Below are 67,057 nucleotides of genomic sequence, written 5' to 3'. Positions count from 1 at the left end.
GAGGCCTCGAACAGCTGAGTCTAGTTGAGAGGTGTCCCTGCCCATGACCTCTGAGGTCCCTTCCCACCTGAGCCATTCTGTGATCCTCTGATACCAGGCTCTTTTCTCCATCCCAAAGTGCCAGTTTTCCTGCCCATATACCACAGGTCACTTCCTCTAGGTTAGAATTCCACTTGCTGTGGAGTTGAGGAGCCTTTCCCTAAGCTGTCCTTGGCTAGTGACTCTGCATGCTCTTGTATGGTGCTAGGTCAAGAGTGAGGTCATACACACAGTTCCAAAGGAACTGAGACAAAAGGACCTTGCACCTCTTGATCCTTGTGGTGTGCCACATTCAAGACTCTTCTTTTAAGAGGTCAGCATTAATTCCACATCCTGTACTGGTGGGAAGCACTGGGTTTGTCTGGCAAATGTCACATTTCATCCACCTTTCTCCTACCTACTCAGGTCCTTCTGTTTTTTCCCTGACAGACTGTCATGAATCATTGCTTAGGACTGGATGTTGCTAGGTTCTGGCTGTGAGAAGTGCTTTGTTCTCTTTCCTCCCAAAGCACCATGTCTTTATTTATATAGAGGTACTGGGGTTAAGTCTTCAAGAAGCCCGCAATGTAAGACTGAGGGGCTGTTATCAAAAGGAACTGCAGCTGTTTGAACTATCAGCTATCTTCTTGTTAAACTATTTGGTTAACTCATGGACTCATAGAATCATTAAGGTTGGAAGAGACCTTTAATACCATCAATTCCAACCATAAACCACCTACTATGGCCACTAAACCATATCCTGAAGCACCACATCTACATCATCTTGAACACCTCCAGGGATGGTGACTCCACCACCTCCTTGGGCAGCCTGTTCCAACCCCTCACCATGCTCTCAGTAATGTCCAACCTAAACCTCCCCTGGCACAACCCAAACCCATTTCCTCTCATCCTATCACTGGTTACTTGGGAGAAGAGACCAACAGCAGCCTCACTCCAACCTCCTTTCAGGGAGTTGTAGAGAGCAGTAAGATCTCTCCTCAGCCTTCTCTTCTCCAGACCAAACAACCTCAGCTTCCTCAGCCCCTTGTTGTATGATGCCCTCCAAACCCCACACCTGGCTGCTCTTCTCTGGACACCCTCCAACTCAATGTCTTTCCTATCCTGTGGCACCCAGAACAGAACCCAGCACTCAAGCTGAGGCCTCACCACGACCCAATACAGGAGCACCATCAGTGCTCTACTCCTGCACACACTGGTTTTGATCCAGGCCAGGACACCTTTGGCTTTCTTAGCCATGTGGGCACACTGCTGGCTCATGTTCAGCTGTCCACAGTACCCCCAGATCCTTTTCCTCCAGGCTGCTTTCCAGCCACTCTGCCCCAGGCCTGTAGTGTTGCTTGGGGTGGTTGTGACCAAAGTGCAGGACCCAGCACCTGGTCTTGTTAATCCACGATGGTGCTCTCAATCCCCTCATCCAAATCATGGATAGGTCTTTTGTGTTCAGAAGATGGTAGCTCTTCCAGTCCTACCACAGTAACTTATTGATGATATTTTGGTAATTAAACCACTTTTCTTACCCTTTCCTGTTCCTGTGTGAAGCAGCTGCCTGCAGTCAGCTGAACATTGCTGTTACACCTCACTTGGCTTTTGAAGCACTTCAAACTCCCTGTGTTAACTCCTAATTAAGGGGAAGGATGTGGTTGCTCCATTAAAACTGGATCTGCTCCCTATACCCTTGCCATAGAACTACACCAGAACTCCCCCCAAAAATCATCCTTGAGGTTCCCCTTGAGCATAAAGAGAAACCTTTTCCCTGCGAGGGTGCCAGAGCCCTGGAGCAGGCTGCCCAGAGAGGTTGTGGAGTCTCCTTCTCTGGAGGCATTGCAAACCCACCTGGATGTGTTCCTGTGTGACCTGCCCTAGGTGATGCTGCTGTGGCAGGGGGATTGGACTGGATGACCTCTACAAGTTCCTTCCAACCCCTAACATTCTGTGAAACTGATGTTAAGGAACATTCATAGACATTGGCCCTTTGGTTATGAGACCACCTGGGAATCCCAATGCTATCCTCCAAGCACAGGCTAGGGAGATGTCCCGATACTAGAGCACTGAAAGGGAAACACAAGCTCCCTCTGGATTTGCTGCCACTGCTGAGACAAAAGACAGTGCGAAGAGGAAGTGTGTAAATGTGTCATTAACTTCATTAACTGCCTCAGTGATGATGGAAAACACAGACAGGAGGTAGTTTTGTGTACCTGTGTGGGCTCATGGCAGTAGAAACTCTTTCAACCCAGCAAAAACTAGTTCCTGAGCTCTGGATCTCTCCTTTAGCTTCCTTTGGAAAGCCAAGGGGCACTGTTTTGTGGAGAGGGGCACTGCTCAGGGCTCCAGCACCCACCACTGGAGTGTTCCCACAGTGCCTATTTCATGAGTGGTGTAATAGTTTTTAAACTCTTCTGCAAGGCCAAGTCCTAGCAGAGGCACAGATGGTTTTACAGGGAGCTATCCACCTGGATATGCTCTAGAGGGAGCTGGCCTCATGCACTGACACTTGGGTAACTCCTGTGCTATTGAAACCACAGGAACTAACTTGTTACTACACATTACCCTCCACCCTGGAGTTTGCTCCTTCAGTCACATCCTGCTGTTAAACTGAGTCCTGGTTAGCTGAAGGGCCTGGGTGGGCTGCCCAGAAGGCCTCCTCACCTCACAAAGGGCAGCTACCTGAAGTGCTCTGGGGTAGTGGTTCTCAACCTTTATTGACCTGCCGATGTCTGTGTAGATTCTCCCTCAGAAATGGAAGCCTCTGCATAACCAATGCAAGCCTCCAGCTTTTCAGTTAGGCTACAGACCTCTGGAAATGTTGTCTAAGGAGCACAAGGCGAAGGCCTCCCTTGAGAGGGATCGTTCTGCATACCCCAGCAGGAAGCCTACAGCTGCTGAGTCTGGTTTGGCTCCCTTTTGGCCACAGAGGTGCACATCCAGCCTGCTCTTTAACATCCGCGGCTGGCAGGTCCCTGTTCTGCATTCCCTCCAGGAAAGCCCAGAAATACCCATGCTGCATCCTCACACAGGTGAAAGGATGGATCTGCAGGACTGCCCCCAAGCTGCTTTGTCAGCTTTACCAACTAAAGAGGATGGCAGAAGCCCCAAGTCAGAGCTGTGTCCACGTTCTAAGACCAGATCCTTATCGTCAGCAAACCCAGGCATAGACTCTGGTTCTTTGGCGTCACCATTTCTTTTCTTGCAGGTTTTCTTTTTCCATTCATTACACAGACACTACATGAAACAGAAATGTTTGTTGGACCAAATTACTACATCTCTCTAGAACTTTGGTGTTCTACTATACAGAAATAAGAAACCATGCAGACAAACTTCATCTGTTGTACCTGCAGTGATGATCGAACAGGTACCTGACCTTGTAGTTATGGAAGTGCACAAAGCAGTTTCATTCTGGGTTCTGTAACTGCACTAGGAAACATGGGCACCTTTTGGGTGTTTTACCTGCAAAATATTAGAGAAGCCCTAAACATGATATATATCTTTTAGCTGATATCATGATAAAATAATCAATAAAAATATAGAAGACAGGCAGGATCTCATATTCTAGATTAGGAAGGCAGTTGGCTAATGTAGACAAATCAGAGAAACAATGAAAAAATCACCTATGGCCAAGGAGGTTCAGGAAGAGGTTTGGTTCTACTCATTAAATAAAACACCCTGGAAGTTGCATAGCTAGAAACAGACAATCAATCATCTTAAAAGAATCATTTAGCAAGCAGATGGGAGCAGTGAGCTTTCTTTCCCAACCAACTTTGGAGCTCTGAATGTTCCAGAAGACCAGCAAATACCTTAACTTCAAAAGGATCTGAACAGTAAAATGGGATCCTCCAAGCTGCTGTGAGCCAGTTAACCTAGCACAGGGCAATGGATACAGGTTACACACAGCTAGGGAAAGGCCAATTGTAAGATATGTAAGCACTGGGTCCTGCACTTGTGCCACAACCACCCCATGAACGCTCCAGGCTTGGGGCAGAGTGGCTGGAAACTCCCCATCAGAGAAAGACCTGGGGCTGCTGGTCAACAGCTGGTTGAAGATGAGCCAGGGTGTGCCCAGGTAGCCAAGAAGGCCACCAGCATCCTGGCCTGGATCAGCAGTGGTGTGACCAGCAGGACAAGGGCAGGGATTGTCCCCCTCAGCACTGTACTCAGGGCTGTATCAGTACTCAGCACTGGTGAGGCCACATCTTGAGGACTGTGTTCAGTTTTGGGGCCCTCAGTTCAAAGAAGACATTGAGAGGCTGGTGTGAGTCCAGAGAAGGGCAAGGAAGCTGGTGACAGGTCTGGGGAACAGGTCTGGGGAGGAGCAGCTGAGGGAACTGGGGTTGTTTAATCTAGAGAAACGGAGGCTCTCTACAACTCCCCGAAAGGAGGCTGGAGCCAGGGGTTGTTGGTCTCTTCTCCCTACCAAGAAGTGATAGGATGACACAAAACAGCCTCAGGTTGCACCATGGTTGGATATTGTAAGAAATTTCTTCACTGAAAGGGTTCTCAAAGCCTGGCACAGGCTGCCCAGGGAGGTGGTTGGATCCCCTTGCCTGGAGGTGTTTCAAAGAGGCAGAGCTGTGGTGCTGAGGGACATGGTTTAGCACTGCACTTGGTTGAGTTAGAGAATGGGTGGACTGGATGGTCTTAAAGGTCTTTTCCAACCCAAACAATTCTGTAATTCTATGAAAAGAAACATGATGCTCTTTGTTCCTGATTTACAGCAGCAGGAGTTTGGTGTCTCAAGAGAACTGCCCAGGCCAAATGAAGCCAGACTTGTACCTGAACACTACACAGCCTGGAGAAAGAAAGGCAAAAGACAAGCACCTGTAGTAGAGTCAGGCCTTACTGTGAGACTCCTAGAGCAGCTCGACTCAGTTGAGCTGGCTGGAAAGCTGATCAGTGACTTGACTGTGGTCTGTAATTCATTACAATAGGAAAAAGACTTCTACCAGAAGCCATTAATGTAGTGGACAAAGAGAAGAAAGAGAAGACTCTGGGGAGACCTCAGTACCTGAAGGGGGCTACAGGAAGGCTGCAGAGGGACTGTTTGCAAAGGCCTGCAGTGATAGGATGAGAGGCAATGGTTTGAAATGAGAGGAGCAGATTTAGATTGGATGTTAGGAACAGGTTCTGCACCATGAGGCTGCTGGAACACTGCAACAGGTTGTCCAGGGAGGTAGCTGAGACCCTATCCCTAGAGACATTGAAGGTCAGGCTGGACAAGGCTCTGAGCAAGCTGATCTAGTGGAGGATGTCCCTGCTGTCTGCAGAGGAGTTGGACTGGATGACCTTTGGAGGACCCTTCCAACCCAAACCATAACAAGACTTTATGGATTGAAAACAAACAAACACTCAAACAACAAAAAGAGGGCAGTAAAGAAATCTGGCAGCTTTAGTGGCAGTGACAAGCCACAAACACCTCAGAGGGACATGGCTTATTAACCACAAGGCTTTAAAATATTGAAGTCTGAGATCTTTCTTGGAAGATTTCACTGAATTAGAGACCAGCAATAAAACTTCTTCAGTGAGAGCTGAAGCATTGGAAAAGGCTGCCCAGGGAGGTGGTGGAGTCACCATCCTTGGAGGTGTTCAAGAAGCTGTAGATGTGGTGCTTCAGGAAAGGGTTTGGTGGTCATGGTAGCTGAGTTATGGTTGGACTCGACCATCTTGAAGGTCTTTTCCAACCTTAACAATTCCATGATGGGTGATGGCTGAGATTCACTGTTTGGAGGTGGCTTCTATAAACGATTTCCAGCCTACAGGAGGTTTTAAACCAATGAGAATTTGCAAAACCCAGGTAAGAACAGACAACCAAGTCAGTAAAGGACAAAGAGAGCTACCACTGTCCAGCAAAAACCCAGGAGGCAACCTCAACCTCCAGGGTCACTGCCAAGTCTGTTTGGGTACAGGGATGCAGAAACAAATGGAGTAGAAGGTTGCAGGGAGCTCAAGAGGAAGGACCATGGGATCTTGTTAGAGAATCTTCTGCTCTTGTGAGTGGGAGTTAAAGAACCAAACCCTTGTTGGCTTGTGTGCACAAAGCTGAAAAGCTGCAGACTGTGCAGCCTGAGGCTTCATCTCATCAGGGAAGAATTTTGTACACTTGAGACAGTTTGCATCCTGCAGGTAGCAGATGAGACCCCACTTGGAGCACTGCATCCAGTTCTGGTGCCACCAGCATAAGAAGGACATGGAACTACTGAAGGAGGTCCACAAAGATGATCAGAGGGCTGGAGAACCTCCCCTGTGGGGAGAGGCTGAGAGTTGGGGCTGTTCAGCCAGGAGAAGGCTCCAGGGAGACCTTAGAGCAGCACTCCTGTACCTGAGGGAAGCCTACAAGAAATCTGGGAAGGGACTTTTGACCAGGGCTTGCAGTGATGAGAGGGAATGGATTGAAGTTTGAGGAGGGCAGATTGAGACTGGAGATTAGGAAAAAATTCTTGGCAAGAAGAGACAACATAAGAAAACCAAACCCACCCCAAAACGGAGAGCTAACACATGGACTAGGGAAAGGCTAGACAGCAACTGACATCAATCAGGCATTATGAAACAGAGAAAGCTGTGCAGGGAAGCATTGCAGTTGGCAAAGTAGGTAACAGGAAAGGGATTTGGGATCTTCATTCTCTCTTTAAATCAAAAAGAAACAAAGAAAACTTGCTAATAGTACTGATAAAAATGGTGCAAATGCCTGTGACACAACAGGGGCAACTGGTCCAGAAATGCTGCTAGTTTCAGGGAGAAAGAAACAGGATGTGGCTGTCCTATGACAATAGCAGCTTCTGCCCAGTACCTTAGAGACAAAGGAGCAGTTCAGAGAGCATCTATTAAGTTTGTATCATTTGAAGTTAGCAGAGTAGCAGCAGTCCTATGAGAGTTCGGAGACAAGCTCTCCAAGAGTCCAGTAAGAAGCTCTAAGAGTTCAGTGTCAAGCTCTACAGGGCTCAGCAACAAGGTCTGCAGCCTGTTGATTCAGGTTTGAGTTAAACTTGAGACACTAGAGGAATGCCCCCATTTAGGCCACTCACAGCAGTGTTCCCAAAAGGCTGCTGAAATGACTCCATGTCAAAATGATGGGAAAGCTGGGAAGATGAAGTGAATGCAAAAGAAAACCTGGAACCTGAAGGGTTCATGCAATAGAGATTAGGAAGAAATTCTTTAGTGAGAGTGGTGAGCCACTGGAACAGGCTGCCCAGGGAAATTGTGTTCAAGGCCAGGCTGGATGAGGCCTTGAGCAATCTGGCCTAGTGGAAAATGTCCCTGCCCATGGCAGGGGTGTTGGAACTGGATGATCATTAAGGTCCCTTCCAACCCAACCCATTCTATAGCTCTCTGAATCATTACACATTTGGCTTGACAAAGGGGGCTGCATAGGTGCAACACACTGAGATGTTTGTAAGGCGTTGACTTAGCACCGTAAGCCAGGAAGATTTACTGCACATGGTCACTAGAGGGTTGAGAAATGCCCAGCCTATGAGACTCCAGAAGAAGGTAAGAAGAAGCTGCACTGAATGATGCTTTTCAAGTTGGTGTTGGGTCTGAAAGAGAATCACTGATCCAGTTGGTGGGTGACAAAACTGGGCAAGTGGTGAGGAACCTGCTCTGGCAGCAAGCCAGGTCCACTCTCACCAAGGGGACTTCAGCACAGCCTCATGTTCCAGATCTAGCAAATAGCCCATGTGAGTGACAGGGGGAAGCACTACCACAGCCAGCTGGGACCTCAGCTGATCACAGCAGACAAGCAGCTAATGTGAGCTCCCCTGGAGTGCCACAAGGAAAGGGCCAACACAATCCTCTACAGACTTAAGGCAAAGGGCACAGGGACTCTGTCTACAACACTGGGGCTTGAACACTCAGACTTTTCACAAGATGTAGAAAAGGAAAGACAAGAATAATTCATTGGCTGGGGGAAATGGCTTGCAGTGGAAGAGTGGAGGTGTTCCATCTACTCAGCCTGTCTAAAAGTGGAATGGGAAGTGACATGACAGCATTTAAACACCAGTCCAGAGGAAACAGCACCACTGTGCTCTAAGGCTCTCTGAACCAGTGAGATGGACATAGCCAGAACTAGCAATAAGAATCCAAAGAGATCCAAAGGAGAAACTTGGCTTAAATATTGAAGTGGTCAGAACATGAAGCCCCTCCAGCAGGCTACCAATGGAAGGGATTCTCTGTGTCCCAGAGCCTCAAAATGAAGCCAATACACACTTCAAATATACATTCCTTCCCAGAGCTCAATGGAGGATGAATGGGTGGAAATGTCAGCTGTGAATGAAGGAGCCAAAGCAGACAGCTGCTTCTAGCCTAACCTACAGGCCCATAACCTCTCCAGCGGTTTGTAGCCAACTCTAGTGACAGAAACACAGAGAAAAGGGTTTTCTGCCAGAGGTGAAGAGCTCCTGCTGCTCCTCATGCAAACTCCAAGGCTGCCCAGAGGCAGGGATGTGCTGCCCTCAGCAGCTGCCTAAGACTCACAGCAGCAAGGGGCTGGTGCAGGAGGGAAGGAACACACGTCAGAGGGGCAGGGTGCCTGCAGCAGCACCTCCAGGGAGCCTTTTACACCAATTTATTTCTACACAAGGTGGCCAAAAAAAAAAAGGAAAAAAAAAAAAAAAAAGCAGCCCCTGTTGGTTGTTCACACAGCAGTCTGTGATTCTACAGGCTCTGGGTGGGTGATCTGATTTTAAATCCCAACAACACATGCTTTTTCCCTTGCCTTCTCATTCTCTTCCGAGCCAGCCTCCGTGATCCAAAGAAACTAACGAGTGACACACAAGACCAGCAGTCATGTGGACCAATAATAATAATAATAATAATAATAATAAAAATAATAATAATAAAAAAGGAAAAAAAAAAAAAAAAGAGGGTGGGGTGGTGGGGAAAAGAGAATTGAAGACCAAGAGAAAGGGAAAAACAAACAAAGGTTGAAAATAAAACTTCTCCAGGATAATGCGTTTTATAAACACCAAGATAGAAACAGTTACAGCAAGGACAGAGTGGGCTGGGGGGGAATAGATATTTATATATATATATATATATAAATTCAAGGGGCCTTCAGTTTATTCTTGTTGGCTCCCCCTTCTCCTTAGATTGGTCTCTCTGTGGGGATCTTCATCCCCTTCTCTCCACTGTCCACCTTTTGGGGATTCTGTCCCATGACCAGGGTCCACAAGAGGCCACCACTGCCACGTGAGTCCAGCCCGTCTTGGCAAGAGGGAGCCTGGGAGAGCACTCCTGTAGGAGGTGAGCAGAAGAAGCTAGCCCTTCCCTGCCTCCTGCCAGCTCTTTGAAGAGACTGGTCTGTTCCTCCTCCTCCTCCTCCTTCCCTTTGGGAAACAGGGGGGCAGGACAGGTGTGAGAGTCAGAACTGCTGTTGTTCCGCCTTTCAGGAAAGGGAGGAAAGAGAAGGGGGATGATTATTTTGGCAGTCTCTTACCCTCCCTCCAGTTGCTTTTTGGTTTGTTGTTGATGCCTGCACGCTTTTCTGTGGAAGTGGGTGGGGAAGCAGGAGGGAGAGGAGGAGGAGTACAAGCTGCTAGGACATCATCCACAACGGGCAGGAAGAGCAATGAGCAGGAGAACCCACATTCCTATGGGCCTTGGCCATCACGCTGCACAGACAGCTGGGAGAGAGAGGCAGTTCAGACAGAGCCCTCTCTATTGCTCTCCTCTGAGGGAGGAGAAAGAGTGCAGCACTCCACAGCCCTTGGGCAGCATAGGCACCTGCCCGGCCCAGGGAGCACGCCTCACCTCCCCCTCCTACACTGGTCTCACCTTCCACTGGGGAGAAGGTTTCTCCCATTCAGTCCTTGGGGCAGGACGAGCAGCCCTTCCTCCCTTTCAAAAGCAGGAGAGACAGGAATGGGTCTTTCTCTCTTAGACACTCAATGAAATCCTCAAAGAACCCCATCCAGCTGTGAACCCTGCCACATTCTTCCGTGGCCTGCTGAAGACGTGTCCAAGCCCCTGTATGTACAAGGACTGTCTCTCCATCCCATCCACTCTGCAGGTCTCAGCACGCCCTCCCCCTCCCCCCCCTTCACAGGCATTCTAGAGTGAGAAAGAAGGCAGAACAGAGGCCTTTCTTTGGGTTTGAAAGGAGGGGATCTTGCATGAGGAAATGATCTCAGCACTGGAAAGGGGCTCTTGCACAAGGAAGCATCCTCCTACCAGGCAGGCTGTTGCACAGAAGGAGCACCCACTTGAGATAGGCTGTTGTTCAAGGGGCTGCCATGAACAGGGTTACATGGCCAGAGGAGACCGGTGCAGGAGGAGAGGCCAGAGACTGTTGCACGAAGGGGGCTGCTGCACAGGCAGTGCCCCTGGGCGCAGGCTGTGCACGAGAGGCTTTCTGCTCCCTGGGCTGAGGTCTCTCTAGGAGCTGGAGAGGTGCTCCACTTGGATGGCGCTGGTGCTGACAGTGAGGCAGATGTCCTTGTGATGCTCTGAAGTCTTGTAAGGTGTCAGGTCAAAGGAGCACTGGGGGGGAGGGTTGGGTTGGTTAGTGTCTCCAGAAGGGCCTCCTGCCGCCCCCCCGCCCTGCGGCTGGAAGTGCTGCTGCTGCTGCTGCTGCTGCTGCGAGGCCTGGGCTTGCGCCTGAACCACCTGCTGCTGCGGGTCAGGGATGTTGTGTTTCCTCATGTGCTTCATCAAGTAGGTCTCCTGCAGCAGGAAGAACGCGTGAGAGGAGGGCAGGAGGCGTTACAAAGGCCAAAGCCAGACGGGAAGGGACACAGCGGCTCCGGGGGCTGCTCTGATTGGAGGCGGAGGAGCCGCCCCGGGAGGTGAGGGCGGCAAAGACTCACCGAGGTGTAGGCCCGGCTGCAGATGGAGCAGGTGTAGACCTTGGCGTGCTTCACTGTGTGCGTGGCCAGGTGCACCTCCAGGGAGGCAGCATCTGTGTATGCACGGTGGCAGTTGTGGCACTTGAAGGGTTTGTCTTTGTTGTGCTGCCGCCTGTGGGACTGGGGGCAGCCGAGCAGGGCGGGAGCAGAGAGCAAGGGCAGGGAAGGGAGGGAGCATTAGTACTGCAGAAGGCTACACCTCTGGTACCCCCTTCCAGCCAAGCCTTCCAGCTCACCCTAGCACGAGGCTCAGAGCTTCTCCCTCCAGAGCACCGCACTGAAGCCCTTCTTTTCACAGGCATATCAGGCTCTGAAGAGCAATCTCCCAGCTGTCTGCAGCTCCCACCCTCTCAGGCTCCACGTGACTCTTTCTCAGCCTCTTCCTTTTCTCTCCTCCACTGCCTTGCCTCACATTTGCTGCCCACATCTGTCACTGCCCTTCAGGGCAGGAGCTGCTTGAACTGCTGGCAGGCATTTACAGCTCTTTGCCATTTTGCTCAGCCTCCAGGGCACTGCGGCAGGACAGACCACCCCTGCTTCCCCGAGTCCCTGCTCTGAGCCCCTTTACTTCACTGTCAAACAACCAAAGCATCAGATACCCAGATTTTATTCTGTGCCACATTTAGCAAAAGGCCTAAGTCAGAGAACTCTCCAGAACTTTACCAAATCTCTGAAGTCAAGTTTACAGTTTTACAGGATGTGGCTGTTTATGTGACCTCCTTGGGTCACCAGTGCCACAGAAGCTAGGAATCTCTCCCCTGCCCAAGGGCTTCAACACCTTTTCTGTATTCTTTCCCTCTCCTTCCAGCTGCCCAGATTTCTCCATTTCCTCCATCACAAGGAAGGGAGCAGCCTCTCCTCCTGCTTGACGGCTGCCCTTGCCACCCCCACTGATGAGCACAAACAGCCCAGCCCCTTACCTGCAGGTTGGAAAGCTGGGTGAAAGCCTTTTCACACCCAGGGTGAGCACATTTGTAGGGTCGGTCCCCAGTGTGGATACTGTGGAGGAGGAAGAGCACAAACGGGAGGCAGTGAGCAGGCAGGCGGGGCAGGCTGCCAGGGCCTGATGCCGTGACCGAGTCTCACAGCCACTCAGGAGAGGAGGGAAGGGGATGATGTTGCGTCCAGATGCTGTTCTATCTGGACAAAGAGAGCTCTGCCCAGCTCCTGTGTCCAGCTAGAAGTTAGAGAAGATAAAACAGTCAAGCAGATTTCAGAGAGTGACTGAGAAGCAAGAGCTTAGGAACTCCTGGCCAGCTTGGAGAAATGGCCTCCTGAAAATGGGCTGGGAAGAGGTCTGGAGGACCAGGGCCCCTGCTCCAAGCTCAGGAGTCCCACACAACCAAGAATCTTTCTTCTTGCTTCTACAGTACCAAGAAAGCAGCTCTGTTCCTCTCCAGCACTTTTCCTTTGACATTACTGGGCTGACATCACCTACAGCCTTCATCCGTCCCTGTCCCCCTGCAACGCCAGCAGCTTCCACACACTCAGTCCAACCCCCAGCGGTGCCAGGCTGAGCTCCCCTGCGGCCAATGCCTCTCTCTATGGCTCTCTCTCTCTGTGCCCCCCACGGTGCAAGACCAGGGATCCCCAGGGACAGCACGTGCCCACCTCAGCCCTGGCGGCGGTCAGTGTCTCCTGCGCAGCCTCCACTCCGTCCACTCTGGTGGTCACCTCCTTCCGAGGGTGCCGCCGGCCGCACCCCCGCCCGCCCCCCGCATGCTTGGCGCGCGTGCTCCACAGTGCATGCCGGCAGCGCGGGGGGCCAGGGCCAGGCCCCCAGCTCCTCTGGCCCTTACCGTGTGTGCTGCTGCAGGTGGGAGAGCTGGCGGAAGGCCTTCTGGCAGTAGCGGCAGGTGTAGGGCTTGGCCCCCGAGTGGATGCGGAGGTGCTGGGCCAGGTAGGATGTGTTGGCGAAGCTCTTGGAGCAGTGAGGACACTTGTGCGGCTTGACAATCGCCGTGTGGAGCTTGGAGTGGATCCTGCCGAAGAGGAGGAGGAGCAGCAGCAGTTGGACATGACTGCCAGCTGGCTAGTGCTGATGGGACGAGGGCACAAAGGGGGTGGGACAGCACCACGCTATCTGCTACGGGGAGGAACTCCACACACGGCAGGAGCTTGCTCGTTCCCAAACCGTGCTCCCCTTGGATTCAAGAGGCCATGGTCTGTCCGCACCGGGGGAGGATCCAGAGAGAGGAACTATAGATTTTGGACTGAGGGGCATTGGCAGAGCTGTGTGTGGGAAGCCTATGGCTGAAACAGCAGGGGGCTGCAAGCCTGGACTGAGATGTTTGGCAGAACTGGGGTTACAGGGAACAGCTCTCCTATGCCCAGCTCTCCTTCTGACACAACTAGCCCTACCTACTGCCAGAAAGCTGCACTCCGCTGCCCACACCCCGAAGGGCAGAGCAGTGCTAACCTCTGCGCACACCCAGCCCCTCACAGCAAGCGACAAGTCTCACACCTCGGACACCACGACCGCGGGTGCCTCGCATACAAGACCCGAGCAGCCTGCGGAGAACGGCACCATCTGCCCGCCAAGGGTGCCACAGCATGCTGGGACGGCAGCGACATGCAGCGCGCAGGGCCCCAGCCTGCTCCGGCCCTTACCGTGTGTGCTGCTGCAGGTGCGAGAGCTGGCGGAAGGCCTTCTGGCAGTAGCTGCAGGTGTAGGGCTTGGCCCCCGAGTGGATGCGAATGTGCTGGGCCAGGTAGGAGCTGTTGGCGAAGCTCTTGGAGCAGTGAGGACACTTGTGTGGCTTTGTCTCCGTGTGGGACTTGGAGTGGATCTGCATCTCCGACTTGGAGTAGAAGGTCAGCGAACACATCCGGCACCTAGGACCGGGGTGAGGGGAGGAGACAGCGTCACACAGGGCTGAGCCCCAGCAGGTATCAACTCTAACTGGACAGGATCTCCTGCACTGAGTGAAGGAGGGACATTTTCCTGCTATGTGGTTCTGGGGAGGTTTCACCTGAGACACTGGGCTTGGCTATGAGTACTCCGGTCCCAGGAGGACAAGCTTAAGGTAGGAACTGTCAGAAGAGACCAGACAATACCTTGCAGCCAGGCAAGTCAAGGTCTTGGAAGAATTGAAGGGGTTAATTTACTAGGCCTATAAGGAGACAGGGCAGCACTTTGGAATGTTTCCAACAGCAGTCTGAAGGAAACAGGAATAATTCCCAGACAAAACCCACTTTGTCCATCTATGATTTATTTCACTGGGAAAAAAAAAAGGCTTGGAAAACCTGGGAATCCCAGGCTTATCTTCACAATGGAAGTTAGCCTGCAAAAGCAGCTCTGACCAAACCCACTTAACTCTGCTCCTAGCTTTGGAAAAGTCACTTGACGATTTAGAACAGCAAATGTTGGGAATGACACCAATGAGCCTCACCAAGACCCTCTGGATAGCCAAGGTGCCATTTCCCTGGCCTCACAGGCTTCCAGCAGTTCAAGCCTACTGATATAAGTGTTTAGTCTAGGAGTTTAGATCCCTCTGTTCCCATGCTGGTCAGATATGGATTTGGTAACACACAGACTCTCTGAAGAGGAAGAAGCATCTATCTGCTCTGCAGGCTGCTGTTAAAAGCTACTCCTCCATCACCACACCACGCTGCTAAGAGAAGCTTGCACTCATAAAAGCTTTTGTGGTTGATAATTTGACAGAGGGAGAGGGAAGCTGCATCCAAGATACAGGAATTTTGGTTTTGACCAAGTGTGTGCCTAGCACGGAGCAGAGTTAAGCTGTCCCTGAACTTCAGATTTTTCCATGTGCTGACTTTTCTCAATTAAGCAAGACAAAGCTGAACCTGCACCTGGAACTTCCAGGGTCACATCTGAGAGAAAACATGCCCCTCAGAGGGAGCCTGGCTGCCTTCTGGTTTTGTCTGGGAACTTCCTCCCCTTTTACAAGTGTTTACAAAACTGCTCAGTGACAAAAGCCTCAGAGATGGTCCTGCTCTTTTCCACGTCCATCTCCTCCCAGGACTCTCTAGCTCATTCTCTATACCAAGGCTACACACTGAAGCCAGGAGCTGTATGAAGTGTGCAGTTCTGACTAGTCTGTGTAATGTAGGCAATGTTTATCCAGCACCTTTACCTTGGCTTCCCAGACCCTCCCAAGCCACACCTTGATTTTAAGCCATTCAACTGGAAGCAATGCCTCCCTAGCAAGCACCCCACCACACACCTGCCCTAACAGCTTTTTCCTCTCTACCATTTTTCTTTTGCATTCATTATAATTTCTAAGAGCTGTTCCCACGTTTCCTATCCTCATCTTTCTCTTAATCCACTGTAGCTGCACACCCTAAAAGAGCATGCAAGCTAAATGCATCCCTACAGAAGCCCTCTCACACTGAGCCATCCCTTCTGGACTCAAGAAACAGAAGCACTTTGGGCTGTTTATCTCCTGCTCTGTTAAAGAGATGTGAGGAGTAAGGAGGAACATTAGAGTAATCTTTAAACACAGAAAAGGTTTATAAGCCCAACTACCTCCAAGCTCTTGTGCCATTTGTTCCAGACTTTCTCAAATGTTTAAAGCTAGAACTGAAAACAGCAGATGCACTTTGCAAGCTCACAGGATGAGGACTGTATCCTGAAAAGCAGTAACACTACAAAGAACTCTGAGGTGAGCTGCTAAATTCCTCTGAGCTGCCAACTTCATTCCTTGTTAATACAAACAATTAGGGCATCATCCCAAGCGTGACTTTTAGCAAGCTCCTCAGCAGATGCTTGCTCCCCTGACTCTCAGCTGAACTCTCTTCCACAATATCAGACCTCTGATAAAGAATCATTCCACTGACAAGCTTCCAGTGCCAGGCTGAGTGGCCCAAGCAGCCTTGAGGAGAAGGACTTGGGGGTGTCAGTTGGTGACAAACTCCCCAGGAGCCAGCAATGGTCACTGGCAGCCCAGAAGGCAGCTGTGTGCTGGGCTGCATCCAAAGCAGGGAGAGCAGCAGCACAGGGAGGGGATTCTGCCCCTCTGCTCTGCTGAGACCCCACCTGCAGCACTGCCTCCAGTTCCTATAGGTCTGGAGGAAGCCACAAAGATCATCAGAGGGCTGGAGAACCTCCCCTGTGGGGCCAGGCTGAGCTGGGGCTGTTCAGCCTGGAGAAGAGAAGGCTCCAGGGAGACCATAGAGTAGCCTTCCAGTACCTGAAGGGGGCTATAAGAAAGCTGGGAAGGGACTTGTGACAAGGGCTTGGAGTGACAGGATGAGAGGGAATGGATTGAAGCTTGAGGAGGGCAGATTGAGACTGATGATTAGGAAGAAATTCTTTTGAGTGAGGGTGGGGAGACCCTGGAACAGGTTGCCCAGGAAGGCCTCCACCCTGGAGGTGTTCCAGGCCAGACTGGATGAGACCTTGAGGAAACTGCTCTAGTGGAAGGTGTCCCTGCCCATGGCAGAGGAATTGGTACTGGTCCCTTCCAACCTAAATCCTTGTGTGACTCTGTGGTGGTAGATTACGGTGGTACGGTGAAGCCACTGGCAGTACAGCTCACCAAAGCAAAGGGGAGCAGCAGGCATTTTGTCAGGGGAATGGGGCAGCTGCTCCTGCCACAGAATGGCTCATTCTGAAGTCCACACAATCCAGAGTGCCTGACAAACTCAGACAAGCTCAGTGAACTTCAATAATGATGGTAGGTGAAGATTCCCTAAGCCCAGACCATCTAGATGTGGAGAAAATCTCAGAAGATAGCCTGGGTGACAGACACAGAACGCTGCAAAGGGAGAAACCCAGCCACTGCTGGGGGGTTGTTTGATGAGCCAAGAAAGGTGTAAAGACAAATGGTAACTGACAGTAGCAGTTAAACCATCCAAGAGGAAATGGGATCTTTCCAGCCATGGGAACAATGCATCTTTGGAACAAAGCTCAGAGGCTATAGCCTGGTTTCAATCACTTGGTCCCTACAATTTTGGGTTGTAAGGCACCCCTAAAGGTCATCCAGTCCAACCCCCCTGCAGTCAGCCTGGACATCCTCCACTAGATCAGCTTGCTCAGAGCCTTGTCCAGCCTGACCCTGAGTATCTCCAGGGATGGGGCCTCAGCCACCTCCCTGGGCAATCTGTTGCAGTGTTCCAGCACTCTCATGGTGCAGAACTTGTTCCTAACATCCAATCTAAATCTGCTCTTCTCTCATTTCAAACCATTGTCCCTTGTCCTATCACTGCAGGCCTTTGCAAACAGTCCCTCTGCAGCCTTCCTGCAGCCCCCTTCAGGTACTGGAAGGCTGCTCCAAGTTCTGCCTGAAGCCTTCTCTTCTCCAGGCTGAACCACCCCAGCTTCCTCAGCCTGTCCTTGTAGCAGAGGACAATCCAACTCTCTTTCTGAGGGGAACACTTCTCTAAATGTATTGTTCAGCTGGGCAATAACCTCTCCTGTGCATACATTAAACAGTCTGTGATGTTCAGAAAGTCCACAATGGCCTCAAATCTCAGCAGTTCCATGCATTAAATCCTGTTGCTCCTGTGCCTCCTCTAACTGATGAAGGCAAATAGATGTCTCCAAGGGCAACTCAATCCTTCCCATGCAGGCAGGTGAAAGCAAGGGGCAGCCTGTTACAAGGAGAGGAGTTGGAGCTGTTCAGCCTGGAGAAGAGAAAGCTTCAGAGAGACCTTAGAGCAGCCTTCCAGTACCTGAAGGGGGCTACAGGAGAGCTGGGGAGGGAGTTTTTACAAGCGCTTGTGGTGACAGGATGAGAAGGCATGGCTTTGTGCTGCAAGAGGGCAGGTTGAGACTGGAGAGTAGGAAGAAATTTTTTCCACTGAGGGTGGGGAGACACTGGAACAGGTTGCCCAAGGAGGTTGTGGATGTCCCCTCCCTGGAGGTGTTCAAGGCCAGGCTGGATGAGGCCTTGAGCAACCTGGGCTAGTGGAAGGTGTGCTTGCCCATGGCAGGGGGGTGGAACTAGATAACCTTTAAGGTCCCTTCAGTCCAAACCATTCCATGATTCTATGAGGAAAGGATGCACAGAAGTTATTTGCTTTGTCAGGCATCTGCCTCCAGGTCAGAAATTCCCTAGAAAACACTTCAGTGAACAGAATCTGAATATCCTTTCCTCTTTTCAGAATCAAACTACCAAGAAGGTCCTTCAAAACTTCTCCAGAACTTGACATAAAAATTCACCAGAAATCCCACCAGCAGCAAACCCCCACCCCCCACACCTCCCTCCCCACCAGAAAACCCAGCCACCCTACTCCAAACCTCTCCTGCCTGCATTCAGCAGCCACAGGCATTCCAGTAGAAAGAAAGTCCTGCAAGGACACATTTTGCAATCATCTCATTAGCATCAGCCCTGACAGGACAAGAAAGCTATGGAGCATGAATGAATTCACAAATCTTCTGAGGTAAAAAAAGGCCCTGGAACAGAGCCATCTTCCACTAGTGTGCCCTAGTGAGGCCACACCTGGAGTGTTGTGTCCAGGTCTGCTGCCCCCAGTTCAAGAGAGACAGGGAACTACTGGAGAGAGTCCAATGGAGGGACAGTAAGTTGATGAGCAAAGTGGAGCATCTCTCTTAGAAGAAGAGGCTGAAGGGCCTGGGGCTCTTTAGTGTGGAGGAGACTAAGAAGCATCACAGAATGTTAGGGGTTGAAAAGGACTTCCAGAAATCATCCAGTGCAACCCCCCTGCCAGAGCAGCATCACCTAGGGCAGGTCACACAGGAACACATCCAGGTGGGTTTGCAATGACTCCAGAGGAGACTCCATCACCTCTCTGGGCAGCCTGCCTGCTTATACCTGTTCCTTGTCCTGTTACTGGGCACCACCAAGAAGGAATCAATGCTTATCAGTATGTAAATGTGGAGGTCAAGAGGATGAGGCTGGGCTCTTTTCAGTGGTGCCCAGTGATAGGCTAAGGAGCAACAGGCACAAACCAGAACACAGTAGTTTTCATTTAAACAGGCTGCCCAGACAGGCTGTGTAATATCCTTCTCTGAAGACTTTCAAAACCAACCAACATGTGATTCTGGGCACCTCTAGCTGACCCTGGTCTGCCAGGGGGGGTGGACTAGAGGATATCTGGAGGTCCCTTCCAACTCCTTCCATTCTGTGATCCTCTCTATCAGGCCTTTCCAAGGGAACAAATGATCCATTTCATTAAAGGCTTCACCTTCTGCCTCAGACAGCATCAAACATTGTAGGGGAAGATGCAACCAGCTCTCTACTGGGCACGTCTGGATCAAACCCCATGTCACATCCCCATGGGCAAGGAGAACATCCCACCTGACCCTCACAGCATTCTGCTGCAGCAAAATCCTCCTGGCTGGGGAGAGGAAAAACTGGAAGAGCTCTTTGCTGAGCAGGAGCAAAATGCTCTATGGAATCACTGATCCTCTTCCCCTCTGTTGAATACTCATTTTTAACCTTTTCTCCCCACTGGGCCTCTGAACACCCCCTGCTTTCACTGCACTCTCCCCAAGGGCAAGCAACAGAAATGACCACAGCATTGCCACTGGCACTGACACCACACCTCTGCAGCTGCTTCTTATGGCTCTGCACAATACACAGCCCAGGACAACATACTCTTAATTAGACAGAGCTGCATAGAGTCAGGGAATGGTTTATGTTGGCAGGGACCTTAAAGATCATCTGGTTCCAACCCCCTGCCATGGACACGGACCGGGTCGCTCCAGGCCTCTCCCAACCTGTACACAACAGACCAGAAGTAACCCTTCCAATGTCAAGAATCCTTTAGAGGGAATCTGCAGGGAAATTAAGTGAGACATTCATGGAAAGCTCAGACAGCAACACCCTCAAAACTCACAATCATGAGCCAGCAATGGGCTCAGCAATGCAGCACAGAAGGCCAGTGGCAGCCTGGGCTGCATCAAAAGCAGCATGGCCAGAGATGGAGAGAGGTGGTCCTGCCCCTCTGCCCTGCTCTGGAGAGACCTCCCCTGCAGTGCTGTGTGCAGCTCTGAAGCCCTCAACACAGGAGATACATGGACCTGATGAAGCAGGTCCAGAAGAGGGCCATGAACCTCTGCTACAAGGGCAGGCTGAGGGAGCTGGGGTTGCTCAGCCTGGAGAAGGCACCAGGCAGACCTAACAACAGCCTTCCAGTACCTGAAGGGGGCTACAAGAAGGCTGCAGAGGGACTGTTTGCAAAGGCCTGCAGTGACAGGATGAGAGGCAATGGTTGGAAATAAGAGAAGAGCAGATTTAGATTGGATGTTAGGAACAGGTTCTGCACCATGAAGGTGCTGGAACACTGCAGCAGGTTGCCCTGGGAGGTGGTTGAGGTCCCATCCATGGAGATCTTCAAGGTCAGGCTTGACAAGGCCCTGGGCAACCTGATCTAGTGAAGGATGTCCCTGCTGCCTGCAGGGGGATTGGAATGGATGACCTTTGGAGATCCCTTCCAACCCAAACCCTTCTATGTATCTATGAAATGTCAGTAAAAGGGGGATGTACAATTCTAACTCTACTCATCCATATGAGAATCATTGTGATGAGTCAGACACCAACTGATGCTTATAGCAACCAGACTGCCACTCTGTGTCACACAGTGCTCTATTTTTTTCCCACTTATTATGGAATGTTCCACCTCATTCATCAGATTCTGTTATGAGATAAAATAGCAGCTCATAGTAAAATTTCCCTAAGATGGCTTAATACCATTTTTCAATCAAGTGCCCTGGTGAGGCCACATCTGGAATACTGTGTCCAGTTCTGGGCCCCTCACTTAAAGAAGGACCTCAGGGAACTGCTTGAAAGAGTCCAGCACAGAGTCACAAAGATGCTGAAGGCAGTGGAACTTCTCCCTGCTGAGGAAAGGCTGAGGGAGCTGGGGCTCTTGAGCTTGGAGCAGAGCAACCTGAGGGGTGACCTCATTCATGTCTATCAAGATGTGCAGGGCAGTGTGGGGAGGATGGAGCCAGGCTCTGCTCAGGGATGTCCAATGACAGGACAAGGGGCAATGTGTGCAAGCTGGAGCAGAGGAGGTTCCATGGGAACAGAAGGAGAAACTCTTTCACTGTGAGGCTGCCAGAGCCCTGGAGCAGGCTGCCCGGAGAGGTTGTGGAGTCTCCTTCCCTGGAGACATTGCAGACCCACCTGGATGTGTTCCTGTGTGACCTGCCCTAGGTGATGCTGCTCTGGCAGGGGGGGTGGCCTGGATGATCTTTGGAGGTTCCTTCCAAGCCCTGACATCCTGTGAGTCACCATCACAGTTGTGAAAATGATGTCAGCCTTGCCAGGGCTTGGAGGATTCACACTCCTGGCACATCCTGAGGGCGGTCTCAGAAGTGAGCTGAACCCTTGCTCCTGCTGGTAGGCTACGAATACGTGTTAGACCACAAATGAAAGACAACACTCCCATCAGCAGGTCTGAAGTTAGAGGAGATGCTAAGAACAAATTTACACTGTCAGAGTCAGCACTTCATGGAACAGGGGAAGAAGTGCAGTGTGGTGCCCTGGCAGCGCTGCACTCGTGAGGTACTGAACAGAAGCACAGCGCTGAGCACACAGCGCTGAGCACACAGCTCCTCAGCACACAGCTCCTCAGCACACAGCTCCTCAGCAGTGCTCTCTTAACCTCTGCATTCCCCTTTTTGGGCTTCTCATGCTGAAGTTAAACATTTTCTGGGTGAGGTCTTGTAACAGGCAGGGGAAAGGAAACAGAACCACGTCCCAGGATACACAGCTAGGAAACTCAAGACCTGAAGATGCCAAATGAAAACAGTTGAGTTCTACCTCTGCTTCCACCCTGCTGCCCCTGGCATCACACCAGTCTGTGATGGCACCGAAGGGGGAGCACTGGCTGACACCCCTCAGGCTGTGCTGCCATACAGCCAGACCTGGAGAGCTGGGCAAATAGGAACCTCATGAAGTCCAAGGACAAGTTTGGAGTCCTGCACCTGGGGAAGATCAACCCCATGGACCAGTACAGGCTGGGGGCTGAACTGCTGGTGAGCAGCTCTGGGCAAGAATAAAACTGGGAGTGCTGGTGGAGGACAGATTGACCAGGAGGCAGGAACACATCCTTGTGGATAAGAAGGCCAATGACATCCAGGGGTGCATTAAAGAAGAGTGTGGCCAGCAGCTCAAAGGAAGTTCTCCTCCCCCTCTATTCTGCCCTGTTCAGGCCTCATCTGGAATGCAATACCCATTCCTGAGCATTTCAAGGACAGGGAACTACCAGAGGGAGGCCAGTGGAGAGCCACAGAGATGCTGAGGGGAGTGGAACACCTTGTGAGGAGAGGCTGAGAGGGCTGGGGAAGAGCAGCCTGAGGGGCATCTCATCCATGATGACCAATATCTAAAGGGTGAGTGCCAGGAGGATGGAGCCAGACTCTTCTCAGTGGTGTCCAGTGCCAGGACAAGAGACAGTGGACACAAACTGGAACCCAGGAGGTTCCACATAAACATAACAAAAACTTCTTCCCTTTGAGGCTGGCAGAGCCCTGGAGCAGCAGGCTGCCCAGAGAGGCTGTGGAGTCTCCTCTGGAGGTGTTCCAAAGGCTCCTGGATGTGTTCTTAAGGTGACTGACTCTAGGTGATGCTGCTCTAGCAGGGGGGTTGGACTGGATGACCTTCAGAGGTCCCATTCTGAGATCCTGTGAAATCTATAAGCTAAGCTCAGGGATCTAAGCCAACTTATTGCCACAGCCCTTCAGTCATTTGGTGGCATCCTCCCCTGGCAGGCCAGCCAGTGTTTCCCCATGCTCTCAGCACACAGCACTGCTCCAGCTCTCACATTTCAGGGCACTCCTGCATTTTGTCCATTTTCCAAATGACCTTCAAAATAGCAGCCCCCAGATGGTGTGGTACTACAGCATGCTTCTCAAGTTCAACAGATTCATGGAATGGTTTGGGTTGGAAAGGACCTCAAAGATCATCTGCCATGGGCAGGGACACCTTCCACTAGCCCAGGGTGCTCAAGGCCTCATCCAACCTGGCCTTGAAGACCTTCAGGGAGGGGGCTTCCATGACCTTCCTGGGCAACTTCCTCCAGTGTCTCCCCACCCTCACTGGAAAGAATTTCATCTGTCTTCTTTTTACTGATTCCAGCACTGATTCCAACAGCTGTGTTCACCCTCTCCTGTCACAGCCTCACAGAGAGCTCACATGCTGTCACTCAATTCCTGAAAGTCCTTTCTCAGTCATTGCTTTCCAGGATACTGTTTCCCCTTTTCCTGATCTGAAGATCAGGATCTTCCTGACCTTGGCCACAACAACCCCATGCAGTGCTACAGGCTGGGGTCAGAGTGACTGGAGAGCAGCCAGGCAGAGAGGCACCTGGGGGTACTGGTTGACAGTAGGCTGAATGTGAGCCTGCAGTGTGCTCAAGTGGCCAATGGCCAATGGCATCCTGGCCTGGATTGGGAACAGTGTGGCCAGCAGGAGCAAGGAAATCATTCTGCCCTGTGCTCAGCACTGGTTAGGCCACACCTTGAGTCCTGTGTCCAGTTCTGGGCCCCTCAGTTTAGGAAAGATGCTGAGTTGCTGGAAGGTGTCCAGAGAAGGGCAACAAAGCTGGGGAGGGGTTTGGAGCACAGCCCTGTGAGGAGAGGCTGAGGGAGCTGGGGTTGCTTAGCCTGGGGAAGAGGAGGCTCAGGGGAGACTTTATAGCTGTCTACAACTACCTGAAGGGAGGTTGCAGCCAGGTGGGGGCTGGTCTCTTCTCCCAGGCAACCAGCACCAGAACAAGAGGACACAGTCTCAGGCTGCACCAGGGGAGGTTTAGGCTGGATGTCAGGAAGAAGTTCTTCACAGAGAGATTGGCCATTGGGATGTGCTGCCCAGGGAGGTGGTGGAGTCACCATCACTGGAGGTGTTTAGGAAGAGACTGGATGAAGCACTTGGTGCCATGGTTTAGTTGATTAGATGGAGTTGGGTGATAGGTTGGACTCCATGATCTCAAAGGTCTTTTCCAACCTGGTTAATTCTGTATTTAGATTCAGTGGTAGCCAATGGGTCACTTGTGTGTCTAAGACAAGTCTTCCACTGGGCTGTGGTAAAATATCTCACTGGGCTAGTCCCAGGGGAACAACCACACACAGCCTTCTGGAGTTTTTTGGTGGTGGTTTTGTTTATTCAGCAGCACTGCTGCTATTGTTGGGTCCACTGCCCTTGTCCTACCATTGGACATCCCTGAGCAGAGCCTGGCTCCAGCCTCCCCACACTGCCCTGCACATCTTGATAGACATGAATGAGGTCACCCCTCAGGCTCCTCTGCTCCAAGCTAAAGAGCCCCAGCTCCCTCAGCCTCTCCTCAGCAGGGAGATGTTCCACTGCCTTCAGCATCTTTGTGGCTCTGTGCTGGACTCTCTTAAGCAGTTCCCTGAGGTCCTTCTTCATCTGAGCAGCCCAGAACCAGACACAACATTCCAGATGTGGTCTCACCAGGGCAGAGTAAAGGGGGAGGAGAACCTCTCTTGACCTACTATTACCCTCATGATGTTGCACAGACATTGCAGCCTCAAGTGTCACCAGCCCCATGCAGCTCCATCTTCCTGAAGCAGAATCACAGAACAGCAGAGGTTGGAAGGGAGCTCTAGAGATCATCTCAGCTGTGGTACCTACCACAGAAGTATCAGTGACCCATAAACCCTCAGAATCACAGCCTGCCAGGATAGAAGGGACCCCAACTTTTCCAGGTGACAGTCTAGTTGACATGAGCTGGCCCAGCACCCTGTACAACTTACATCTTAGAAGTGCCCTGTGTAGGGGACTCCACTCCTTCCCTTGGGAGATGATTCCAGTCTCTAACTGTTCTTATGGCTTCCAATGGGAATCTCCCCAACAGTGACTCCTCCCCATCACCCCTTGTCTTTCCCAGGGGACACCATGTACAGAGGGAGTCTCTGTTGTGCTCACAGCCTCCCTTTACGTGTTGGTCCATGGTAGTGAGGTATCCCTGAGCCTTCTCTTCTGAAGCCTGACCAAACACAGCTCTCTCAGCCTTTTGCTCACACAGCAGAGCTTCCAGTCCTCTGGTCATTTTTGTGGCCCTTCTCTGCACACTTTCCAGCCTGTCTACATATTTTCTGTGCAGTGGGGACCATAAATGCAGCCAGTGCTCCAGGTGTGGCCTGAGCAGCACTGAGTAGAGTAGGATAATCTTAGAGTGGTTTGGGTTGGAAGGGACCTCCAAAGATCATCCAGGCCAACCCCAATGCAGTCAGCAGGGACATCCTCCACTAGATCAGCTTGCTCAGACCCTGGTCCAGCCTGACCTTCAATATCTTCAGGGATGGGGCCTCAGCCACCTCCCTGGGCAACCTGCTGCAGTGTTTTAACCACCTTCATGGTACAGAACCTGTTCCTAACATCCAATCTAAATCTGCTCTTCTCTCATTTCAAGCCATTGCCTCTCATCCTATCACTGCAGGCCTTTGCAAACAGTCCCTCTGCAGCCTTCTTGTAGCCCCCTTCAGGTACTGGAAGGCTGCTATTAGGTCTGCTTGGAGCCTTCTCCAGGCTGAACAACCCCAGCTCCCTCAGCCGGTCCTTGCATCATCTTCATGGCCCTCCTCTGGACCCTTTTCAGCAGGTCCTTGTCCTTCCTGTGTTGAAGGCTCCAGAGCTGCACACAGCACTGCAGGTGAGGTCTCCCCAGAGCAGGGAGGCAGAATCACCTCTCTCCATCTCTGGCCACACTGCTTTTGATGCAGCCCAAGCTGCCATGGGCCTTCTGTGCTGCAAGTGCCCATTGCTGGCTCATGTCAGCTTCTCACCCAGCAGCACCCCCAGATATCAAAATGCATTGTACTCAACAGGAACAGATTAAGGTATGATGAGATAAAACATGCAGCAGAGTGGTTTTGAAGTCCTCTCTCCCCAGCTCAAAACTCCTTTCCACACACTGCTTTCACTGATGTGCAAGCAACACATGCTAAAATTAAACCCCATGAGCACAGAAACTTTACTGTGAATTCCTCAGCCCAGCAGTCTGGAAGGGCACCTGAGCTCCCATGGAGTTACAGCAGCTCAGCAGAAGGGAGAGAACTCAGCACAACACAAGTTTGTACCACCTTATACCCTGAGGCATGTGGTCAGCCCTAATTCTGACCTCTTAGATTGGATGCTGGGAACAAGTTCTGCACCATGAGGGTGGTGGAACACTGCAACAGGTTGCCCAGGGAGGTAGTTGAGGCCCCATCCCTGGAGATATTCAAGGTCAGGCTGGACAAGGCTCTGGGCAACCTGATCTCATGGGGAATGTCCCTGCTGGGGGTGGGGCTGGACTGGATGACCTTTGGAGGTCCCTGCCAACCCTTCAAGCACAGCAATCATAGCAAAAGCCAAGCTCCTGGGTACAAACTGTGCCTATGTATGTGTGCAGGGGCACCTGTCCTCCTTAAGAGCTTTTGAGATCATCAGCAAATCGCAACCACATCTAGGAAAGGGTGGGGTAAGGATCTGACAAGTCTCATAAAAAATAGGCAGCTGGGGAAAGAAGAGAGACCCTCTTTGAGCGTCCTGCTGAGGGAAAGGCTAATAAGCTCACCCTTGATTAGACATCAGAGAATCCACACAGGAGAGAGCCGCTGGGAACCAGGCTTCATTAGTTCCGCTGCTCACGGAACTACTTGTTAAAAAAAGCAAACAGAAAGTCCAACATGTGGCATCATCCCACACCCACACTGCTCATCAGCAATTCACAGCCCTCTGCCACTGCCACCGGGGTGAGGAACCACAGCAAGGGGGCTCTGCCCCCTCCTGACAGCCTGAGAGGGGGGACAGGGCCCTGTGCCCGGGAGGCCACACCTGGTGCCGCCAGCAGGGGCACCGCAGCGTTTGCAAACCTTGGCTGTAAGATTTCTAGGCTTTGGAGGGAATGTGGTCAAACTTCCTGCCTGGCACTCCAAGCTGAGGTCCTCCTCTGCTCTTAGCCTTCTAGCCTCCTACAGTCCCCTCTCTCCTGCGTCAGGACCCCAAGATCTTTTCCCCCTGCTGCAGCAGCTCTGCTCCGTTCAACCCCCTCAGCTACCTACCATTTGCCTCCTCTCCCCCACGCTTCAGGTCTGGCCACATCCCATGCTCCTGTCCCCACCTAATTCCAAGCATCTCCTTACTTCCCAGCCCCTAGCTCTGGTTCTTTCTCCCCTCAGTCTTGCTTCTCTCTGTGCCCTCTTTCCCTTGCAAACAGGCTCCCCTCACCCCCTCTGCTGCAGCTCTCTGACAAGGAGAGGCTGAGAGGCCTGGGGCTCCTTAGCCTGGAGGAGAGCAGAGTGAGAGGAGATCTTTCCAGTGCTGGTCAGTATCTACAGGGTGGATGTTGAGAGGATGGGGCTGGGCTCTTTTCAGTGGTGGCACTGATAGGACAAGGGGCAACAGGCACAGGCTAGAACACAAGAGGTTTCATTTAAGTAGAGGGGAAAACTCTTCTTTCAGGGTGCTGGAGCTGCCCAGAGATTGGGGAAGCTCCTTCTCAAAACCCACCTGGACATGTTCTGTGCAAGGTGATCTAGGGTCTGGTGGTCCTGCTTTAGCACAGGGGCTGGACTAGATGATCTTCAGAGGTCCCTTCCAACCCCTACCATTCTGTGTATCAAACTCTAATCCTCTCTCTTCCCTCCTTTCCAATTCCCATCTCAGCTCTACTAAGTTTTCAGACTTCCTGGACACAGTCAGCTCCAGACCCTGTCCATAGCTCATTGTGATCCATACTACAGCTGAACCAACCAGTGTCTTCTCACACCTTGTGTTTGTGCCCATCAGAAGGGGTGTGTGTGGTGGTGTTACTGTCAACACTGGGCACAACAGGTTGTGACTGAAGGAAAAGCATGCCTGGCCTTCAGTGCTAGCCTAGAAGATGCTTATTGCTTCAGAGACTGTAGGCATGGAGTCCATCCTCATACAGAAACCATGAAGACAGGCAGTCTGGTCAGTGCCTGGAGTCATGCAAACCTCAAGAAAAAACAAAGAGGGCTTCTGCATACTTCACCTACCAAACTACAATGCATCTCAGAGCATGCTTAAGACTTTTTCCAAGCTTGCAACTTGGCCAAATTTGACCATTTTAGACAGATAGATGGGGCTTACAAAAGCCATGGCCACCAGACTGTAGATCTATTCAAAGAGCAATGCTAAATCCACCACAAGGCAGCAAAGAAGGGTGAAAATGAGCCATGTCTGAGAACACACCCACATGCTGGACTCAAACCACTGGCTGCCCTGGTGCACTTCATTTCCTCTGCAAAATGGGGACTCCACCCAGCTTCCTCACCCTCTACAGGATGCCACCCAGGGACAGGCTGGAGAGCTGGGCTGAGGAGAACCTCATGAGGTTCAATAAGGCAAAGTGAAGGATCCTGCACATAGCTCAGGGCAATCCTAGATACCAATCCAGGCTGGGGGATGATGAGATTGAGAGCAGCCCTGCAGAAAAGCACTTGGGGATGCTGCTGGGTGAGAAGCTGACATGAGCCAGCAATGGGCACTTGCAGCACAGAAGGCCAAAGGCAGCCTGGGCTGCATCTAAAGCAGTGTGGCCAGAGATGGAGAGAGCTGATTCTGCCTCTCTGCTCTGCTCTGGGGACACCTCCCAGCAGTGCTGTGTGCAGCTCTGGAGCCCTCAACACAGGATGGACACTGAACAAAGGAGGTGACAAAGAAGATCAGGGAGCTGCAGCACCTCTGCTACAAGGACAGGCTGAGGGAGCTGGGGTTGTTTGGCCTGGGGAAGCCTCTGGGAGCTGGGGTTGTTCTGCCTGCAGAAGAGAAGGCTCCAGGCAGACCTAATAGCAGCCTTCCAGTACCTGAAGGGGGCTACAAGAAGGCTGCAGAGGGACTGTTTGCAAAGGCCTGCAGTGACAGGATGAGAGGCAATGGTTTGAAATGAGAGAAGAGCAGATTTAGAATGGAAGTTAGGAGTAAGTTCTGTACTATCTTAGTGCTGGAAAACTGCAACAGGTTGCCCTGTTGCAGGGAGGTGGTTGAGGTCCCATCCCTGAAGATATTGAAGGTCAGGCTGGACCAGGCTCTGAGCAAGCTGATCTAGTGGAGGATGTCCCTGCTGCCTGCAGGGGGGTTGGCCTGGATGACCTTTGGTGGTCCCTTCCAACCCAAACCATTCTATGAGTCTACAGCTCAGCTCTGCATCTTGCTAAGCCTTTATATAAGGCTTCTGCACTCTTTCACACCCTGGACTCATCTTGGAAGTGTCCTCTGTCCCTGAGCTCCTTGTTGTCCCACAAATCCAAACCCCTGTGCTGTTCCCACAAGCACACTGCCAGCACCTGACTAGAAAGGACTCTTAATGCCAATCTCACTGTCCACAGGAAGTCAATTCTACACAGATGTTGGAGAAGGTTAACAGAGAGGCAACAGTGAATCCAGACAAGACTGAGGTGATGTTACTCATGAAGGAAAAAGCTTTAGGGAACTGGGTTAGATGTTGTTCCCTGAAGGTGCAAACATTCTTTAATAGCACAAAGCAAAGCAGCAGACTAAGGCTAGGTATGAAGATCTGCAAACAGTATGGTCAGCAGCAATGCCTCCCACACCTTTGCTTACAAAGATCTAGTCAGTAAGATCCCTGCACCACTTCCAGGTAAGACTACTTCATGAAGATAACAAGCTGAGTGGTGTCACTGATAGGCATGAAGCACACAATGCCACCCAGAAGGAGCTGGACAGGCTGGAGAGCTGGGCTGAGGAGAACCTCATGAGGTTCAGTAAGGCAAAGTGCAGGATCCTGCACATAGCTCAGGGCAATCCCAGATATCAGTCCAGGCTGGGGGATGATGAGATTGAGAGCAGCCCTGCAGAAAAGCACTTGGGGATGCTGCTGGATGAGAAGCTGACATGAGCCAGCAATGGGCACTTGCAGCACAGAAGGCCAAAGGCAGCCTGGGCTGCATCAAAAGCAGCATGGCCAGAGATGGAGAGAGCTGATTCTGCCTCTGCTCTGCGAGACCTCACCTGCAGTGCTGTGTCCAGCCCTCAACACAGGAGATACATGGACCTGATGAAGCAGGTCCAGAGGAGGCCATGAAGATGATCAGGGAGCTGGAGCACCTCTGCTATGAGGACAGGCTGAGGGAGCTGGGGTTGTTTGGCCTGGAGAAGCCTCTGGGCATCTCATTCATGCTGATCAATATCTAATGGGTGAGTGTCAGGAGGATGAAGCCAGACTTTTCTCAGTGGTGTCCAGTGCCAGGACGAGGGGCAATGGAGACAAACTGGAACTCAGGAGGTTCCACTTGAACACAAAAGAAAAAAGTCTTCCCTTTGACAGTGGCAGAGCACTGGCCCAGGCTGCCCAGAGAGGTGGTGGAGTTTCTGTCTCTGGAGAAATTGCAAACTCACCTGCATGTGTTCCTGTGTGATTCCTTCTAACCCCTACCATTCTGTGAGCAGAAGAATCAGTGAAAGCCCACAAGTGTAGAACTCTGAATGCAAGAGCAACTCCTCCTCCAGCTTGAAAAGGGAGCAGGAGCAGCTGAACCTCACCCAGTCTCAATTTAGCTAGGCTATGTCTGCTGACCCTGGTAGCAGGAACCACCCAACTCATCCTATAGAATAAAGAAGGCACCCAGGAATCCTTGAAGTCTGGACTTGGAAGTGTACCCATATGTGTGTTACAGAGAAACAACCTGACTGTATTTCACACAGGTTTGCACTCCCCCAGCTCCAAGAGAAGACAACACTTTCCTTTTTCCAACAGTCATTTTCAGTTCCAAACTGGCACACTGGAAAAGTCCTGACAGCCAGCTGAGATCTGTGGAGACTGGAAGAAGGGAAACATTGCATCCCTCTCTAAAAAGGGTGAAAAAGAGGACCCTGGAAACTACCAAACTGTCAGCCTCACCTCTGTGTCTGGAAAGAGCATGGAACAGATCCTCCTGGAAGCTCTACTGGAAGAGTATATATGGAGGACAGCAAAGTGACTGGGGACAGCCAGCATGGCTGCATCAAGGGCAAGTCCTGCCTGACCAACCTGGTGGCTTTCTGCAACGGAGTAACTACATCGGTGGACAAGAGAAGCCCAACAGATGTCATCCAGCTGGACTTTGGGAAGGCCTTTGACACAGTCCCCCACAACATCCTCCTCTCTAAGATGGGGAGATATGGATTGGATGGGTGGACTGTGCAGTGGATAAGGAATTGGTTGGATGATGGCATACAAAGGGCAGTGGCCGGCAGCTTGAGGCCCAGATGGAGATGGGTGAAAAGTGGTGTGCCTCAGGGGTCTGTGCTGGGACCAGGGCTGTTCCATATCTTCATTAATGAGGTCCCTTCCAACCCAATCCATTCTATGATTCTCCAGCAAGCACCAGCTAAGAGGAGATCCCAAGAAGGGCAGAAATCCTCCTTGGAGGTCCTCAGTGAATCTCAGCCTTGCACCTCAGCATTGCTCAGAGGAAGGCCGGTGTGGGGCAGGGGCTGGAGAACCAGGCAGAGGTACCACACTCACACGAGGACAGGCAATCTCCCCAGCTGCATGTTCCTAAACTCCTTGGGTTTTTCTCTGCAAAGTCTTTTTCTTGAGCTCTGCATGTTCAGAAAAGTTTCTGCTGAGTCACTCCACCTGGTCTTGGACATTTTTTTCCCCCAAACTTCCAAGTAAACAAGGAGCTATAATTAAAGCCTTGGTTCAGCTTTAATTCTAGTGCTCACTGCCAATTGTGTCCCCTCTAAATACATATTTAACAACCTAATTAGCAACCCAGACTGCAAGCAGCTTGAGTAGTGTGGAATTGTGGCCAGGGCCCAAAATAAATGGTGGGATTACAAATAGCAAGCTCTACCTAACACTCCCCCACCTCTCCTTCACCACACACTGATGATGTTTTCCAAGTGGAAGAACTAGGACATTGGGTAAGAGAAGAAAAGGCTGAGCCAAGCTTTAGCTTTCTACCCAGCTAACTGCTTTTGTTTGAAAGTGTAAACATGTTGAAATTGCTGTGGCTAAACACACAGCAGTGCCTGATGATGTGGAGATGCCTTCCTAACGCTGCCGCTTGAATGACTCCAGAAACCGTCTGGCCAAAAAAGAGGGCCTAGGATGCTGGAGAGGAAAACTGCTCCAGACAGGATCATGGGCACCTGGTAGGGAAGGGAGAAGAGCTAGGGATCATCTGCTATTTCTGTTTTCATCTTGCTTCTACTCTACCCTCTTATTGATCTTCATCATCCCTAAATCACTCCTGCACGCTCCTGCTTCCCGCCTCAGACCATCACACTTCCTTCCCCAGCACTTGCCTGCTCTGTCTGGTTATCACCTTCTCTAGAACACCCACAGCACCTTAGCCTCAAGTACTTCCTTCTAGTTAATCTCACCCTTTCCCACCACTCACTTGTAAACTCAAACCACATCCCTCCAAGCTCAGAAACCCAACCTCAGGGCTCAGAACTCTTCCCCCTCTTCTCCGATACCCTCAGGGCTCAGAACTCTCCCCCATCTTCTCTGATATCCTCAGGGCTCAGAACTCTTCCCCCCTCTTCTGTGACACCCTCAGGGCTCAGAAACCCCCTCATATCCAATTCAGAAATACATTTTTTTCCCTGTCTGGTTGGGAATGCTGAAACAGGAAGAGCTGATAGGGGGCAATGCATACAGGAGCAGACACGAGCATCACAGTTAATTTCCTGCTCCGTGTGCCTCCAGTTTGTAATCGTTACAGTGGACAGACTGGAGTCCTAGCTCAGGTACAAGAGGGCTGTCAGCTACCTGAGCAGTGCTGCAGCTGCACCAGACAGCACTGCACTCTGCACTACACCAGCCAGACTACCCGGCCCTAGCGTCAAGGTTTAGCCTCCAGAACGCCCTGGTCGTTAACTAACCTAGTGACATTAACATCCATCTGCTCAGGGAATCAGAGCTGTCCACTAAGAAGGAGATAGTTCTGGGTCACCACACCGGCCTGAAAACACTCCTGACTAGAGAGAACTCAACTCTTCCTTACAACTGAAAGATCCTCTACTCGGGGATCCTACAGGGAAGAGGCAGGGATCTCTGGTCCCCCGCGCACCCCCATCCCCATGCAGCGCTACAGGCACGGCTCAGCCCCACTCCTCACCTGTATGTCTTGCCATCCTTGTGCTGGTCCTCCTCCTCCACGTTGGACAGCACAAAGGGGTCGCTCATCTCGGGCAGCCCTGACTCCTGCAATCGTTTCTTCTTGCGGCCCCGCGGCGGTTTGGGGGCAACTCCCCCGGCCCCGCCGCCCCCGGCCCCTTCCGACAGGGCGGCTGCCCCCTTCTTTGACAGGTCAGGAACCACCTGGAGGGCTGCCTGGGAGCCAGGGGGGAGCGCAGAGACAATCATGGGAGCTGAGATGGGAAAGGTTTGGGCAGAGGTGGCTGTGGTCACCAGGGAACCTGATGGGGAAGTAATCACCAGACCTGGACCTGCGGACAGAAAAAAGGATGGAGGAAGTCACTCATCGCATCTCTGCCCACGGCCAGCCTCATTACCCCACAGAACCCAGCTCCATCCACCTGCTGTGCATGGAATCAAAGGATCATTTCAGTTGGAAAAGGCCTTTAAGGTCAAGTGCAACCATTCCCTAACTCTAGCAAGGCTGGTGCTAAACCATGTCCCTCGGCACCACATCTCTGCCTCTTTCAAACACCTCCAGGCAACCACCTCCCTGGGCAGCCTGTGCCATGCTTTGAGAGCCCTTTCAGTCAGGAACTTTCTTCTAATATCCAACCTAAACCTCCCCTGGGACAACCTGAGGCTGTTTCCTCTCATCATTTGTTACTGGGGAGAAGAGACCAACCCCACCTCATGCCAACCTCCTTTCAGGGAGTTGTAGAGTGAGAAGGGCTCCCTCTGGCCTTCTTTTCTTCTGACTAAAACTGTACTTTTGACTACAATGAAAACAGAAAATATAGTTTACCCTCCCCAACACCCTCCTCAACATGAGGGAAAAATTCTTTACTCCGAGGATGCCAGAGCCCTGGAGCAGGCTGCCCAGAGAGGTTGTGGAGTCTCCTTCCCTGGAGACATTGCAAACCCACCTGGATACATTCCTGTGTGACCTGTCCTAGGTGATGCTGCTCTGGCAGGGGGGTTGGACTGGATGACCTTTGGAGGTGCCTACCACTCTATGACTCTTTGGAGTCCCCTACCTGCTGTCATGAGTCCAGCAGACTGCACTGGTACCACGGTGATGTTCTGAGTCACAGGGGCTTGGCTGTGTGGTGTCAGCTGCTCCGGCTTGGTGTCTGAGTCCATGGTGATGCCAGTGGACAGGGCCACAGAGGTGGGTACTGTCAGCAAGGCAGGGTAGTGGGGGGGAGCCAGGCTGCAGCCCTTCTCTGTGGGCAAGAGCTGCTCCTTCATCTTGTTAATAAACATGGTGTTCTCAATCTACATGGGTGGGAAGAATTGCTTTTAGAACATTCTAGCAAAGCTTCTCCCAGCATTGGCTGAGCAAGAAATGCAAGAGAACAATTTGTAGCAGAAAGCAAGAGCAGCATCCCAGGTGGGAAGACAAAGATCTTACCTGTCCCGAGACAGTGGGCACTGCTGGCCAGAAGTACGGGGAGGAGTTGAAATGAGATTCTTCCATCCTAGCTGGGCACAGTGGGGAAGAAGGGGAAAGGGAAGGGAAATGGAGAAGAAGAAAGACAAACAGACACACACACAAAAAGAACATTAAACCCAAAGAGACTGCAACAGGGAACTGACTCAGTCTAACACTGTGACAGTTCCTTCACCTCCCCTCTCTGACTTGAGCAACTTCTCCCCACTTTTGAGCTATGTGCCCAAATCACAATTTATGTTCAGGGGAAAAAGATGCCTGCTGTTCCCACAGGCTTAGGTCCACCTCAAACACCTCCTGCCCCAGTACTCCTCCATGCAAGAAAAACCAACCAAGCGACTGACTACAAACCCAGAGCACCTCCAAAATGGCTCATTATCATCCACCCAGAGCACAGGACATAAATAAAGCCTGTGCATCTGCAACCAAGCAAATACAGCTGAAAACAACTCTTCATTGCCAGTCTGACCCCACCAGCAGGGACAATTTTGCCTGTCCCTCCACCCTAGCTCAGCACTAAGGACCCAGATGCAGTGAGGGGACATCAGCATTATGTTACGCAGGAAGAAGACAGGCAGAGAGAGTGAAACAGACTTGCCCAAGAGAACAGCCAGCCACAGCAGACCAAGAAGTCAAACTCAGTGCTCCTAACCTCTTGCTGCCCAACACTCTGACCACCACAGCTCCACTCTCTTGTAAGAAAACCCAGGACTATCACTCAATACCCCTGACAGACAAGATTCCCATTCCCACTCAATGAGACTAGGCAGGAGCAAAAGCATTTGACTGCCCTGCTCCTGAGATACCCTGTTTCCACGTGAGCCCATGTCATGGCTCTCTGTTGCTCATTTCATTCCCATCTCTGGGATAAAACTCAGTAGAATTCTGTCCTGAGTCAAATGCCCACTGCTGCCTCCCAACTCTCCATGCAGTCAGAGGACTGGTTGGACAGTAAAGTCTACAGAGGACTACATTTTGCTGTCTAACTGGTCCTCTTTATCTCATTTAAACTATATTCTTACCCTGAAAGGTTGGACTAGATGATCCTTGAGGTCCCTTCCAACGTGGTACTCTATGAATCTCCTAATCTCTTTAGGAACACTGGGCTGAAGAAGCCCTTTCCATTCCTCTGTGTAACAGCACAGTTTGTTCTGCTTGTGAAAACACTATTCAAAAACTAAAGAAATAAACCCTGAAGCAGAAGGATGCAGCTAGTTCCCAAACAAACAGGGTGAAACTGGCAGGTAAAACACAGGACAAAAACTATGCTTGGAGAACACCTGGCAGAGCAAGCTGCCTAGAGAACGCAAGCACTGTTGGTTTCACATGCAGCTACCTGCAAATTGTCCCACTCCTATTTCTGTTGTGATGTGGCAGCAGTCTAATTAGTGAGTAAATATTGTTTCTGAAGGGCCTGTCTCAATCATCAGATAAGCTGTGGAGCATGCCCCAAGAAGCATCAAACACTTTACTCTCCAAAAGCATATTAGGGCAGAATAAATGCATGTGGAATTGCTGAGTGCAAGCCAAAATGCAAAGAGATTTTTTTTTCCCTCCCCTCTCTCTCTCCATAGAGAAGAGGTATTTAAATGAACCAAATTACCTGATAATTTTGGTTTTATGAATTGCTCACACAACAGCAGAGCCAGGTTTTCCTGCCTGCTTGCTCATTCCAAGCCAACCAATACGCACACCTGAGGATGAATTATTTACCTGGCCTCGGTGGCATGCAGTCAGACTGCCAGCTGCCTGACTGAATTACTGCCATTCACCTTGCTGTGATTCAATCAGACTCTGATGGGGCAAGGCTCTTTCCTTCCTTCCTCTGCTTCCTTTCCTGAGCCAACCTGAGGACGCTATCCACGGCAAAGACCTAAGCACGCAGTGCTTCATAGCAGGGCTGCCGTCTTCCCCCAGATGGGCACATAAAGACAGAATGTCTTCCAGGAAACTGAGCTGAAGCAAGAGGGAATTTTGGGTTGGACTGTCAAGTGTGGGGGGGTTTGGGTGGGTTTTGCTTGGTGTTGGGTTTAAAATCAAAACCTTCAAAGTGAACCTGATTCTGCAGGAACTCAAAGTCCTGTATCGTAATCAGATGCATTTGTCAAGTAAAATTTGGACTTGTCCAAGACTCCCTTGGATTCTACTGCAGACTTTGAGTCAAACAGAAAGATGCCAATTTAAACCACAAAAAATAACCTCACAAGAGCTGTCTCATTTAAAGACTACAAGAAATGAAAAGCAACTCCATTTCCAGAGCCTACAATCCAGACTAGCACAGGCCAGGGTACCCACTGGCTGCCTGTCTCCACCTAGTCTCCTAGCAGAACTTCACCTAACTTTTGCTTCCTCAGGTTCCAAAGTGTGCAGGTCAAAATCAGGCTCTCACTGTCAAAACATGACTGCACTGGTTTTGTTCAACTCTCTTAGAATCCATCTCCCCCATCCAAAGATCTTTCATGCCTGAGCTGATAGCAGGCCTCAAAACTTTTGGCTTGAAAGGCTGAAGTGTGATGAAGCTGTAAGAACACGGAGGAAAAGGAGAAACGGTGTCAGAGTTGAAGCTTTCATGCAATCTTGCTAGCAAGCCAGTCTTCCAAAAGGAGAAAACAAAGAGAAGATTCCTCCACCAAACTACTGCCTTAAGGCCCACAAGCTCTCCCTCCCCTACCCCACTTTCAGGCTGAAGGCCATTTGGACAACATGCACCCCTGTTGGCAGCCCCCACTTTAACCCTGCTCACACTTACTTCACCAGAACTTTGCACGTAACCCTTCCAATTGCTCTATAACTACCAGACATGGGCTGGAGCTTCAACCCTGTACCACAGCACGTTCCCACTGCAGTGCCTTCATCATCCCAGCTTCCACAAACGGGCCAGAGATGGGACCTTCTTCCTATTCACCAGTCTAGTATCAGACAGATGTCAAGGTACCCTCCTGATGTAAACCAAAAACACCTTCTATGTACAGACCACAAAGGTACATACACCAAAAATACAACCGAGTGAACCAGCGAACTCACAAGGGACAAGGGATCTGGAGTTTAGATCTCAGAGTACTTCACAGAGTCACATACTTAACGTGCTGGGCTTATACTTCTTTGCAGGTCATCACTTTAATCATAAACAGAGAGACAAAAGCACGTGCAAGTACACGGTGAGGTGGAGGCTGTTTTTCTGGAAGGCACAATCAGGTATTTAGAGGCTGATTTTTAAGGTGCTTTTCTTTACCCTCCAGACACCTAGCTTTTGTTTTCTTACGGGTGTAGAGTCTGCAGTTGACAAAAGGTGCCCCCTCCCTCTGCCCCAAGAATGGTTTCCAATGTTGTTTTACAGTCTGCCCAAGATCTTTGCTCAGCAACAAGGAGCTTTCAGGCTTAATTGCTGCAAAGTACTAAGGATGCTGAAGGCCACACAGGCTGTAAGGTCAAACGCAGAAACGTCTCCACAAAGCTCTCAAGCACCAAATCATTCAAATGCAGCTAAATCTTTGGAACAATCACATCTGAATGCACATCAAGATTATCCCAAGCATGCTGGACAGGGTTCTCAATCCCAAACCCACACACCAGAGTGGGAACAACTCTAGTGCTTGACACATGCATAGCCTCCACCCCAAGTGACTGAGCCACTGCTGAAACAGGTGCCTGGCAGGGGCCATACCCCATGCCACAGTTCCCTTCAGCCTCTCCTGCACCATGGAGCAGAAGCCATTTCAAGAACCCACAACACTGAACCCTGAGGGAAGCCCATGGGGCGAGGGGGAGTCACTCACAGCAGAAGCTCCTTACCCCTCTCACTCTCCCTCCTCTTGCATTTCTCCTCCTTCCAGGGCCGTCTCTGCAAACAAACCGCCAGGGTTACCGGAGCGCCCGGGGCCTTGCATGACAGCGGCCGGCGCAACGCGGGGCCCCCGGTCCCGCCGGCCACATCTAGCCCCTGGGGGACAGGCCATGGGCCGGGAAGCAGGCTCCCCGCAAGGATCGCCCGGGATGGTAGGAGGGGCCCGGACCCACCTCCCCCCGCGGGGCCCCGCACGCACAAGGCGGCGGCGGCGCCTGAGGACGGGGCGCGCCGCCTTGTCGTCCCCCGCGGGGCTGGTCCAGAGCTCAGCCACCCGCGACGGAGCCCCTGGGCGCGCTTTGGCACCAGACACCGGGACGGGCGGGCGACCAGACAGACATACAGACAGACAGCCCTCCTCCGTTTCCGCTTCCGGATCGCTCCGGCCCCGGAAGTCCCGCTCCCCCCGGGCTCCCCCGGCCCTCACACCCGCCACCCGACAGATTACCGGGCACCACCCCCCAGCGGCGACCCCGACCCTGACTCCACCGGCGGCAGCGGCCTCCTCACCGGAAAGAGGAGCGGCGAGTCGCTTCCGGATCAGGGGGCGGAGCGCGCCGTAGCTCTTCCGGGGCTCCGAGCAGAGCGGAACGGCGTCATCGGCGGCTTCGCTCGCAAAAGAGGCGGAGCGGGAGGCGGCCGCTGGCCCGGGGCAGGTTTTCCCTCGGCGGAGTATCTGCGGGCGGCCAAGCCGGGCCGGAAGCTAGGCCCGTGTGGCGGCGGCGGGCGGGCGCGCGCTTACCGGAAGTGCGAGGGGCACGGGCGGGAGGAAGGGCGGAAGTGGCCGTGCGGCGGTCGCGAGGCAGCTTCCGGCGGAGGCGGCGCTTCCCCGCGAGACGTGCGCGCGGCGGGACGGGCCGCCGCCATCATGAATATTCATCAGCCCCGGGCGGCCGTGTGGCCGCCGCCGCACCTGCCGGCCGGGCGGCCGTCGTTGGCCCTGCTGCAGGCCTCGGCCGAGCTGGCCCGTGGGGCGGGCGTGAGGGCTGTGCCGCAGCAGCGGCTGCAGAGCCTCCGCTCCTCCGGCCACGCCGCCTTCCCGCCCCGCCGAGACCACCCCACCGAAGCGTGACTTCAGCCTGCCGAGCTGGCTGGGAGCGCCGGCTTCACCGCGGCCTAGCTTCCCCTGCGCCTGGTGGCTCTGCAGCAGGTCCAGCCGGAGCCAGGGTTGGTGGCAGTGCAGGAGGGAGGCGCTAGCTCAGCTTGGGCATCGCTGGCAGCCCGGCGAGACGGGACAGCGTGGCTGACCCAATGGGTCACCGCCACCTCCTGGGGGTCGTTCTGGCAGCCGCTTGGTGCCTGCTGGCGCTAGCACTGCCCTGGCCAGATGCCGAGCGCCTTCAGCGTGGTAACCCAACACGAAGGACTCTTGGACAGCTGTTTTTCACCTGGGTTGGCAAACTCATTTCTCTCATCAGGATTGTAGGGGATGGGAGGTCAAGGCCAGGCATGGAGGGGAGTGGGGTAACCCTCTGCCACAGTTGCAGGCCAGCGGCTCAGTATAACCACACCCAAATACTAACGTTTTTATTTGTAACTCTTCACAACTTGACCCCGGGGAGGGCTGCAGCTCACCCTCGTTTTCACTCGGTCAGAATTCCATTTCACAGTCGTCCTGCCTAGGTTTTGGCTGGCAGTTTCTTGCTGTCTCCCGGCGCTGCCAGGCATGTGGCTGTGCAGTGTGAATTACTGTGCTCAACGCAGCAGGCAGGCCTCTCAGCCTTGGCCGTGGTGCAGGAGAAGGCATGAGGCTGTTCCAGCAGTAGATGACACACAGGTGCTCCATGTGGTTATTAAGCCACACTGGCTGATCACCCCCACACCTGACAGGAGGCAGCCCACAGGATCACCAAGCCACATGGATTGATCACCCCCACACCAGACAGGAGGCAGCCCACAGGATCACCAAGCCACACTGGCTGATCACCCCCACACCAGACAGGAGGCAGCCCACAAGATCACCAAGCCACAGTGGCTGATCACCCCCACACCAGACAGGAGGCAGCCCACAGGATCACCAAGCCACACTGGCTGATCACCCCCACACCAGACAGGAGGCAGCCCACAGGATCACCAAGCCACACTGGCTGATCACCCCCACACCAGACAGGAGGCAGCCCACAAGATCACCAAGCCACACTGGCTGATCACCCCCACACCAGACAGGAGGCAGCCCACAGGATCACCAAGCCACATGGATTGATCATCCCCCCACCAGACAGGAGGCAGCCCACAAGATCACTAGTCTGCTCTGGCTGCTGCAGCTTCACCCTAGCTAACACTGACAGTTTTGGTAGAAAGAGACCCTTAGACCTCTGGGTGAGGGGCAGTGAGCACAACCTGGAACATAAGAGGACCCATGTGAACAAAAGGAAAGAATTGTGCACTTTGAGGGTGGCAGGGCACTGGGCCAGGCTTCCCAGAGAGGCTGTGGAGCCTCTACTGGCATTCCAAACTCACATGGATGTCCTGTGTGATTTACTTTGGGTGATCCTTTTCTAGCTGGGGTTGGACTGGATGATCTACCAAAGTCACTTCCAGCCCCTACCATTCTGTGATTCAGACATCTTCACCACTCATAGCAGGGCTGACTTCGGCACTGGAGCCACTCTCCAGGTCAGCTTAGGTTTCCTTCACCTGTTGGTGCTCATTGGGCAAGTCGGCTGAGCCACTTCAGGGCTCTAGCTTGGAAGAAATCTTTGTTTTCCTGATTGTTGCATGATTTTTCTGCCAGCTTGGCATGGTGGAGCAGCTTTTCAGCCGTGGGAGCAGGGAGGGGAGGCCTGGAGCAGCCAGGTGGACTCTGGTGGTCATGGAACCGCAGCATCCGGAGCAGTGGGCAGAAGGGAATCTCCTGGTGGCTGAGAGGCAGGTGGCTGGAAGCCACGGTGCCTGCCTGTCCACACAAGGTGCTGGGGTGCTTAGAACTACCACAGGGAGTATTGGTCATCCCAGGCAGCACAGAACTTCCTCCTGAGAGGAGCCAGGATTAGCTCCATGTTCTTCAGCAGGCAATTGTTGATTTATTTAAATAAAAGGAGTTGGCAGCCTAATCAGTTTGGAAATTAACTTCCTTGTTAATTGGGGGGGGGTGACTTACTCATGAATATTCACAAATGCTCATCTCTTTCTTTTTTCATCTCCTCTATGTAATTTATTTTTGTAATTGTCAGATCACCTCTGAAGGTGACATTTCTCTCCTCATTCTGCAGTGTGGCAAATGCCTTCAATCCTGTGCCTTGGAACTCCAGCCTGGCACTGATGGCTGTTTTGCCTCCTCTCTGCCCCAGAGTCCTCTGCAGCCTCCCAGTTCCCTTCTTTCCTCTCTGCATGCTTCTTGTAAAGAAGTAAGACAGAGGGACTCAGGCTGGGGAGGGATTCTCAGGATGTCAGGTAGTGACAGGGGGAATGGAATGGAATGAAGCTGGAGGTGGGGAGATTCAGGCTGGATGTGAGGAGGAAGTTCTTCCCCATGGGAGTGGTGAAGCCCTGGAATGGGTTGTCCAGGGAGGTGGTTGAGGCCCCATCCCTGGAGGTGTTTAAGCCCAGACTGGATGAGGCTGTGGCCAGCCTGATCTAGTGTGGGGTGTCCCTGCCCATGGCAGGGGGGTTGGAACTAGATGATCCTTGTGGTCCCTTCCAACCCTGACTGATACTGTAAGACTGATACTATGAGAGTTCTCCAAGAAGAGGGCTGGGCTGGGCTTGGTAACTGGCAGAGCTTGTCAAAGTGTCCTACAGCAGACAGGGTGAAATTGTGATTCCCAGCTGAGGAGTGGGACAGAGTGGCCAACATCTTACCCTGCCGAGAGCTTTCTGCTCCCCCTCCCACCCCGCACTGCTGAGCACCCTTCAGCAGCACGTGAGGCAGTGTGACTAACATCTGTCACAGACACTTGATTTCTCTTATCTCCTTCGCTTGGGAGGAGGCAAAATCAGAGAAACACGGCTCTGTGTCTCTGGAGAGTACAGCTGAGCTCTTTACCTTCCTTCCCAGCTTTCTGTTGCCCCCCTTTCTTTATCCCGCCTGCCCTTGCTCCTTCTCCACCGCGGGGGAAGAGCATCCTAGAATCATAGAACTGTTTCAGCTGGCAAAGACCCCAAAGATCATCCAGTCCAACTGTCAACCTAACACCACCATGGCTATTAAAATATGTCCCAGCAGTCATGGTGCTGACCAGCACCGTGGATTTCTTCCTGGTGAGGTGTGCCACGTGTCCCACACATATGTGCTTTGGCTGGCATTTCATGACACCTACCAGCTGGGTCCAGCTGAGGACTGTGGAGTTTCAAAACCTGGATGTAATTACTGGTGCTGGGGACAGGAGGAGCAGTGTGGGCAGCAGTGGGGTTGAAGAAGTGTCCTCCTTACCCCAAGCCCACTGGCTGCTTCCAGACTGGCTCATTTCTTTAAGACACTCAGCTTTGGTACAGCCTCCATCTGTGCAACTTCTCCTTGAGAGCACACCAGCTCGGGGCTCAGAGCTGTGAGGAGGGGCAGCCAGACTGCACCAGCCATGGAGTTCACCCAGCGGCACTGCAGGCCGGGCTGGCAGCTGGGCAGGGGGGCGCTGAGAGAGGTTTGCAATTGTACGGCAAGAAAACGAGGCAGCTGTGCGCGGTAACAGCCCCGGAGGACGCGGTAGGTGGAGGGGAGCGGGGCCGCCCTCCTGCCGGCAGGAGCATGCAGATAGCGCAGCCGGGTGCCCACCTCCTGCTGAGAACACCGGCTCCTGACCGGCTCAGGAGAGAAAGTGTGTGCCGGGAGCCAGCTAAGCCCAGAGCTGCCACGGCAGCTGTGCTCTCACAGCCTTTGTAACAAGCTCCACAGCTTTAACCTGGGAGGGTGGCAAACACACAACTCCATGGAGGCTGCCTGCTCCATCTTCCATCCTTGATTTACCCCTCCACAATCACATCCTGTTCCCACCTCAGCTCTTCCCTTTTCTGTTTCTCTGATTTCTTCATCTCTCTCTCCTTCCACACCAGCCTAAGGTAGAGTCCCCACCTCTGGACCATCAATACTGGTTACAGACCACCAGCTTTTGGTACCCCTGCTCTGTTTGAACACCTTTTGACTGCAGTCTGTGTGCAGCCTGAGGTGTTCATAGTGGCTGTCCCAATAATATTGGTGATACTTTATAGAACCATGGGATTGTTTTGGTAGGGAAAAAAAAACAACCTTTAAGATCATCAAGTCCAACCATTCTCTAGCTCTACAAAGGCTGCCACTAAACCATCTCCCTCAGCACCACATCTCAGCATCTTTTAAACACCTCCAAGGATGGGGATTCAACCACCTCTCTGGGCAGCCTGTTCCAGTCTTTGAGAACTTTCCAGTCAAGAACTTGCTTCTAATGCCCCATCTAAACCTCCCCTGGGACAACTTGAGGCCATTTTCTCTCCTCCTATCACTTGTTACTAGGGAGAAGAGGCCAAACCCCCACCTCACTCCAACCTCCTTTCAGGGAATTGTAGAGAGCAATGAGGTCTCCTCTCAGCCTCTTTTTCTCCAGGATAAACAACCCCAGTTCCCTCAGCTGCTCCTCACCAGACCTGTTCTCCAGACCCTTCCCCAGCTTTGTTGCCCATCTCTGGATCCACTCCAGCACCTCAATGTCATTCTTGGAGTGAGAGCCTCAAAACTGAACCTAGTCCTCAAGTTGTGGTCTCCCCAGTGCTGAGTACAGGGGCACAATCCCTTCTCTGGTCCTGCTGTTCACACTATCACTGATCCTAAGCAGGATGATGGTGGCCTTCATGGCCACCTGGTTCATCTCCATACATCTGTCAGTCAACACCCCCAGGCCTTTCTCTGCTGGGCAGCTTTCCAACCACTCTTCCCCAAGCCTGGACTGTTCATGAGATCCTGCTTGCCTGGTATTTAAGTGCCTGGCCTGATGTATTCAGTAAGTTGCCTGGAGGGGCAGCTGAATTACTGGGGGGAACCTGACCAAGAGGCAGAGATAGGCTTGGGATTGGTGCTGATGTAGTGGCACAGCTTTCAAGGACTGTGGCTGTTCATTCTTGCCCAGATGTTCATCTGCTAGTGGCATAGTATTAGGTTCATCCTGAAGCTGGTATTTTAATCTCATGAGTACATTTCTGAGCGTGGTGTGTTGTCCTCTCTGTCCCAGGGAACTGTCATCTCTTTGGCTATCAGCTGATTAAATCCCCTGGCAGCATGCAGCAGAGAGCATTTCAGCCTGTCCTTCTGGCTCTCATTCTTCTGCATGGAGATAGACTGCAGCTCTCCCTGCTTTGCAATCTCTCTGGTTAGTTTTGTCTAAGGGTTGTGAAATGCATGGTAACTCATGATCACAGAATGTGAGGGGTTGGAAGGGACCTCCAAAGCTCATCCAGTCCAACCCCCTCTGCCAGAGCAGCATCACCTAGGGCAGGTCACACAGGAACACATCCAGGTGGGTCTGCAATGTCTCCAGGGAAGGAGACTCCACAACCTCTCTGGGCAGCCTGCTCCAGGGCTCTGGCACCCTCACAGGAAAAAACCTTCTCCTTCTGTTCCCATGGAACCTCCTCTGCTCCAGCTTGCACCCATTGCCTCTTGTCCTGTCATTGGACATCCCTGGGCAGAGCCTGGCTCCACCCTCCCCACACTGCCCTGCACATCTTTATAAACATGAATGAGGTCACCCCTCAGACTCCTCTGCTCCAAGCTAAAGAGCCCCAGCTCCCTCAGCCTCTCCTCAGCAGGGAGATGTTCCACTGCCTTCAGCATCCTTGTGGCTCTGGGCTGGACTCTTTCAAGCAGCTCTCTGAGGTCCTTCTTGAATAGAGGAGCCCAGAACTGGACACAATATTCCAGATGTGGCCTCACCAGAGCAGTGAAGAGGGGCAGGAGAACCTCTCTGGACCTACTGACCACACTCCTCCTAATCCATCCCTTCTTGGCCACAAGGGCACATTGCTGGCTCCTCATCAAAGGCTATAAGGTTGGTTAAACATGACATCCCCTTGGGAAAACCATGCTGACTGCTCCTAGTGACCTTCTTACCCTTGATGTGCCTGGAGACAGCAGAGAGCTATAGTGTGCGTTACCCTGCGCTCGTGTCCTGCCCGAGCCATTGCATTTCAGTGGCATCTACTCTCCTGTGGGCAAAGAGCAGGAACATCTTTTGGACTTAGAAGCATATGTGGCAACAGTATTTTTCACTGAAAAGTGAAAAAATTAAAAGGCTTTTTCACTGAAAGAAGTAGATTGCTCTGGAAACGAGAGCGTGGGAGTCTCTGTTGAGCAGGAATGTAGTAACCCAGGACTGAGCAACCTTAGCTACAAACTGAGTTCATTTGGCTACTCCAGTAAGGGCAACTACTTAGCAAACCTTCTGCTGGTGTGCCACAAATACAAAACCCATCATTTGGAAGGAGGACAAAGTATTACTGGATGAGTAAAAAACCACATATTGCTGGATGAGGATCAGTAAGGCACAGTGGAAGGTCTTGCACTTAAGTCAGGGCTGTCCTAGATATCAATCCAGGCTGGGGGATGATGAGACTGAGAGCAGCCCTGCAGAAAAGGACTTGGGGATGCTGCTGGGTGAGAAGCTGAACATGAGCCAGCAATGGGCACTTGCAGCCCAGAAGGCAAATTGCAGCCTGGGCTACATCAAAAGCAGTGTGGCCAGAGATGGAGAGAGCTGATTCTGCCTCTCTGCTCTGCTCTGGGGAGACCTCCCAGCAGTGCTGTGTACAGCTCTGGAGTCCCCAGCACAGGAGATAGAGGAGGCCACAAAGATAATCAGGGGGCTGGAGAACTTCTGCTGTGAGGGCAAACTGAAGGAGCTGGGGTTGCTTAGTCTGGAGAAAAGAAGGCACCAGGCAGACCTAATAGCAGCCTTCCAGTACCTGAAGGGGCTACAAGAAGGCTGCAGAGGGACTGTTTGCAAAGGCCTGCAGTGATAGGATGAGAGGCAATGGTTTGAAATGAGAGAAGAGCAGATTTGGATTGGATGTTAGGAACAAGTTCTGCACCTTGAGGCTGCTGGAACACCGCAACAGGTTGCCCAGGGAGGTAGCTGAGGCCCCATCCCGGAGATCTTCAAGGTCAGACTTGATAAGGCTTCAGGCAAGCTGCTCTAGTGGAGGATGTCCCTGCTGACTGCAGTGGGGTTGGACTGAATGACCTTTGGTGGTCCCTTCCAACCCAAACAATTCTATGATTCTATGTGCAAAGACAGAAGGGCTGTGCCCCAGGAACTTCAGCACATTGCAGAAATCACAGTCCCATCAGAAGTGCCTGGGGGGAATCCCTCTTGCATGGTCTCAGCCAAAGCACTCCACGGGCTCAGCCTGTTCCAGTAGGGTAGCAGCTTCTCTGCAGCATTAACCCCGAAAGGCTTCAGCCAAAATTGATTTTGTTAGATCACCACAAAAAGTCTGAAGAAGCATTTTGAACATGATTCAGTAGTGAGTCCTTCAAGCAGTGAAGTATCCCTGCAGCCTACGCTGCATTAAGCAAAGTGTGTTCAGCAGATCAAGGGGAATGATTATTCCCATTCACTGGAGAGGCTGTGAGGCCCCACGGAGAAGATTTATGCCTAGGACTGACTCCTCAGTACAGCAGGGAGGGTGACAAACTGCAGCATGGCCAGCAAAAGGGCCTCACCAGGAGAAGGCTGCAGCACAAAATGGAGAAGGCAGGAAGAGCTGGATCGCTTAAAAAGAGAAGACTAATGGAGCAGCTAATGGCTGTCTGCTTCTTCCTAAAGGAAATGTGTGGAGCAGCTGGAGCCAGCCTCTGAGAAGGCAGCATAATGAAAGGGTGAGACACAATGGACAGAAGTGGCAACAAAGGAAATTCAAAACATCCATAAGGGGAAATTTCTTCCCTGTGAGAGCAGTTCAGCAGTGGAAAAGGTGTCTAGAAAGAATGGGGAACCTCCATCCTTGGAGATCCTCACTGCAATGAGGACATTGAGGTGCTGGAAGGGGTCCAGAGAAGGGCAACAAAGCTGGGGAAGGGTTTAGAGAACAGGGCTGGTGAGGAGCAGCTGAGAGAACTGGGGGTGTTTAGTCTGGAGAAAAGGAGGCTGAGGGGAGATCTTCTGGCTCTTTACAACTCCCTGAAAGGAGGCTGGAGTGAGGTGAAGGTTTGTCTCTTCTCCCTAGTATAGGAAGGAGAAGAAATGGCTTCAAGTTGTGCCAGGGAAGGTTTAGGTTGGACTTTAGAAGAAACTTTACTGAAAGAACTGTCAAGGATTGGAACATGCTATCCAGGGAAGTGATGGAGACACCATCCCTGGAGGTGGTCAAAAGATGTGTAAACATGGGACTTCAGGACGTGGTTTAGTGGGCATGGTGGGTTTGGGTTGATGGTTGGACTCGATGATCTTGAAGCTCTTTTCCAACCTTAGTGACTCTATGGTTGTATTCTGTGATTCTGTGTTCAGAAGTGTGCACAAATCCTTGAGCAACCTGTTCAAGCTCTGGAGTTACCCTGCTGTGAGCAGGGTATTGGACTAGGCACTTCTGCAAAACCCTTCCCACCTGTCTTTTTCCACCCCCTGCATGTGGGTGTTTCTGTGCTGCTGATCTGCCATGAGCCCCTGTGTTTGTGCTGACAGCAGTCTCAGCATCTCTGATGCCCTCCTGCATGAACATCTCTTTGCCAACTTGCTTGCCCTCTCTGTAGCCCTACTTGACCCATCTTATTCTATGCCAAATCTCCTAACAACAGGACCTCTTGGGTTTGGGGGTGATCTCGCAGTCTGGAGGAGGACTTGGGGGTGTCAGTTGGTGACAAACTCCCCAGGAGCCAGCAATGGTCACTGGCAGCCCAGAAGGCAGCTGTGTGCTGGGCTGCATCCAAAGCAGGGAGAGCAGCAGCACAGGGAGGGGATTCTGCCCCTCTGCTCCGCTGAGGCTCCACCTGCAGCACTGCCTCCAGTTCTGGTGCCTCCAGCATAAGAGGGACAGGGAGCTGCTGGGGCAGGTCTAGAGGAGGGTCATGAAGATGATCAGAGAGCTGGAGAACCTCCCCTGTGGGGCCAGGCTGAGTTGGGGCTGTTCAGCCTGGAGATGAGATGGCTCTGGGGAGACTTTAGAGCAGCCTTCCAGTACCTGAAGTGGGCTACAAGAAAGCCTGGAAAGGACTTTTGACAAGGGCTTGTAGTGATAGAACAAGAGGGAATGGATTGAAGCTTGAGGAGGGCAGATTGAGACTGGAGATTAGGACAGAAGAGGGTAAACACAACTGTTGGAGGCATCAATGCTGGAGTCAGTAAAAGAAGACAGAAGAAGAAATTCTTTCCAGTGAGGGTGGTGAGACACTGGAACAGGTTGCCCATGGAGATTGTGGATGCCCCCTCCCTGGAGGTGTTCAAGGTCAGGTTGGATGAAGGTTTGTGCCAACTGGTCCAATGGAAGGTGTCCCTTCTCATGGCAGGGGAGTTGGAACTGGGTGATCTCTAAGGTCCCTTCCAACCTAAACCAAAATTGTATGAGTCCTTAAGCTGGGACATCCATGTTCTTCTGAACAGCAGCAATCATTGAAATGTCATCTAAACTGATACTGCAGTATGGGGAGAGCCCCATGCCCCCCAGCTTCACCTCTTCAGGAGCAGAAAAACTTTAGTAACTCCTTCCCATTCTTGAGCTGGGTGTCTGCATGTTGCTCTGCAGTCAGAAAGCCTGTCATGAGTTTCAGGAGATCTCTGTTCTCATTGAGTCACTTCACAAGTTCCCCTCATGAACCACACTTCTCTGCTAGCCTAATGCAGAGCACCGAGTGCCCCAGCACAGGGATAGGTGCTTGGCTCATGTGCTCCTCACACCACCTTTGATGTTCACCATAGTGCTGCTAAAGCACCTCCAGGTCTTTACAGCTGCCTTGTATCATTTCTCAGTAACAAGGGTGAGGTTGAAAAAGGTGGGAGAAGAGCATAGAAGAAAAGGTGGAGAGCAGTAGATCATTTCATTAAGGCAGGAGCCAAGCTGGAGAAGCTGTATTGCAGCAAGACTGGAGCTCGCCAGCTCACCTCCATCCTTGTGTTCTCCCAAAACTGGCTTAGGAAACTGCAGTTTAGGGAGCAAAGATTTGCAGCATATCCATCAAATTAAGGGTAAGCATGCCAGGGCAGGAAAAAGGGAGCTATATTTCAGGGAGAGAGAAAACAAAGTACTCTGGGCAGTGGCAAACCCATTAGTCTAGTCTCAACAGAGCGTAAGGTTAAGAACAAATTACAGAAGGAAAACAAAATTAAAGCTAGAGCAGTAAGTGGAAAATGGAATCAAATACAGAAGGGGTTTATCAACAGGGGCACTGTGTGCCCTTAACTTGATCCTTTTCTTTGCCTCCTTTTGCTTTTCCTCACCTGGATGAAAACAAAGAGATCGGTAAACCTAATCTCGCTACCTTTCGGCAGGGCATTTGCTACAGCAAAGGCTGCAGACAGCTGGGTGAGGAGAAGCGAAAGGAATTAGTAGGAGAATTGTAGATGGGTAAAATGCTGGGGAAAGGCAGATGATGTGTAGAGTCAAAAGGGAACTTTTAAGGAATGTTACTGGCCTTGGGAATAATTCCACTTGTAGTAATGGCTCTGGCTCAGCAAAAAAAGCAGCGCGGAAAGGAAGTTTGCTGATTAAATGCGTTTAGAAGAATTACTCACAGTCTGGAGCAGAGAAGTGTGAGGTCCTGTTCTCTGCTCCTGCTAGCAGCAATGGCTCTTACAGACAGAGATTCAGTGGTTGGAAATGACAGAAGAAAAGGCAGCTCTGGGTGCATTCGTCATTCAGGAGGTGATTATGAAGCTGCGACGTGACGCGCTCGCGAAGACAACAGCCTTAAAGAGATCATTATGGTAATCTTATTTGGGATGCTACATACAATTTGTCACCCGTGTTCAGGAGTGGGCTCAGGGCTGGCAGCAGCGTAGGGGAGTCAGAATAACAAAGGCTGTCTCCATGCCTCCCCCTGCTTGCTCTGCGAGTGGATGTGGAGAGGGGCTGGCTTCTCTCTGGAAATCCATTTTCTGTACGGGCCTGTGCCCAGCGAAATGAGCCATTGCAGAAGGGATGGAGCTCAGCCATTACTGAGCCACGCTGTCCCTTTCCCTTCTGAGTTTGGCTCTTTTTAAGGCTTCATAGATTTACCTCTCCCTGCAGTGTAGTTCCTTGGCAGGCAGAGTAGTTCAGCACCACAAACACAGTGCTGTAAGAAAAGAGGTGCTGAACACAAGCCCACATTTCCCTGCTCCATCCCCCAAAGAGTTTTTCCATAAAGGGTAAAAAGATCAGTCCAAAAATCCTGTCTTCTCTCTGCAGGTGACTTCTTGCTGTCTCTCCCACGTAACACCCACTGCCAGCAGCCCTCTGAGGAAGGAAATTTAAAACTCAGCATCTCAGCAAAGTCTTTGGACTTTCATTTCCAATCCAAACCATTCTATGAATGGTTTGGATTGGAAGGGACCTCCAAAGGTCATCTAGTCCAACCCCCTCTGCAGTATCCTCCACTTGATCAGGTTGCCCAGAGCCCTGTCAAGCCTCACCTTGAATATCTCCAGGGATGGGGCCTCTCCTTGCAACCTGTTCCAGTGTTCCACTACCCTCATGGCAAAGAGCTTGTTCCTAACATCCATCTAGGGAGCTGGGGTTGCTTAGCCTGGAGAAGAGGAGGCTCAGGGGAGACCTTATTGCTCTCTACAACTACCTGAAGGGAGGTTGTAGACAGGCAGGGGCTGGTCTCTTCTCCCAAGCAACCAGCACCAGAACAAGAGGACACAGTCTCAAGCTGCACCAGGGGAGGTTTAGGCTGGATGTTAGGAAGAAATTCTTCATAGAGTGATTGGGCATTGGAATGGGCTGCCCAGGGAGGTGGTGGAGTTGCCATCACTGGAGGTGTTTAGGAGGAGACTGGATGGGGTGCTTGGTGCCATGGTTTAGTTGATTAGATGGTGTTGGATGATGGGTTGGACACGATCTCGAAGGTCTCTTCCAACCTGGTCTATTCTATTCTAGTTCCAACATCCACCTTCCACTAGACCAGGCTGCTCAAGGCTGGTTTTGTAGCTGGTAACCAGCACATAATGCACTGAAGCCTGTCTGAACTGAACATTCCACACATCTTGTGAAGGCAGCAGAGCCAAAAGAGTTTCATCACGATGGTTCTCAGCAGCAGAGGGACAAGGGACTGGTCTGACACCTGGTTTGCGCCTGGGCAGTGCTGCTGTAATGCCTGACTCAGGGTGGGGGGAGTGCAGCTTGCTGTGCCTTGCTTCTGCCAATGATTTCTGAGATTTATTTAATTTAATTGTGGGAAATGAAATTGGGACGAGACCTTGGGCAATCATCTAATTCATCCTCCTGACCCAGAGACAAGATGAAATAAGCACAACTCATCCCTGACAGATATTCGTTGAACCTGTTCTCGACAGCCTCCAGTGACAGGGCTCCCTTGGCCAATCTAGGCCAGCCTTTTATTGCTCGGTACTTAAAAAGCTTTTCCTATCACCCAGCTTAAGCTTTCACTGATGAAAATGAATCTGCTGATACCCACAGCCCGTTGGAAAGTGCCTTTGCACTCTGACAGCGCAATCTCCCCAGACAGATGCTCATCCTCCCTGGCAATTGCGTGCCCCTTTTGGCAGCCCCAGCCGTGGGGCTTTCCAGTTTGTGTGTGAGACTTCTGTGCCTTGTGCTGCATCAAAAGCCTCGAAGTCAGGATGTGTCACATCTGCTCCATCCTCCTCTGTCTGCCAGGGCAGTTACCCTGTCAGGCAGCAAGGTGTGATGGGCTTGATGTGATCTTCCTGATGAATGGAGGTTGGAGTGGGGTACTTTCAGGGTTGAAGTACACATTGGAGGGGAAGCCTGTTCATCCACCTAACGGGGATAAGAAAAGAGGCTGCCAGAGAGGGGCTTGGGGCTGTACAAGCTGAAGGGGCAGGAAGCAGATCCAGCCAGGATAAACTCTAATGTTGGACAAACAGTCTGCTGTTGGGGTTCTGGGGACTGCCAGGAGCATGTTGGCCAAGTGCCAGAAGCCTGGAAGGAGAGTCTGCTACAAGTGGTTCAACAGTCTATAACATCAGGGATGCATCAAGTCTGTACCCCTTGAACCTCTCTGGAATTCATTACAGACTCAGACACACTGAGAGGTTTTCAGAGTAACAGGCTTGGCCTTCATCACCATGGGTGGCTTTTCAGGTTTCAGCAGCTCTTGCCCCTTTATTGTATCCCAGAGCTTTCACAGTGTCTGGAGCAAATCCCTGTGGGCAGGGCTCCCAAGTTCCAGGTAAACAAAATGTTCAGGGAAGTAATTTTTCACATTTGTTTACAGCATCATCACAGAAAACTCACCAGCTGCCTTACTTCCTCTCCCTGTACTGAGGACAGCTTATCTCCCAGGATTACCTCATGCTGTGGTTCCCAAAGTAAGCTCAGCAGCAGCAGTGTTACCTAGTCACAGCACATCTTGCAAGCTTTCCACTGTTTCCCAACCTGTACCACATACCCAGACACTTTTTCTCCAGCAGGCAAGGCATGTAGCCATACGGCAGGAGGAGGCAGTTCCTCAGGAGGAGAGCAAGTTACAGTTTCCCCACCATCATGTCTTTCTTCCCCTTACCAGCTCCATCCTTCCCTTGTTTCACTTCAACCTGGGATGAGGAAGTTACCCTTCCTTTGTTGCACAAACCATAACTGGGAGCAGCCTCAGCCTGCCATGTGCTAAGGGGGTCTCTCAGAAGCACAGAATAGTAGGGGTAGGAAGGAGCCTCTACAGATCATCCAGTCTACCGCCCACCCCCACCAGAGCAGGTTTGCTCAGATCAAGCTGCCCAAGATTGCACTGTCCAGGTGGGTTTTGAAAGTCTCCAGAGAAGGAGACTCCACAACCTCTCTGGCCAGCCTAAGCCAGAGCTCCATCACCCTCAAAACAAAGAAGTTTATTTGATGTTTAAGTAAAACCTCCTCCGTTCTAGGAGTGCCTGATGAAATCTTTACCTCAGGATGTTCTAATCACAGAATCAGAGGGTCATTTTGGTTGGAAGAGACCTTTAAGATCATGAAGTTCAACCTTCAACCCAGTACTGCTTGGTCACCACTAAACCATGTCTCTCAGCACCACACCTATATGGCTTTAAAATACCTCCATGGATGGGACTCCACCACTGCCCTGGACAGCCTCTTTCAGGGCTTGACAGCCCTTTCAGTGAAGTTTTTTCCCCCTGATCTCCAATTTAACCCCACCCTGGCACAAGTTAAGGCTATTTCCTCCTGTCTTGTTGCTTGGAAGAAAACAGACTGACCCCAGCTCTTTCCAGCCTCCCTTCAGGGAGCTGTAGAGAGCAATGAGGTCTCCCTTCAGCCTCCCTTTCTCTGGATTAAACAACCCCAGTTCCTTCAGCTGCTCCCCACCAGACTTGTTCTCCAGACCTTTCACCGGTTTTATTGCCCTTCCTTGGACACACTCCAGCACCTCAGTGTCCTTGTGGTGAGAATACAGAGCCCAGCATTTGTGGTGTGGCCTCACCATTGAGGAAGATCACTTCCCAGGAGTACAATCACTTCACTAGCTGCCCTGTTTCTGCTGCAGGATCCCCCTGCTTCTGTCCTTGAAAGCACTGCACTGAGAGTGTCTGGCTGTCCCATGGACAGAAACACTTTGCCTTCTGGCAAAGAGATAGGAGTCAGGCACACCTCACTGTCTGCCCCCCATCTCTCCTTCCCCCCTTGCTCTCCCCTCCTTTCTGACCCCCTCTGGTGCTCCCAGTCCCACAGTGTCCCATGTAATGCTTCCTTCATCCACCCAGAACACTTTACACTTGATGCAGTGAATGCAGAGAGCTGGCAGCTGCCAGAAGGAGCAGAAGTAAGGTGGCCTGGGCATGTACTTTAACTCTAAATGTCCTGGGTTTCCACAAGTCTGTGTGTTGATGAACATAATGTTCTGGGAGGGAATGAGCTATCACCAAGCAACATTAACTCTGTGTTAACAAAGGGGTTTGACATTGAGTTTCAGCCTGAGGACAATGCTGGCACAAGAATGAATTATCACAAGCTGGGACGTGGGTACACTGAGGTTGGAAATTAAAAGGAGCTTCCTACCTTCCAGGGCAGGGACCTGGAACAGCTTCTCAGCAGCAGCAGTGAAGCCAGGAGGCTGAATGTGTTTTGGGACTGGAAGTCTCTGAGCGAGAGTGCGCAGTGGGGCTGCCTGCCACAGGCCAGGAGATCTCTGCTGGTCCTCTCCTCTTATGCAATGCAGGACATTTTCATAACGACTTTGCTCTTAAAGCAGCAGAAGCCAAGCTGGGGCGCCCAGGGCTTGCCTGGAAATAGTGCTGGCTGGCTGAGGCTGAAAGGCTGTAGAGAGAGCTGTAGGGCTGTAATTACCCGTGGAGCACAGGACTTGCATCCTGGCTGCCTCCAGCATGAGGACAGCTAGCAGGGAAATTGGAGGGGACAGCGAGTGACAGGCAGGCCCAGGACCCGTTACCTCAGGTGACAGCTGGGTGTCTTGGAGATCTGAGGGGATTTCTGATGAGCTTCACACTGCAAGCCCAGGGGAGCGTGTGCCCCTGGGAGCTGGGCACTTGCGGGGGTTGAGGCCAGCTCCTCTGCTCTCTTTGCTCCTCTTCAGCCTGGGCCAGAGAGGGCAGTCAGATGGATGAATCATGGAGCTGTTGCAGCTGGAAAAGATCTCTAAGACCATGGAGTCCAACCCTCAGCATAACACCTCCTGGGCCATTAAACCACGGCCCAAAGCGCCTTGCCTATGAGGTTTTTTGAACATCTCCAGGGTTTCACAGAGGATGGCAAAAGGGGATGGGAGAAGGGGGTGCCCCAGGAGCAGCTGGCAAAGGGAAGGGTGCCAGCAGCTCTCCTAGGGCAGCCACAGGCTGAGTGCTCTGGTGAATCAGCGGCATCTGCCTTGAAGTATCTCCTGGCTCACTCAGTCCTGCCACCAGCCCTGGACACTGGCAGTTGCTGGGGCATGGAACACGGCTCCCAGCTACCTCTGCCTCTAGGCACCTGTCTGCACTCAACTGCCCAAAGCAGAAATCCTTGCATGCAATCCTTCACTGTCAGATCACAGTGGATTATACGAGCCGGGGATCAAACGGGAGTCACAGCAAACTCAGTGCCTGACAGGCTCTGCTCTGGTTTCAGCAGAAGATTAAGGCATTACTGGGGTGATGTCTACATCTCCCCCAGAGATGAAGGACAGGGGTTTCGAGCCTAGCTGCTGACTCATAGCCAGGAGGAAGAGGAAAGCGAACATTGGCACAAAGAATGTTGCTGAACTGACTTGCATGTGTGAGGGCAGACATTGTACTGCTGCCTGTGATCCAGATGGGCTCTTCAGGAGGTGGTTTCACTGGGATCTGATGGGTTTAAGAACATGGGTCACTTATATGTAGAGCAGTTGACTTTATCTTCAAATCCACTTCTAGAAAGAGCATCCTGGCCTATATCAGCAATAGTGTGGCCAGCAGGACCAGGGCAGAGATTGTCCCCCCTGTACTCAGCACTGGGGAGGCCACACCTTGAGGACTGGATTCAGTCAGAAGGACATTGAGGGGCTGGACTGGGTCCAGAGAAAGGCAACAATGCTGGTGAAGGGTCTGGACAACAGGTCTGGTGAGGAGCAGTTGAGGGAACAGGGGCTATTTAGTCTGGAGAAAAGGAAGCTGAGGGGAAAACCTCATTCTTCTCTACAACTCCCTGGAAGGAAGTTGTAGTGAGGTAGGGGTTTGCTCCATTCTCCCAAATAAAAAGTGATAGGATGAGAGGAAATGGCCTCAAGCTGCATCAGGGAAGGCTTAGGTTGGATATTAGGAAAAATGTCTATACTGAAAGAGTGGTCAGGCTTTGGACAGGCTGCCCAGGGAGGTGGTGGAGTCATCTCTGGAGGTGTTAAAAAATGTGTAAGTATGGCACTTTGGGACATGGTTTAGTGGGCATGGTGGTGCTGGGTTGGCCATTGGCCTTGACAATCTTTTCCTAGTCTATTCTATTCCAACCTTCATGGTTCTGTGAATCTCTGATCTTTAAGAGACAAGATTCTCCAGAAGGCAGCTTCAGTCCCTGCTGTGACAATACCAGTGCTTTTTCCTAAGCCTAGATGCCTGTGGGCACTTTAGCAAGCTGCTGAACCACTGGAGAGCATGGCACTGCCCAGAGTCTAGCCTGGCTCTGCGAGGATTCAAAACTGCTCACTGTGAATGCATGGCTGCAGACCCATCTGAGACATCAGCACAGTGTTCCAGCTTCCCCACTAAATACTCATCCTCTGGCTGCACCAACTGGCAAACTCAGCAGAGGTCTGAAATGTGACCTTCATCTCAGGCACATCACCTCCAGCACACGGTGCCTCTAGCTGAAGGCTGAGACAGGCAGGAGAGGCGCACGCTGCTCCCGAGATAAGCGGAGGGATCAGGGCAGCTGGGTGAGTGCTCAGCCTAAACAATGCCTTCAGAGTCCGAGCTGTGTTCATACCCAAATTAATTTCAAATGTGCACAGCAGTAGAAGGGGCAATTTGCATGAGGTGTCACGTGGAGCTGCACAGGATTGTGCACATTGAAACAGCAAAGCAACCAAGCGCAGCCCAGGCGGGTGTGTTAAACCATTTGTGCAGGGAAACGACAGCTGAGTATCACAGCAGAAGAAAACAAATGGCTGCAAGCACCCAGGATGCAGAGTCAGCTCAGAACTTGTGAAACACCTACCTTCATCCACCATCCTGAAAGCTGCTTGGATTCGCATTATCATGCCATGAGCTCATCCACCAGGCCTTTCTGGTGCAGACTCCATGCAAGGCTCCAGGCTTGGGGCAGAGTGGCAGGAAAGCTACCCAGCAGGGAAAGACCTGGAGTGTTGGTCAACAGCCGGCTGAAGATAAGCCAGGGTGTGCCCAGGTGGCCAAAAAGGCCACCAGCATCCCAGCTTGGATCAGTAATGGTGTGGCCAGCAGGAGCAGGGCAGGGACTGTGCCCCTGTACTCAGCACTGGGGGGACAGGGGGTCACACCTTGAGGACTGGGTTCAGTTTTAGGGTCCTCACTACAAGGAGGACATTGAGGGGCTAGAGCAGGCCCAGAGAAGGGCAGCAAAACTGGTGAAAGGTCTGGAGAACAGGGCTGGTGAGGAGTGGCTGAGGGAACTGGAGTCATTTAGTCTGGAGAACAGGAGGCTGAGCAGGTTGTAGAGAGGTGAGTGTTGGGCCTCTCCCTAGTAACAAGTGATAGGAGGAGAGGAAATGGGCTCAAGTTGCACCAGGGGAGGTTTAGGTTGGATATTACAAGAAAATTCTTAACTGAAAAAGTTCTCAAAGCCTGGCACAGGCTGCCCAGGGAGGTGGTTGAATCCCCATGCCTGGAGGTGTCTAAAAGAGGCAGAGATGTGGTGCTGAGGGACATGGTTTAGCACCAGTCTCAGCTGAGCTAGAGAATGGTTGGACTCAGTGATCTTAAAGGTCTTTTCCAACCAAAGCAATGCTCTGAGGCCATGCCACTACTCTCTCCTTCACTTTTCTATCCTTGGTTTCACCTTAGCAGAACACTTTCTCACGGGTCATACTTTCTGGGCTTTGTAGTGCCTTCATCTCCCAGTCTGAGTGACTCCTCTCTCACTCAGCACCACTGCAGGTGGTCCTGTTCTTGCCCCATGGTGGTAAAGGCCAGAGGCTGAAATATTGGTTCTGGGAGCCCAGGGGCAGGCACTGACAGCCTTATTCTTGGTGGTCTTAGGGCTGCGCTTGTGCGGAGTGCAACCTTCATGGCTTAACTCTTGGTGCTTCTGTAAATCAGACCATGTGGCCTCTCTCTCAATGGGCTGGCAGCAAAAGCCAACAACATCCTTTAAGTGGGACTGCATTATCCTTTGGCAGGCACATCAGGAGGGCTGAGGCGACTTTCACCCTCTGACCTACATTTTAGGACAAGCCTGCATCCCTGACACGTGGGCTGCGTCCGCAGTGCAGCAGCGAGGCTGAGCTCTAAGGAATGAGCCATGGATATCCACAATCTCACCTGCTTCCCCTTTCTTTCCCAGAAGGGGGGCAAGCAAAACCCTCCTGCTGCTCTGGAGGCAGCTAGAAGGACCAGAGAGCTATGTGAGCACTCAGGCTAAACCAGGGCTTCAGCGTGGTACCCATGAGCTCCTAGACCCCTGCTTCACCTATCTTGTTTTCATTTATCCAGATCTTTTCTAACTTCTCTAACTCTAAATTTCCATCCTGATCCCTTCCCTCTAACTCTGCTTCCTCTTCCTGCCCCATCATTGAATCCTAACCACAACCTGTCTTTTTCTGCCCTCCCTCATGTTCCTCCTCTCTCATCACTCTCTTTAAGGCCTATGAACAACAGCTTCAATTCCTTGTACTAAAAGAGAAAATAAGGTTCCAGGAAGACCTTAGAGCAGCTTTCCAGTACTGAAGGGGGGCTACAAGACAGCTGGGAATGGTCTTTTTACAAGGGCTTGGAGTGACAGGATGAGAAGAAATGGATTGAAGCTTGAAGAGGGCAGATTAAGGCAGGAGATTAGGAAGAAATTCTTACCAGTGAGGGTGGTGAGGCACTGGAACATGTTCCCCAGGAAGGTTGTGGATGCTACTCCTTGCCCAGCCTGCACTTGTGCTTGGGTTTGCCTCTACCCAGGTTCAGGACCTTGCACCTGGGCTTACTGAACTTCATGAGGCTGGCTTGAGCCCACCCATGTAAGTCCCTCTGTGTGCCATTTCAGGCTTATATAGCCCATCACCACATGGGTGTGAATCAAATACCTCCACTGCAGGTGTGTTTAACTGGTGCCACTTGTTTTGGTTAATGATGATGTTCAGCTGTGTTCACAAAGCACTAGCCTAGCTAAATTGATTCTTCAGACACTAGCAGAGGACACAAACAACTCCTTGGTTTAGGAATGGCTCAGAAACCTTCCACCTTCTAGATCATTTAGCAAGGCTGGGATGCTACCTTCCTTAGGTGATCTTCCTGAGAAATCAGCATCCCTTCAGCCAGGCCAGGCTGCAGTGCAGATTTGACCAGTGCATGCTGTAGACATCAAACTATGCTCCTCTGACATTCAAAAATTTGAGTCACTCTAGGCTTGTTTGCTATCTTGTTTGTTGAACCCTCGTGGTGTGTCCAGCAGTCGACAAAGTCTGGCCTCCAGACTAGCCTGGCTGCCCTGGAGCATCTGCCCTGCTGCCACTGGAGCTCTAACTAGGAGCCACAGAGATGCAGGACAGGTCCCTGGAGCAGAGAGTGACATTTGTTTCCCTGCCAGCTTCCTTGTGAGGATTGATCTGAAGTTGAAGATGGTTTTGCTTGCATTCTGGTCACTCCCAGGGAACGCTGGGCTTCGGATCAATGTGGAATGCGTCACTGAATGGTCTATTACTCACTGAGGGCAATGTGCACTTGGAGACACAGCAGCCCTCAATGAAGATTCAATTCTGCCTCCGAGGATCAAAGCAGGAATGAAGCAGGGGAACTACTTAACTCTTTTACATGGCACTGAAGTGAGTGGTTGCCCGTGTCAGGGCAATTCCTCATGGCAGCTTCCAGTTGTGCTCCTGATTGAATGGCCCTCCCCACAGCCACATCCTTGAGCAGGGCACGCAGCTGTGCTCTTCCTGAGGCTGTCCATTCCCTCTGCATCAAGGCTTGCACAGGAGTTAGTCCACTTTGTCCATGCTGCTGTGCCCAGGTCAGACTGCAGCCCTGAGGAGCACAGCAAGGCCCATGGTGCTTTTCCACCAGTACCTTCATGCTCACAGTTGCCCGATTTATTTGTTTTTAATTTTGTAGATCCATAGATTGGTTTAGGTTGGAAGGGACCTTAAAGATCATCCGGTTGCAAGCCCCCTGCCATTGGGCAGGGAAACCTCCCACTAGCCATCCATGACCTCCCTGGGCAACTTGTTTCAGTGTCTCACCACCCTCACTGGAAAGAATTTCTTCCTGCTCTCCAGTCTCAATCTGCCCTCCTCAAGCTTCAATCCATTCCTTCTCATTCTATCACCACAAGCCCTTGTAATAAAGTCCCTTCCTGGCTTTCTTGTAGGTCCCCTTCAGGTACTGGAAAGGCTGCTCTAAGGTATCCCCAGAGCCTTCTCTTCTCCAGGCTGAACAGCCCCAACTCTCTCAGCCTGTCCCCATAGGGGAGGTTCTTCAGCCCTCTGATCATCTTCGTGGCCCTTCTCTGGACCTTCTCCAGCAGGTCCACATCCTTCTTGTGTTGGCTGCCCCATAGCTGGACACAGCGCTCCAGGTGAAATCTCAGCTCAGGTGAGCTCCCTCCCCAGGATGCTGGGGAGATGCTGGGAAGGTATGCAGGACTGGAAAGTAAGAAGTCAGCATGGGCAGGAGGGCAAGAGTGATGCTGTGGCAAGTGGTGATGGGAAGGGACTGGACTAGGGAGTCAGTGTTCCAGGAAGTCAGAAGAAGAAGGGGCAGCTCCCAAGTCTTCTGAAAGGAAAAGAGCAAATCCTGGTGAAGAAAAGGAACATTTCAGCATCTGTAGCCTCTGCTGAGAGAAAAACATCTGATGACAAATCAGCAGGAAGGGCTGAAGCTCTGGCTGGAAGAGGATGAGGTTTCTGCAGGACATCTCATTGCACCAATGAGTACATGAATCTGAACTTTCAGCACAGGGAGAATTTGTCACCTCCTCAGTCAAATACTCCAGCCTGCCCAGCCCCAGCTGCAGGTGGTTTACTGGTGAGGATCAGGCAGAGGGAACAGGAGGACAGTCATGTAAAACAACAGGGCTAAGGGATGGTCCTCTCACACTTGGCACAGGGGCAGAAGAGGTGTGGGTCAGCCTCTCATACGTGGGTGTCCTGGGCCAGCCACTCATGTGTCTGCTCTCCAATGGACTCACAGAGACCCTGTCCAGGGTGCAAGGTGCCATGTGGTCAGGCCCTGCAACAGGAGGTGGTCCTGGGTCCTTCCAGTGGTCAGACACCCCAGGGTAGAGTACAGTATCATGTCAGGCCCAGAGAGCCTGCTCCTTCCTCCAACAGTAAAGCAGTGGTCCAGGGACACCTCCCATGGCTGCAGAACTCGGACAGCAGGAGCAGCCTTTCAGAGCGGCCACCGTGTCTTGGGACTGGTCTACAGCAGCTCCTCTGTGGCACCAGCCACCACCAGAGCTTGAGAAGTGGGGGAATTGCAGGAGACAAAGATGCTTAATTACAGAGCAGCCCTGGAAACCAGCAGCAGCAGCAGCAGCAGCACTGTGGCCAGGAGGGGAGGCAGCAGGGCTGGAAATAGAAAGTGCGGAGGCAGCCGCGGGGAACAGTGCGGGAGGCTCCTGTGCCGGCATCACTCCATCTCCCTTCCTTTCCCTCGCAGTTTCTTACACCTCTCCCAGACACACTGGTGGCTCCCAGCATGTGACAAGCTGCCCCAAAACATGGCTGGGAGGCAGCAGCTTATGGAGGCAGAGCAGCTCTGTGGAACAGAGGAGGGTCAAAGGGCCTCTTCGGCCAGCAAGAAGACCAAGACAAGAGGGACGCAGGGCCACACTGCCCTGTCTACCCCCCAGGAAGAGACTGTGGGATGCCAGATGTCTGAGCTCACACTCCACTGGGGTCTGCCCAGAGTGAACTGCCTCTCTCATCCCACCCTGGAGTCTCCGCCACAGCCTCTTCCACAGCACTAAGAGCTCTGCTGGCAGTATTTTGCAAAGATTTATTTAAAAATGTTGAAACTAACATCCCACAAGAATTGAATAGTTCACCACGAGGAGAAGAGAAATCCTACAAAAAATATATATCACAGCTCACAAGGGCAGAGGAGGGGAAAGAGCAAGACTGAGCAGGGAAGCAGGAGGGAGGACGGAGGGGAGAATGGGAGTCGCAGAACAGGACTGAGCGGTGAAGGGAGAACAAGAGAGGAGTGGGGAGAATGAAACAGCAGGAGGGGAAGAGTTAACTGGGAGGGAAACCATGGTACAGGACAGCAGTAGGAAGTGGGAAAACATTGGGAGAGGGAAACAACAGGGAAAAAGGAGTGGAGAGCCAGCAGTTGGTGGAAAAAAAGGGGAGCCCTACCTGTGTGGTCTTGCCAGGGCAGGGTGAGGACTAGAGTGAGACTTCAGCAGGGGTGCAATCTGGGAGCTGGAGTGTGGTGCAGGGGTTTTGTGCTGCAGGGCTGGGCTCTGAGGCTGTGCTGTGGTTTAATTCAGGGCAGTCTGAAGGTGGTTGTGTTTGGGAATTGCAGGGAATGAACAAACAGCTCTTTTCTAAACATTTTTCCTTGTGGGGAACGAAGGGACCAGATTTGCAAGGGCACTTAGGTGCCATTGAGGAAGAGGTAGATAGCCCTCTCTGAAGCCATGGGATGCTTGGCTGGATGTGAGTCCCTGTCGTGAAGTGCACGCTGGAGGTCTGCTCCCCTGCCTACCAGTTTCAACTGAGCAAATAGGAAAGCCCAAAGCAGGATTCGGCCTTGTGGTCCTGACATTCTGCTGGGTAACCAGGGGGAGACTTCAGTTCCTGTCCTGAAACAATACATAGTGGAAGAGAGAGGTTGTCCCTGAGACCTTCCCTCCTTCCCATTGCGCTCACCCTTGCATTAACCAAGCCATGTTCCCCCAGGAGCTCCCCACAGACATGGTGCCTTCAACTCCACTGGCCTGTCAGGATGTTGCCCCTATAACACAGAAATGTTGGGCAGGCTCAGCCCAAGGCCATCAACATTTGCAGCTGGTTTTCCCACTCACTTTTCTCTCTGTAAAATGTTCATTGGAAAAATATGGATCCAGATCTTCCTCCTCCAGTCACCTAGAAGACAGGGAAACCTGATGGGCTGTGACTGAAAAGGTGCTGGCCTCTACCTTGACCTGGTACTTGATGCACTGTCTTGTGTGCACCGTTCACAGGGAAGAGGTTGCAGGCATGGCCTGGCTCCAGTCTGCATGGGGGATGATGCTTTAGAAGGCTCCAGCCATGAAGAAAGCAGACCCAGTGAGATTGTTTATTGACTGGAAGAGGCTTGTGTGTCCACAGGTGCTTGGACTGGTTTGTTCTGGGGACAAAGTGTAGCAATGCACGTTTGGGCAGCACAATGAAGTTGTTTCTTGTATCTAACCTGTTTTGTGTGAGAGAGTGAATGACTGCCACAAAGACAGATGTGGCTGGAAACAGTGGCCTTGCAAAAGATGGTCAGCATGTCCAAGTGTCCATCATTGTGTTGCCCAGCTCCCCCCTTTACCACAGCAGCCACGAAAGGCTTCATTCTCTGGTGATACTTTTAACAAAACCAGAGAGGTGTAAAAGAGGGGGAAAAAACCCAACCCAAGCCATCAAAACCAGATCTGTTGGTGGAGGTTCCAAAAGCCTGGCCAGCAGAACACAGGGCTTCCTTGCCTCATGTGTTGGAGCATGGTTTTCACTACACCCTGCCACATTCTTACAGACCTTCTCTCCATGCAGCATGTAGAAAGGAAAGTCCAAGGGCAGCCCTTGAAGTGGTAGAGTCTAAACTCTGGCATTGTTTCAACGAGGACTATTGATCAAGGAGCAATCTAATTAATCTGATCTGGAAGATTACTGAAACCAATTCAATCCATTGTAAACTGCCAGCAATAAGCAGTGCAGCCTATTGTAGACCACATGCAGATATCCTTCCCCCATGCTGGTGTGCCAGCAAGAAGAGGAACAGCCCTGAGATGCCCTCAGCTGGTGGAGGTGGTGGTGAATGGGGCAGCAGGCAGGACCAGCCATCTGCCATCTTCTCTGTCCTGTCCATCTGCAGCTTGAATGTCCACCAAAGCCTTGAATGGAGTCTGGATGAAAAGGCTCAGTGATAGGTGGATCTGGGGTAAAGTAATAGAGTATCCTCTGCTCTGTGTGGAGACTCTGCCTGTGCTTAGACTGGAGACCTCCAGAGTTCTTTTCCACCTACATCTCCCAGCTATTTTGTGCTTTTAATAAGCCAGTAACTTTATTTGACTTGTCCTTTTCTCCCAATCTCTACCGTTGTTCTGCAAAGCTCATTGCAATTTGCACTCTCATTGGAATGTCCTTTGTGGTGAGTCAGATGGGGCCTGAGATCACCTAACAATGCAGCTGGGTACATGGGCAGAACCAGGCACCTAGTGAAACTCCCTATAAAGAACAGGCCTTTACTGCAGAGATGAAGAGTGAAAGGTCCATTTTCTTTTCTCCAAGGTGACTTTTCTCAGAGACTTGCTCTGGTGCATCAGGACCTTCAAAATGTAGGTGCATTTCCTGCCTCTTGCCACATCAGTCCAGCAAGGTGTTTGTACAACATAGGGGCACCTTTACCTAAAGCTACCTAATTTCAGCTCAGTGGCTGTCAAGGTGGGGCTTGTGAATTGCTTTTCATGCCTCCACAAAAGCTAGGGGAAAGCAACTGCTGTAATTTAGCTGAGATTGGTCATTTCACACTTCCTCAGAGTCACAGCCATGAGTCAATACATAGGAAGAGGTTGAGATGTGCTGACCTTGCTCACATGGCTCGCTGACATTTGGCTGCCTGGCCCCCAGACCATACAGTGCCAAAACACGTGCTCAGGCAACTGCTTTGCACTGACACCTGTGCCATTGGTTTTGGTCCCTAACCAGCTGGGGCAACACAGTTTTGGAGGTGAACATCCCAGCTATCCCCTTTCTCGTGCCCTTGGTGAATGCTGCCTCGTGTGCTTCCAGTCACCTTGCATTCCAGGAGACACCCAGCAGCAGCAGAGGGCAATCCTACAAATGTTCTCAAGGTCAAGTCTAAATTGCTCTTTGTCATTCCCAGAGAGTCAAGTCTGCTGCTTGTTGCCTGTGGCATGAGTGCCTGGAAGCAATTCTCCAGCTGGGCCCAGCAAATCCCAAGTTCCTCAGCTGTATCTGCACGCCGTGCTTTAGCTGCTCCGGCAGTGTCCTGAGGCACAAGAGCTAAACAACATGATAGGCAGAGAGCTTCACCTCAGATTTTCTGAAGAACATCACCATACACTGGTGCTCTTCAGAAAAGCTTTGCTGTAGGAGACTGGGGAGGTGGAAGGGGACAGCAAGGAGGTGGAGGGGGACAGCAAGGAGGCTTCCAAGAGATCAAAACATTAGGAAAGCCAAAGGAACCTTTCCAACTTAACTGGCGAGAGAAGGGGTGGTGGGAGGAACTGAGAGAAAAAAATGGGGACAAGGGGATGAAGAAAGATGCAAACTGAAGAGTGAAAACAGAGTATTAGGCAGCAAGAAAATGGCAAGATGTGAATATCTTCCATCTGGAGGGGGAGGTGATGTTTCTTTAAAGCAGATGGGCTACTGACAGGAGCCAGGTGCTGAGCGAGCCTCTTCTGCCCAAGCTTCACCTCCCCTCGGGAGGGGTCAAGGCCTCAGGACCAGAAGAACCTGCAACCACCTGAGTCCCAGCTCAGGGGAGACTGAGCCCTGGCAGGTAATCCTGCAGCCACTGAACTCCAGGCGTTCACTTCAAAGCACACGAGATGGGAAGGGGCACACAGAGGGGTGAGGGCCCACAGGGACAGGAGTACGCCTTTCCACCTCGCCTACCCCCAGCGTCAGGCATGCACTGGTGGGAGAGTCACAGAGATCCATGTATGTGTCTGTGTGTGCTAGGAGAGGAGCTGGGCAGGACAAGATTTCACACCACCACCACCAGCTGCCTTCCCTCCCACCATTCTGCTCTCTCATCACCCTGTCCTGTGTGGATTGGGGGAGGTCCCCCAACCTTCCCCCAGCAGGAAGCTAAGGAGGCCCAGCTTGTCCATTTGCCCAGGCACATCCTGGTGGCGTTGGTTAATCATGGTGGTGGGCAGCTGTGGCACAGGGAGGTGGTTTGTTCCTGGGGCAGCAGGGGCAGCGGGAGCCTGTGCTCGCTGGCTGTGACAGGAGGGTGAATGGAGCCAGCTCTGCTTCTCCTGTGAGTGTCACAGGTTCACCAGTGGGATTCTGGGGGGAAAAGGGAATCAGAAGTTAATTAGCAATAGGCACTCACGTTGCCCCACCACTCCAATCATCTGGCACCTTAGTCCTGCCTCAGTGTGCCTCTGCCCCTGTCCCTCGCCACCCTTTCCCACCCCAGCTCCCCAGCCACTCACCGGTTGAGCTGGAAGGCTGTGCTTTTCCTGTGGTCCCCCAGTTTCTCCACACCCTCCTGGCCCTGCCTGGACTCCTCTGCCTTGGGTGTGGGGGCCAGTGAGTCGCTGTAGGGCCCCAGGATGCTGATGGTGGTGGGGGAGAGGTCCGTGAGGGGCTGCTGGCTTTCCTGCTGCCTGCCACTGCCCTGCTGCCCGGAGTGCCGCCGGCGTTTCTGATTACGGTCCCAGCTTTGGAGAGAGAGACACGGGGTGAGGGAAAGAGCAGCCTCTCAGACATGCCCCAGTGCTCAACGAGACAGAGGTTCATGGGGTGCCACAATGTTTGGTGTTAGAGCCCAGCAGGGGCTTACAGCATGGGATCTACTCCCTTGGGACAAATGGCTCCCAAGCCGACAGTCCTCCTGCCCAGCCACCTGCAGATACTGGTGTGGTGACAGTCTCCATCAGCCCAAACACTACTCACCAGAACTTGAATATGATCCCAGTGGCGACCAGAACAATGATGATGGAGATGGTGATGGTGATGTACAGCTGGGGGTCCACACCTGCAAGACAGATGGTGACACGGGGGGGTGCGACGGCCGTCCCCACCAGTCCCTGTTGAGCAGCAGTGCAAGGACAGGTTCCTGCTGGGGCTCTCCTGTATTTTGCAGAAGCAGCTGCTCCTGCGAGATCAGGGAGGGGGTGAAAGGAGCACAGGGCTGATTTACCTTCCCCCCGGGGCCCGAACAAGAAGGGCCGCAGGGTGGCCGGCGTCTCTCGAAGGTTGAGCCCCGCATTGTGCAGGAGCGAGTGCGAGTTGGGCTGCGCCGTTGCCATCCCGTGTGGCGACACGAAGGTGTATCCCAGCGGCGG

The 67,057-nt window shown here is 51.9% G+C and overlaps 2 protein-coding genes across 16 annotated transcripts in view; both read right to left on the bottom strand.

Annotated features, from left to right (window-relative positions):
* Positions 1-8,651: 8,651 nt before the first annotated feature.
* On the bottom strand, positions 8,652-38,830 carry ZNF384 (zinc finger protein 384). 13 transcript variants are annotated; one of them, XM_054167704.1, is made up of 12 exons: positions 38,672-38,830; positions 38,110-38,158; positions 37,067-37,256; positions 34,279-34,349; positions 33,902-34,142; positions 32,845-33,175; positions 26,325-26,402; positions 13,479-13,703; positions 12,668-12,850; positions 11,789-11,867; positions 10,830-10,988; positions 8,652-10,686 (listed from the first exon to the last, which is right to left on the bottom strand). In XM_054167704.1, the coding sequence occupies exons 4-12, from the start codon at positions 34,342-34,344 to the stop codon at positions 10,399-10,401; spliced, it is 1,650 nt and encodes a 549-aa protein (XP_054023679.1). In that variant the 5' UTR covers positions 34,345-34,349; positions 37,067-37,256; positions 38,110-38,158; positions 38,672-38,830; the 3' UTR covers positions 8,652-10,398. The 13 variants fall into 13 exon arrangements, with proteins under 13 accessions (XP_054023679.1, XP_054023678.1, XP_054023680.1 ...); XM_054167703.1 differs by lacking the exons at positions 37,067-37,256; positions 38,672-38,830 and adding exons at positions 37,342-37,432; positions 38,610-38,658; XM_054167705.1 differs by lacking the exon at positions 38,672-38,830 and adding an exon at positions 38,610-38,632.
* A 25,820-nt stretch (positions 38,831-64,650) lies between these two features.
* PIANP (PILR alpha associated neural protein) overlaps positions 64,651-67,057 on the bottom strand; it is a 10,298-nt gene continuing 7,891 nt past the window's right edge. For all 3 annotated transcript variants that reach the window (XM_054167712.1, XM_009899606.2, XM_054167713.1), the window contains 4 exons: positions 66,913-67,057; positions 66,666-66,747; positions 66,203-66,430; positions 64,651-66,053 (listed from right to left, as the gene is read on the bottom strand). The exon at positions 66,913-67,057 is cut by the window's right edge. In XM_054167712.1, coding sequence (XP_054023687.1) covers positions 66,032-66,053; positions 66,203-66,430; positions 66,666-66,747; positions 66,913-67,057 — 477 coding nt within the window. In that variant the 3' untranslated portion in view covers positions 64,651-66,031. The remainder of the gene's footprint in view (positions 66,054-66,202; positions 66,431-66,665; positions 66,748-66,912) is intronic.

This window comes from Dryobates pubescens, chromosome 15 (genome assembly GCF_014839835.1).
Source record: "Dryobates pubescens isolate bDryPub1 chromosome 15, bDryPub1.pri, whole genome shotgun sequence".
Classification (NCBI taxonomy): Eukaryota; Metazoa; Chordata; class Aves; order Piciformes; family Picidae; genus Dryobates; species Dryobates pubescens.
The sequence above is the reverse complement of the archived record's forward strand: the minus strand, read 5'-3'. Positions and strand labels throughout refer to the sequence as shown.

What these genes read in the sequence shown, in the direction of transcription:
- ZNF384 (XM_054167696.1), bottom strand. Translation starts at nt 34,431, where the DNA reads ATGTTCTTTTTGTGTGTGTGTCTGTTTGTCTTTCTTCTTCTCCATTTC. An exon ending in CACCTGCAGCAGCACACACG is followed by an intron (nt 12,851 to 13,478) that starts GTAAGGGCCGGA and finishes CCTCTTCGGCAG; the next exon opens with GATCCACTCCAAGCTCCACA. An exon ending in CCCAGCTTTCCAACCTGCAG is followed by an intron (nt 10,989 to 11,788) that starts GTAAGGGGCTGG and finishes GGCTGCCCCCAG; the next exon opens with TCCCACAGGCGGCAGCACAA.